Source organism: Haliotis rufescens, unplaced genomic scaffold (assembly GCF_023055435.1).
Source record: "Haliotis rufescens isolate VD_foot unplaced genomic scaffold, xgHalRufe1.0.p SCAF_3, whole genome shotgun sequence".
Classification (NCBI taxonomy): Eukaryota; Metazoa; Mollusca; class Gastropoda; order Lepetellida; family Haliotidae; genus Haliotis; species Haliotis rufescens.
Window position 1 is genome coordinate 36,252,703 of NW_025964001.1, and position 54,701 is coordinate 36,307,403.

A 54,701-nucleotide genomic window follows, 5' to 3' on the forward strand; every position below is an offset into this window, starting at 1 on the left:
TTCTCAGTACCAGCCACGCTGGTACAAGAGTATCTTTTACAGAACATCTACAATCGCGGTCATGATTACACGAGGGGAAACACAGACATGGTATGATATACAACTTTATTTTTTGTTGACGGAAGCGAGAATAATCGAAGTAAATTTAAACAGTTTCTTGAAATATTTTAGTCTTAAAGGGCATAAACACCTTTGATTTAAATCCGTTTGGACAAGTTATATCTTTTCCCTGTAAATGCTTATATCTATGCGAGCTTAAATAAGGACATATGAATAGATAGTGAAATCACCTGCAAAAGACCGCATAGACGTCATGTTCTGTCCTCACGGGCAGACCACGTCATCTGCCGGTCTCTATCGGTAAGTTCGAGGTCTGTATTTATGATTAAGCGTTGACATGATGCGGTAAGTAAAATATTTTTTAGAAAGAAGGGGAATCTTTAAATAATGCGTTCAGTAATCCCTTGGAACTTGAGGATGTATTATTTCCTCACGATTTTATAAACAACAGATTCAACTTGTATTAACCAGTTTCGGTTGAAGCTTTTAGGATTCAGGAATACATCACTACCTCCATGGTGATCCAAGTTTGTCTTTACATGACATATGTTGTATGTTGGGTGTTTGTTGTAACGTCTATAACAGTGTATGACATTGTAATATCCTATACTTTCTTGACCAATGTCTGGGATATCTGTGGGTGATACCATTTCAACGAATTGGTAGGAAGGTAGTACATTGCAGTGCATCCCAACCTTGTCTTTTGTTTGTATAAGCTATCTGCAAACTGAGGTATCTGCAAAATGCGGAGTCACCCACTGGTCTCTGCCAATCCTAAAACAAGGGAGAATGTTGTCACAGTTTGTTTTACGCCTATAGACGAGTGTAAAAAAATATTTTAAAACATGTCCGACAACTATAAGGGAATTTCGTCTGATCTTGAACATGTTAAATGTTGTTTTCAATTGGTAGGGGTTAAGGAGAAAAACTCGAATCTGGATATGCTGTCATGAAAATGCAGTTGAAATGGATTGATGATATGGTATAACGTTATTTTTTAAACATATAAAATTAAAATTTCTTCTCCTCCATTAATCACACAAACTGTTTCCCCCCAACAACTCAACACTATTCAGTTGTAATTTGGAGCTGACCGTTCTGATCTAGGTTTTCTATCGGCGATTTGATAACTCACAAGAAATGATTCTACAACAAGTCGATTTTGTGTGGCTTAAGGTCCTTGCGCCCCCTTACTCGTACATGAGTAACTCCCTATCGTCCTGCCTACACACCTGGACAGTCGAGTGCAGACATAAATGAGTAACTCCCTATCTGTATCGTCCTGCCTATACACCTGGGCAGTCGAGTGCAGACATACATGAGTATCTCCCTATCTGTATTCTCATCTCTCTCTGTCTCTATGATCTCTCTTCTCTCTATATCTATCTCTCACTTTTTTTTCTCCCTCTCTCTCTCTCTCTTAGCCTTTCTTTTTCGCAGCTTCTCACTTTCTCTCGGCCTCTCTCTCTCAGCCTCTCTCTTTCACAGCCTTCTCTCTCAGCCTCTCTCTGTGTCTCTCAGCATCTTTCTCTTTCTGTGTTTCTCAGCCCTTCTCTTTTTCTCTTCCACAATTCTCTCTCATTCTCACACTCTCTCACACACTTTCTCTCTCTCATTCTATGAAACTCTGAATCTCTCTCTCTCTCTCTCTCTCCCACTCTCTCTCTCGTGAAGTCACTCCCTTCATCAATCTCTCTTCTCTTAGTTTTTTGCCTTACGTTTACGATATTGTGACGTATCCCATGCAATTCTACGCTTCTAACACTGCGGGATTACATCACCGTGCCTGACGTACATGCCGCATTTCACCACACTACATGTTGTCGTGATGGCGTAATTATGTGTACGAAATCGCCTACTTTACATTAAACTGCAGGTTAATCCAGGGCTCGACATACTGTTTGACAAGTCTTAACATGGCTAAATTCTTTAAATCGAAAATGGTGGTTTTGTTCATAACAGAATGACGTCGGGCTTTGACGGTCACCCTTGGAAATTATGCTCAACAACATCCTTAATGATGTTAAGCCGTCTTGGTCAGTTCCACACAATATCTTTCCAAACAAAACAAACTCCAATCACTGTCATTTCGGATTAACGCCAATGGGTGGTACTTTTATACTCCACCTATTTTGGCAACTTCTAAAAGACGAACGCATAAAAGATTTGGCGAAACGAAACTCCTAATGAGCAAGCGGACGGGTACTGAGTTAATTATGCCTGTGTATAGGGCAGAGTCGAGCGGAGAGCACCACCCACGGGTTCGCAATGACGAGAGTTTGATAACATCGGTGGACATGTCCTCCCCGTGGCTACTCGGCCAAGCCGCTATTGTCGCCCGCACCTGGCCCCGGGGATGCGGCTTAAATTACCCAGAGGCAAACTACCCGGTAAATACCCCGATATTATCAACACGAGAGATTTCGCGGGCCATTTTTTCTCAATAGGGGATCTTGATGTGAGGTGTTTCGCCATACACCGTGATACAAGGCTTCAGATAGCCGACACGAAAACCCACATTGACGGTGGGAGATTTTAGGAAGCTAGAACGTTGATAAAACACACTCGTAGTCTTGTATTGAATAAGTACGTGTTAAATGGAGTGTACGCTGCCATGTTTACAGTATTCAGACGAGACCTCATAAGCACGCTAGCCACACGAAGAATACAACTGTGGTCTATCAAACTGGAAAATCAAGATTTCGGTTTTCATGTCCCATCATTAATGAAATTTATCTCCCATCTTTGATGAGCAATATATCTCACCTCGGATCAATTATATTTGAATGTTCTGTGAGCCGAAATATTACTGGTTACGAGACCAAAATTTACCCAGAGGCAAGCACTCGGAAAACGTCGGATGACATGCGTGTTGTTCCGATTGTTTCGTCGTCCTCATAATGTTTTGTCTGCATCCGACCCGTAATGGAATGTTTCTGCAATAAATATTATCCTATCTTATCCTAACGAGCACAGCAAATAGTTTGGGCCGCGAAAACGATGTACATTTCAGCTATTTGATCATTTGATATGTAAATTCGACAAATAATAACACAGTTCTATTTTGGAACATTTTTTTTTCTTTTTTTTTCGAATTCATAGGTAGACCTGGTCTTCCGAGTGAACACCTGTTGAATATTTATTTTATCAACATAACTCTTCCTTGCATTGTCTTATACAACAAACACATACTTTTTTTTGCATATTGTATGACCGGTAGGGCAGGACATGCTTCCCCTTTTCGCGAACACCTGGTGTCATCACTGATTTTCAGTCATCTATGCCTATAATTTTCACAGCTATTTTGCCTTTTACGCCCAATGGAATCTGTTTCGTCGGAAACTCGAGGTTTTTTTTCTGGCGTTGACGCTTTATATTTTCTATCTACGAAATCTTCGGTGTAAATTAAAACTTAAAAAAAAATTCTGAATTCTTATAATCACTGGACATGTGAGAAGGCACTCGTATAATTTCAACCAGGGAAAGGTCATCCTAGTTTAAAACATTTACATATCATTATCCGGCGATAAACGCATGTCCCACCAGCAGTGACCGGACGCTTGACATGGGGAGGGTTTCATGATTGCCACCAATGGTAATATGGGAGGGGGGGTGACCAGGAAGGGGTTCACCCCCAGTCTGTGCAGATGCTCGGCAGTGTGTCCCACAGGCCTCCAGTGACCCCTATGTTCTAAACGATTGAGCTAGCCATCTCATCCAAATGTTTGCCATAATTATACGTCCGGTCAAGTCCCTATATTTATCAAATTGGTTTACACCCCATCTTCGCACCAGCCTTTCGCCTCGTCGAACCTTCAAGTGCTAGGATATGTTTATTTGGCCCATATGGAGTGTAAAGTGAGCGAAGCTGCCCCAAGGGGTGGGGTGGGGTGGTGATGGGGGGCATAATTCCCCTTTCACCGATCCTCATCACACGGTAAAGTCCGTACGGTCAGTCAAGATTGGGGGTTTAGTTTGCGACCTTTGAAACTGGCGTGAACAGAATTTAAAAGATATCACCCTAACCTCCCCATACCCCCGGGCGATACCTTTCCTCTCACCGCGCTGATGGGTTGACAGTCCTTTCTTCACCACACACCTGAACCCTGAACCCAGGGCCGGGGGGTGACGATGCTCTTTTCCCCACCCAATTGGATCAGCCCAGCCACCAGGTCTTTCTGGGTACCTTCCGTATTGATCCCGCCAAGCAGCGAAGCTTCCTTCTCCCCATCGAACTACCCGTTAAAATCCTCTTCTCCACCCTTATGGGATCTACCCTGCACCCAAATGCCGGAGGGGCGACGACGTCCCTCCCACGTTCACGACGTCCCCGCTGCATCACTATCAAAAGATGTTCCGTGCTGGTGTATATCGAGAGTTCTGCCTTGTGTGATCACTGTTAATAGCTGTTGCTGTAATTCTAGCGTTGTTTATTATTGTTTGTACTATAGTTTACAGTTTTTCCAACAAAAGAAAATAAACCCCCGCCTCAACTTCACTCATGTTTGTGTTGAGCGGAGGTGTGATACTTTTATGAAGCGGTTCTACTTTCTTGACTGCTAAACATCAACAGATAGTGTGGCTTACCGTGCCTGCTTTAGTGTGGCTTCGTAAATAAGCAGGTCATAGTGGGGTTATTTTCCCGTCGAGTTAGCGGTGCGCGGCCGCTGTGCCGACTTATTAAGTAGTAACCTGCTATAGCCACGATAAATGGCCGTCGCATTAAGTGTCTTCACACCTGGAATTTCACTTTTGCATTCTAAGTTCAATTCGGCTTTTTGTGGGAACGGAGTCGACATAAAGACTCATCCTGCGTGTAGGTCAAAGCGCAGGTGTTCCCAGCAGGGAGATTTATTGAGGCATTCCTCTCGTCGTACCGCTAGAACGCTGGCCAATTGGTTGAGGGGAGGAGACAACGGGTTGGGGGAGGAGATGGATGAAAGGAGGGAAACGTCATAGTTATCGTGGACCTTGAACGCCAGTGATGGACAACGTACACACTCGTAATGTCATGGTTACCTCACCGATGTTGTCGTGCAATCTTCATGTTGCCTTATCTATGTAGGTGTACGATGTTCATGTCGCCTTATCTATGTAGGTGTACGATGTTCATGTCGCCTTATCTATGTAGGTGTATGATGTTCACGTCTCCTTCAGTGTAGGTGTACAATGTTCACGTTCCCTTCAGTGTAGGTGTACGATGTTCACGTCTCCTTCAGTGTAGGTGTACGATGTTCATGTCCCCTTCAGTGTAGGTGTATGATGTTCACGTCTCCTTCAGTGTAGGTGTACAATGTCCATGTCCCCTTCAGTGTAGGTGTACGATGTTTATGTCTCCTTCAGTGTAGGTGTACGATGTTTATGTCCCCTTCAGTGTAGGTGTACGATGTTCATGTCCCATTCAGTGTAGGTGTACGATGTTCATGTCCCATTCAGTGTAGGTGTACGATGTTCATGTCTCCTTCAGTGTAGGTGTACGATGTTCATGTCTCCTTCAGTGCAGGTGTACGATGTTCACGTCTCCTTCAGTGCAGGTGTACGATGTTCACGTCCCCTTCAGTGTAGGTGTACGATGTTCATGTCCCCTTCAGTGTAGGTGTACGATGTTTATGTCTCCTTCAGTGTAGGTGTACGATGTTCATGTCCCCTTCAGTGTAGGTGTACGTTGTTCACGTACCCTTCAGTGTAGGTGTACGATCTTCACGTCTCCATCATTGTAGGTGAACGATGTTCACGACTTCTTCAGTGTAGGTGTACGATGTTTATGTCTCCTTCAGTGTAGGTGTACGATGTTCATGTCTCCATCATTGTAGGTGAACGATGTTCACGACTTCTTCAGTGTAGGTGTACGATGTTTATGTCTCCTTCAGTGTAGGTGTACGATGTTCATGTCCCATTCAGTGTAGGTGTACAATGTTCATGTCTCCTTCAGTGTAGGTGTACGATGTTCATGTCTCCTTCAGTGTAGGTGTACGATGTTCACGTCTTCATCATTGTAGGTGTACGATGTTCACGTCTTCTTCAGTGTAGGTGTACGATGTTCATGTCTCCATCATTGTAGGTAAACGTTGTTCACGTACCCTTCAGTGTAGGTGTATGATGTTCACGTCTCCTTCAGTGTAGGTGTACGATGTTCACGTCTCCTTCAGTGCAGGTGTACGATGTTCACGTCTCCTTCAGTGTAGGTGTATGCTGTTCACGTCCCCTTCAGTGTAGATGTATGATGTTCACGTCTCCTTCAGTGTAGGTGTACGATGTTCATGTCCCCTTCAGTGTAGGTGTACGATGTTCATGTCCCCTTCAGTGTAGGTGTACGATGTTTATGTCTCCTTCAGTGTAGGTGAACGATGTTCATGTCCCCTTCAGTGTAGGTGTACGTTGTTCACGTACCCTTCAGTGTAGGTGTACGATCTTCACGTCTCCACCATTGTAGGTGAACGATGTTCACGACTTCTTCAGTGTAGGTGTACGATGTTTATGTCTCCTTCAGTGTAGGTGTACGATGTTCATGTCTCCTTCAGTGTAGGTGTACGATGTTCACGTCTCCTTCAGTGTAGGTGTACGATGTTCACGTCTCCTTCAGTGTAGGTGTATGATGTTCACGTCCCCTTCAGTGTAGGTGTATGATGTTCACGTCTCCTTCAGTGTAGGTGTACGATGTTCACGTCTCCTTCAGTGTAGGTGTACGGTGTTCACGTCCCCTTCAGTGCAGGTGTATGATGTTCACGTCTCCTTCAGTGTAGGTGTACGATGTTCATGTCTCCTTCAGTGTAGGTGTACGATGTTCATGTCCCCTTCAGTGTAGGTGTACAATGTTCATGTCTCCTTCAGTGTAGGTGTACAATGTTCATGTCCCCTTCAGTGTAGGTGTACAATGTTCATGTCTCCTTCAGTGTAGGTTTTACGATGTTCACGTCCCCTTCAGTGTAGGTGTACGATGTTCATGTCCCCTTCAGTGTAGATGTACAATGTTCATGTCCCCTTCAGTGTAGGTGTACGATGTTCATGTCCCCTTCAGTGTAGATGTATGATGTTCATGTCCCCTTCAGTGTAGGTGTACGATGTTCATGTCTCCTTCGGTGTAGGTGTACGTTGTTCATGTCTCCTTCAGTGTAGGTGTATGATGTTCACGTCTCCTTCAGTGCAGGTGTACGATGTTCACGTCTCCTTCAGTGTAGGTGTACGATGTTCACGTCTCCTTCAGTGCAGGTGTACGATGTTCATGTCCCCTTCAGTACATGGTCGGTGTCCGGTGTTCATGTCTCCCTCAAAGCCATGTTGCTGACAGTTGTATACCTGACAGGATCACACTAACGGTATTCCACAGCCATGTTGCTGACAGGATCACACTAACGGTATTTCACAGCCATGTTGCTGACAGGGACACACAAACGGTATTTCACAGCCATGTTGCCGAAGTGGTCACACAAACGGTATTTCACAGCCATGTTGCCGAAGTGGTCACACTAACGGTATTTCACAGCCATGTTGCTGATATCGTCACACTAACGATATTTCACAGCCATGTTGCTGATATCGTCACACTAACGATATTTCACAGCCATGTTGCTGATATCGTCACACTAGCGATATGGTAGAGCCATGTTGCTGAAGTGGTCACACTAACGGTTTTTGACAGCTATATTGCTGAGATGGTCACACTAAAACCTGTGACCCACTAATAGACATCATTACGATAACACTACCCCACGGTGACACCACAATGCTGCTATAAGCATGGTAATATTGACGTGAACATACAGTAATTATGGTGTTATCGGCATAACCATTATAACATTATAAGTACTTATATTCATTCGACTTGTCTGGCACGTTTGTAACACAGGTGTTCAAGGAATCACTGAACGCACAAACGCACGCACACGCGAACGCACTCTCACACAACCGCTATTCTCCATTGATGTCGGATTTGCTTCATGTTGACAACATCATGACTGGTCACGTAGATGCCTAACGGTTAAATGTACAAAACAGTTCAACAGCTGATCTGTTTTCATCACTGCGCTAAATCAACACCAAGTAACGGAACAGAAAGTGGGTTTGCTTGTACATGAAAGTGAGACTGTGACATGGCCACTGTTTCCAGCACTTGGCGGCGGTTGTGACGGGGCTACACACAACCCGAGTGGGGGCCGTCGCCATATTTGTACATCCCCACAAACTCGGACCCAGCACCGACTTTTCACTTTCAGGGTTCTCAACTTTACACATCAGTGCGTGACGCACAAGCACCAGCAGAGATCAACTTAACAAAAATCTAACATGGCTGCGCGTTGATGTGTGTGTGTTTTTCGGATGACAGCTCGTCGGGTACAAAATATTTGCATTTCTCGCGAGGAAGGCATAGAACTCCGACATAAGATACGCCAGATAGTTTGGGTCCGGTATATCGCCCTTCACACGAGCTGTAGGCCCCCTTGTATAACCACTAGTAACGCACTATCGTGGCTCAGGAGCCGTCATACACAGTGCTGGGTGTGTCTGTCGGGGAGGGGAGGGGCTGGGTTGGGTTTCTTCACGTGGGAGGGTGGGTCTGTCAGTGAGTCTGGTAGATTATGTGTTGTGTTTTCTGCTTGTGTAATCCTAACAATGTGTGACTAGTGGTTAAGAAATTGTAATATCAAACTGTGAGTGAATATTGTTTTCTGGCTGTGGTACTTATTGAACGTGTTGCCATTTGGTTGTATACCCATTTGGGCCAATGAAAGAAAATGATACAGTCATAATATATCTCGGACCAGTTATCTTGAGGTCAGCTTCGATTCCATTAAGAACATATTAGAACCCACTGTACGCAAGTTAAGATGTGTTGATACTTGTTAGACAACAACAATGTGATTAATCAGTTGATGTCTTGGGCGAAATCCAGAACAAATGACTAGCCCTTCTCGCTTATAAAATACAACTCAATCAACTCCCTCTCTCGTATTTTCTCTATCATCCTCTCTCAAACACTTTCTCTCTCACACACACATACTCTCTCGATCTCTCTCACACTCTCTCTCTCTCATGTTCTCTCCCTCTCTCACACATTCCCTCTCTCTCCCACAGCCTCCCTCTCGCTGTGTCTCTCGCCCTTTCTCACAAATTCTCATTCTCTCAACTATATCTCTTAATCATACCTCTCTCTCTGTCTCTCTCTCTGATCTCTCTCTCTCTTCTCTTCTCTTTCTATCGCTCACTTCTCTTTCTCTCCTCTTTTCTTTCTCTCTCTCCTCTCTCTCTCTTCTTTGTCTTCTCTTTTCTCTCCTCTCTCTCTCTTCTCTTTTCTCTCTCCCTGATCTCTTCTCTTCTCTCTCTATCGCTCACTTCTCTTTCTCTCTCTCTCTTTTCTCTCTCTCTGATCTCTTCTCTTCTCTCTCTCATTTCTCTTTCTCTCCTCTTTTCTTTCTCTCTCTCACTTCTTTGTCTTCTCTCTTTTTTCTCTCTTCTCTTCTCTCTATCTGTCTTCTCTTCTCTCGCTCTCTCTCTCTCTCTCTCTCGCTTCTCCCCCCCCCCCATCCATCCACCCACTCTAATATCCGGATTGTTTTTAAGTGAACTCTGCTTCCCAACCATGTTGCCTTCAGTTTCCCGAAGTCCGGAAGAGTGAACTTGGCGTATATATTCCTCATCTGGTCCAAGTTCGCCCTTAATTTGCCTACTATTACAGGAACTCTTCAAGCTTTTAAGGTACAGTTATTCTCATTCTCTAAATATTTCCCGATCGGTAAAATATGTAAAAGGTGGCGTGGTTCTGTTTGGTTTCTTGTGCCTCTTAAAATACTCGGTCGTGAGATATTTGATAATTCGCTGCTAGCTGTTCTCTTGGTGTATATGTATTGTTATGTTATGTTGATTATTTTCTCATTTTTTATTTCTAGCGTGTAAAATGGGAGTATTTCCTCCACGATGGAAGTCTTTAGCCTCGGGGATGCTTTGGAAGGCCTCAAGCAATTGTTCTTCTTACCCGCCCATATGATATGTCATATGATTTAAACTGAGTGACGCTCGCAAGTGACGTGGGGTGTTTGGTAGGCTGTGTTATTTGCACAGGTTTAACGTGTGGGTGTGAGATATATCATAAATGTAAGTTTTGAAATTCTATATCCCGAAAGAAGGAAAAGACGTCGAGATCGTTTTTTTAAATGTTTGAGACAGAATAGAACTCTAACAATAAGTTGAAAAGTTGAAACGAAAACAGCATGTGCCATTGTGTTTTCCTCATGTGAATGCTTCCTCGCTGGGATGTATATCTAAGCGGGAGTTCACCGTACTTAACAAGGGATATTGAAGAGATTTGTCGTATATCACATAAATATGGACGTTTATTATAAACATACTGCCTTTAACGATATACTCAGAGAATATGCTAGCTATTACTGGTCCTTTTATAATGAAAGTGGGCGTTAGGGTAGTTGTGTGGTTAAAGCGTTCGATCGACATGCCAAATCCGCGTTCGAACCCCGACATGCGTTCCCGTCCGGATATGGCTGTAATATTGGTTAGGTTGTGCTAAGTATTTCTTCATTATAGTAAACTACGGTTATAACGAACACGCTTATAACGAACTGACGGATATAACGAACTTACTTTTTAGTCCCGACTAATTGCTGTAGTTATGCTGTATATATGCTTATAACGAACTACGGTTATAACGAACTAAAAATAGTAGTCCCTTTGAGTTCGTTATAACCGCAGTTTACTGTATATTCATTATACTTACCATCTTGGGCCCACTTTAAAACATCAGCCTTAATGCTGTGACTGGTGTAGGTCTATGTTAAAGCTCAGGAGGTACGATGGCATTTGAGCTATGGTCGCTTTGTGCATACGGGCCCCGATGACGTTTGGGTGAAACAAAAAGCCATGTTGGTACATCGAACACAAATTATCCTTTTAATTTTATCAAGAGAGTGTGTTATGTAATTGCGATTTGATTGTCTGGTTTGTTTGTAGTTTAACGCCGCTCTCAGCAATATTCCAGCTATATGACGGCGGTCTGTATATACTCGAGTCTGGACCGGCCAATCCAGTGATTGACATCATGAGCATCGATCAACGCAATTGGGATCGATGACATGCATCAACCAAGTCAGCGTAATTGCGATTTGTATTTCGGGTGGTATAAAGAATGTAGAATTACCACTTGATATTAATAATCACAATCATAATAAAAATCACGAGTATTTATAGTCGTAAATTTGCTATTCAGTTGATAATATTGTATTTTCAGAGTTCATCAAAAACGGTACAATATTTAAGGTTTCTATTGAAGGCTAAAAGACTTAGAACTCACGTGTTGGGGTATTCTAAGTACATTTCATTTTACGGGCAGAACACGCTGAGTAATTCAATCAAGTATTTTTACGCTTGTAGAAATGCTAAATATTTGAAAACAATACCCTATATCATGGTACCGATCGTACCGTGCTGAGATAGGGCGTGTTGCAACTAGGAGCCTCGAGAGTGGGGGCAAAGGATGGCCTACCCTCCCCGCTTCTCACAGTGTCTATGCATGATCAGGATCTGGCCTGACCCTTCATAACACTCACCCTCACCCCAGCCACGACAGTCGCAGACCCCCCGTGCTTGAAGTTACTACTGTGTATGCCGTGATTTATTACTTGGGTCTCGAGGGGCGGGGGCAGGGGAGGGGGGGGTGGTCTCTGGGAGGGTAGGGACTTGGAATGGTTCAACATCTTGGAATGGAACGATGCTGGTATGGGTTGGGGTGGTCAAGGTGAAATTAACCAGGGTGTCTAGAAAGAGATGTTCATTACACCTATCGGGGCAGTCATGATTATAGCCGCTTACATTGATGACGACGTCGATGACTCAGCCACTTTAGTGTTGCCCAACAGGTGTTGTACTGGGACCAACTGGAGTCTGGTGATATGTGGGGAACTCGGGGTACGTTGAGGACCCACCGATTATCAGGTAGCACTGGGGCTTTTGTTTGGTTTGTTCGTTTGTTGCATAACGCCGCGCGCAGCAATATGACAACAGTCTGCAAATAGTCGAGTCTGGAATGACAATCCAGTGATTGACATCATGAGCATCGATCTGCGCATTTGGGATACGATGACACGCATCAACCAAGTCAGCGAGCCTGACCACCCGATCCCGTTAGTCGCCTCTTACGACAAGCACGGGTTGCTGAAGACCCTAAATCTTCATTGGACAGCACTCGGAGTTAGTGGGTAAATGATGAATTCAGTTGCCATTCTGGATCAGACAAACCTGTGGTTGATAACATGAGCAACATGACGTCTGGGAGCGATGACACATAAATTAATCCACTAGGCCACGTATGGTTGTAAAGTGAGTGAGTGGTGTTTAGCGCTGCAGCCAGCTATAGCTCAGTCACATCATGTTGGCGTGTAAATAATCAAATAGCCTCCTTATATACTCCACGCTCTGTAATACCAAGCATCGTAACATCAATAGTTGTTTGTATGTGTATAAATAGTCATGAGTAAATGCAGCCTGTAAATAGCCAAGCACACAAACCGGAGGTTGATAGCAAGAACAACTGTTCATGTCGGGGTCCGATGACACGTCAATAGTCAGGTCGGGGTGCTTAGGGTGTTGGGGATTTCTCCGCGCAGTCCGCACAATGTTTGCGTCGCGAGTGAGAACAGTTTAACGTCATAATGATCATTATCAAGTTATATCTGTGTTAGTTGTTTTACGCCGCACTCAACCATACACCAGCTACATGATGCCGGCCTGTGAAAATCGAATCTGGAGCTGACAACCCAGTGGTTGATAGTAGGAGCAACGACCGACGCTGTCGGGGTATGATGAGACAGAAATTAATCAAGTCAATGAGCTTGACCATCTGATCCATTTGGCAGCCTCTTGTAACCAGCATAGGTTGCTGGGGGCCTATTCTAACCAGGTTGGTTGGTTGGTTTGTTGTTTAACGCCGCACTCAACAATATTCCAGCTATATGAAGGCGGTCTGTAAATAATCGAGTCTGGACCAGACAGTCCAGTGATTGATATCATGAACATCGATCCATACAATTGGGATCGATGACATGCATGAACCAAGTCAGCGAGCCTGACCACCCGATCCCCTTTTACGACAAGCAAAGTCGCCTTTTACGGCAAGCATGGGTTGCTGAAGACCTATTCTACCCCGGATCTTCACGGGTCTATTCTAACCCGGATTCGCCACGGGTATAAATATATATAAATGTGCGTGTGTGTGTGTGTGTGTGTGTGGTTGGGGGGGGGGGGGGGGGGGGGGGTGGGTTAGGGTTCAGTTTAGATATTGTTGTCCAGCTTAGTGATGTTGGCGATAGAATTTACAAATAGTGTAAATTGAATACAATATATGAGGATTTCCGTCTAACTGTATTCCTCACATAAGGCCTGTACCTCCATACTGACTATGTTATCTCCCTTGAGTCGTCAGTGGGGCTTTAAATGAGTTCTCAAAGCATAAGCCAGTTGTATTTCTGTTTTCGTAGGCAAACATGTATCTATCCACTGGCAAAACAAACATCCTGACTGAACAAGGTTTGAGCACGCGAATATGTAAGAGAGTTTATAGTAATTGTCTATCATTGCATAATGAGCGATTTGTGATGTTATGGACAAGCTGATCATATTGACAGTCCCCTAATCCAATGACCCCCCGCGCAACAATGTTACCCCTGCAACATTAATAAGTAATAGTTACGCCAGTTCACTAGGCTATAACTTAGAAGCGCCAAACGTAGAAAACATATTTGTTCAAAAATAATGCAAGGCTACAACCAGCGCTCGACAGCGTGTGTGTGACGCTAGAAGCCTACATCAAAGACACAGAGGTAATAACTGCCACGTGAGGTCTTATCGTTACTGGAGGACAAAGAATTGTCACATCACAAAGCACGGGGTGTTTAATAGATACATTCACTGTTTGCATTGTGCGAGGGTCAAGCCTTAAGGGGTTCGCTTGTTCATTAACAAGCTGTAAAATGGAGGCGTAATTGTCTGAGGATAATGGACTGGAGTGGACTTTTTGTCATTCTCCCCCTCATCAGTAATTCATAGTGATCATGCTTCAACAGCATCCTCATCAACTGAACCACTTCTGAATATTGTCCACTCCAACTCTCAGTCTCTCTGCCACAAAAGTCTCTCGACGGCAGGTCTTTTCATTACTATAGAATACCCATGCACTCCCCGGTGGCTATACACAACTGCCTTCCTCCGCTAGCTTAAACCGTCGGATACTCGCGAGCAGGCATTGCACTCCAGTCAGAACACACACGCAATCAGCGGATAGATCCTTTCTACTCCGCGCTCGTTTCAGTTTCACCAACGTATATGAACATGGATGTCGACAGCAGAGTTGACTCGTCGTAGACGATGCTGTAAGGCCACAAGTATGACGGAGAGAGGGTGTCGTGACGGCGGGTGAAGCAAGTGACGACTGGGAAGCCGGGGCAGCCTTACCTGCGTTTCGGGGCACCAGTCACGGGTGCAAGCTACACACTACACTCACAGTACGGCCTGCCTGCCTGGCTCGCTTGGTGTCGGACCAGCCAATCAGGCCATACACAAGGAAGGAAGCCCGCAGTAATGCAGGCTGGCCGTAATATGACAACACGTTTCTTCAATGTATCCATACTTCAGTTCGCACGTAGGCGCTGGAGCCACAGGAGCTATACGTCTTCGCCGATATGAAAAAAGGCTCTCGGAATGATTGTACTGTGAACATATTTGTAAAGGATATTAAATCCAGTGGGAAATGTCGACTGTTGTAGATCCTCAATGCTGTGAAAATATTAATTTGTTACTTGGCCCTACAGTGTCACGATGTTGGAGTACATAGCTGTTGAGGCGTGTGTTGGTACGGATAAACGCCTGGTAGCCCCCAATGCATGGGGATAGGGGGGACTGGGGCGACATGTGACGATCCAGCTGACCATATACTAGGATCTAACGTTGTATGTCTCGTTTTGCACAGCGTACGCTGCATACATACACACCTTCGTTGTATAATCACCCAGCGGAGAATTCACAAGCCACTGAACTTACACAAAATATTATCTGTATGTTTTCTTCGAGTGGAGAGATGTGAATCCTACCCGCTCTGTGACTTGACTTGGTATACACGACAAGGAGGGGGTCACGGGGCTTCTACCCCAGGGGCACTCATGGCTCGACCGGTATAACATTTTCCCCGGAGTCGGGCTCTGCCATACCAAAACACGTGAGTATATTTTCCTGTATTCTCTCCTCTCTCTCCATGTACACATGGCTCGTTTGATACCTGTGCTACATTTTCGCCCAGGTAAGCGCATGTCACGTAGCGCTAGCGTCCTCCATCTATTGTCTCCATGTGTTCAACACTATCCTCGTGTTTCTGAATGTGTATGTTTCGGCATAGTTGCGTCCTTTCACCCACCACCTGCCTCTGTCACCCCACCTGTACTACACGCTGAATAAAGTAGACCCTGCCATGGTTCAACACTACTAAAACTCAAAACAAGTCAACCAAAATTCTCGTATCGCTATCAAATGATTAATACCCTTCAAAAATGCAATAAGTTACACTTGACGGGCGAGTTCAGTTGAATATGTCAACGTTAGTCATATCTCAAAAACAGTTTTATGCTGACTCTTACGATCGTAATAACATCTAAGTCCCCTTTCAATAACATGGTTTAGTTATGTCGCCAATACATTTTCTCTCAGATTATATATTTATATTATCTCAGCATATTAAATTGTTACATATTCAATTGTTTTGTGATATATATTTATCTTATAAGTCTTTATTTTTATAAATTTGTAAAAAAAAATATTTAACAACTCGGAGGTGTTATTTAGCAAAATAGCGTTCGGCCTCGTCGAATTTGAAACAGCGTTGACCTAGGCCGCGAGTAAGGCCGGACAGTCATTTTAGTAACGGACCGTCTTCTAACTTGTTTTATGGTTCTGACGATAGACAATCGCAAACAAAGCCCCGGTTTGAAATGCCAACCCCCACCCCTAGGCCGGGCTCATCCTTGGTTGTGATAACGTGAATTTGCCGGTGTTGTATTGTAGTGGAGTGCTACTCAGTGACGTGTTCCAGAATCAACCCCGAATCTCTGTTCCTTACCAGACCCCCAACCAGCCTTGTATAATGGCAACAGCTTGCCGCGATGTCGGCAAGTTTATCAAGCTAATTTTTCATCTAATTGTTACAGCAATGATGCTTTAGAAACAGGTGTGTAGGAAAGCGGGCCACAAACCTGTGACGGTATTTTGTTGGGAGAAAAATAGACATAGAATTTTTTTTGTAAACTTTGAACTTTGTAAAAACCTTTTGTGGTAGAATGTTGTAAATATGTTAAAGGTCATTTCGTCACGACTCTTTTCTAAACGTTTTGTATGAAAATACCATACAAAACCGTCTACCAGCTGTAAACAAAACCGTCTACCAGCTGTAAACAAAACCGTCTAACAGCTGCAGTAGTATTTTCACTTTATCACATCACCAGATATTTCGCTATACCTTACCCCGTGCATTCAACTTTCACAATAACACCCAACCAGCGTGAATATAAACCCGTTACTAGAGACATATGAACGTTTAACTGAATGTACACAGGGTAAATCATTTTAAATCCTCAAGTTTAACATAATTTAAAAATATGATATTACAAAAAAGTGAACATCGATAAACCCTGAACCCGCAACTGTGAGATATGACTGATAACACGGCGCGAGTTGTAACTCACTCCCATAGTACAGCCTTATTGCCCGGGGCAGCGAAAAACACTGATGAAGGCTGGGTATGAGCATGCTTTGAAAACACGACTGCTCGCACTGATTTCGTTCATTCACAACGCATAATAATAACACCACCTGTAGCCAAGAGAATTCTACCAGGTCCACTGTGGCTATAGGTAAAACGCGTAGCTGTGTGTCTCATATATTTATGGGCACTGTAAGATGTGCGATATACACTGTATCGTATCGGGGTCACCTCAAACATGAGAAAGTTTGTAGGGGTCATGTGCGGGGTTAATAGTTTTAATGAATTTCGTGTCGGGGACAAAATCGTCATAAATTCAATATGAACGGCTTATATTAAAATCATACTTAAGCCGTTCGAAGTTTGGGGTTTTCTGTCCATTTTTTTTTAAATTATGACAATGATACCATTAAGGCCCTAACGTACTGATATTTTTTTTTATTTGACAATTTTATTTTTTCTATTTGCAATTCTAAGTGATGGGACGGATTGACTTTTTTTAATAGGTATTCCAAATTAGATCGTTTGGACTATTTTATAGTGACATTTTGAAATCGGGTTTAATGTCAAATTCGTCACTGGCAATAATCTACTAAGAGTACAGGAGTGTTTTTCTGGCATGCTATTAAAGCTTTTAGAAAACAGAAAACACTTAAATAGGATTAGTGGGTGAATTGTTGTTATAAGCACTCAATGTAAACATTTAGTATAATGATTACAGTAAATAGTGCCACTTAAATCTAATTAGGCGCTCTTAAAAGTGATTTCCATTCTCTCTTGCCGCTGTGAAGTCGCCACTCGCTCCGGTTAAAACAACACCGCCCCCGTTTTGATCCCGTCACCCTGATATGAAGGCGCCACGGCGAGGTCCGGGGAAATCGTCATTGCATACAACCCCGTCATATTAACGGTAAATCGTGAAATTATTTATAAAATTTACTTAAAGAACTTGTGTTTTTTATTTTCTTTCTTTAGTGACTTCAGGTTTAGTTAAATTATGAACACAACGTATACGACTTGTAGTATAATAAAAGTCCAACTAAATTGTATTATATATTAAGGACAAACCATGACAACGTTTAATTTGAGGAAACAACAGTGTTGTGGGGTGATGCGTAGAATATAGATATATAAAGTATATATATAACATACACAAGCTAAAGTATCGTAGGCAATGAGAGGTTGTTATTGCATCACGGGCCGACAGTTCATGTCAAACTTTCACCGCGGAACTGTCATCTCCTTGAGATTAACTTTATGAATATTTATTTATCCACATAATCAACATTTACAAAACAATTACAATCGGAAAAGATGTTTCCATCACAAGTCGTGTTCAACCTGGCGCCTCGTGTGACAAGCGCTCTTGTTTCGCGTCAGGAAACCTATGTTTGCACGGCCACAGGAATTCACAACTGGCGTCATTTGAAACCTCTCATTTTCTAAAACACAATTTATTTGAGGTTTATCTGACAATCTGTTTCTTTTGTCACATGAAGACATTCTGTAGATTTATGAAACGTCATAGGACTTTTATTTTTTTTCGTTAAAATGATCCTTGATCAAAACTCGTTTGATTTAAAGAAATGAAACATTGACATATCACAACGAACCACGTCTTACGCACATATTGATCTCATATCTTCTGTGATAAACAGGCAAAAAATAACATCATAGCTCTAAGTTGATGAGGATATTATAATAACTAGGTTAGAAGCAGTGTTGTTCTTAGACGTTTCCCCAAAGAAACTACTCGTCAAAATTAAAAAGAACAAACTGTTCCATAGTGAGAGGAATGACATCTTTGCAAAACATAAAAGACAAAAACTGAAGAATATGTGTGATTACCCTGTAATAATGCTCATTAATATTTCATTACGTGGTTATAAAGCATGACTCAATTCGGACAGATTGATATATCTTCTCGTTTTAACCTAAACTAATAAAAGATGCATCTCTCCGAGAAGCGGGGGAAGCTGGTTAGCAGTTTGTCTTTAAACCCCTGCTTCAGCTTCTTGTGTTTCTATGTTTCTTGTAACATAAGTTAGCATGTAGAAGATAAAATCTATGTGAATGATATGCTGTGGTGTAATATTAGCCGAACAACACATTTTGTTACTGAGCTTCTTTAGACGCTGGTGACAGAACGGCAGCCAAACTATCCTGATTTACTGGGAATAAAAAATATTGACATTAATACTTATTAACATTGAAGTGATAAAAGTGCCCGTCAACTAGTACTCACAACTGAAAGTTATACCCAGTATTTCAAGTAGGTCACGTTTGCCTTCCCCTCCCCTCCCCCTCTCGGTCCCCATCTGTCATAACATTTACCTGTGTGTCCCTCTCCGACCACCCAACCCCCATCCCCCTGACCCTGGGCTCTCTGGGACGCTGGTATCCCACCGTTCACCACCGCTGCCCTAGTCCCTACCCTAACCCATGCGACAGGGTAGACAGTGTATCTCCCAACACATGCTACTCTTGAGCCAGTGTGTACAACCCCCACCCTTAGTGGTTTAGCTACGACCCCACCCTACAATCCCCGCCCCATGGGATGTTTGTCGTATTACTTAAGCATGTTCCATCTGACAAAGCATTTCTATACACGGTCGTTTGAGCTGCACATGTGCACAAAATAAACGTACACATGCATACACTCGTACTAAGGCGCGTCTCACAGCGACGCACACCCCCATATCCATATGATGTACGCATCCCAGCAGTCTCTGTGATGAATGGTTGCAGGATGTACCCACCCCGCAAATACCCACCCCTATATATCCTGGTAGATGTGCGGGCCCGAGCTATCACCAACCTACCCACTGAGTTTTCTCTCACGTTAAACACTGCTAATATTTCACTGACCCAGATTGCGGTCAATTTTAAGTACCAACATCATAAACGCATATCTTACGCATTTGACCTTGCGGTTCTAACTCCTTAGAAGATTTCAGTCTCGTGCTATTTTTATAGCCTTCAGTAATAATTAACACACAATATCTAAGAGAAGTACGTATACAGTAACACTACTTTAGGAATACTTATCATAACTGTAACATCAGCTAAAAAACGTTCTAGGCTAGGACGATTATGACTTAAAGGACGAAAGCTTGAGAAAGAAAACACTTTGAAATATAATTATAGGTGTGATACTTTACTCTATATCTGTAGACTGACAGAGCTCGTAATGAAACGTCTTCAACAGAATTAAACCCTGTAAGCGTGGATTTCAAGTCCATGCATACGACACGAAGCCTGAATGACAAAATAGGTTCATAAAAAATGAAAACCTGTTCAATTTTTTTTTAAAGTTTTCTTCATTGTGAATATTTACACCCTGTAAATAATGATAGCGCTTTAGTAATATAGTGAGGCAAGCAGAAAATAATGATATAGCGTTGGTAATACAAGTGAAGCTCAACGTCACCTCAGAAACAAACACGGCCTTCATTATTACCATTAAGTATGGCTATATCAGTTTCGTCTTAATTCGGACTGATAAGTTAGATGGTAGGATGATAACCAGTTAATAATGTGTATATAGAGTTTTCGATGCCATGATTGATCAATTGAACAGAAATTATTGATGATATGTCATTTGACAAATCAGTCATTACAATCAGGAGACTGACATCGAGTTTTCTTGTCAGAATGGTGTTACTGAACACCTTATCATGGTATTGGCGGCATGACTAGCGTTGCCCTAAACATGCGATTCTTGTGTTTTTCTAAGTCAACCAGTCACCCGAAACCTAACAAAGCACTGGAGTGGGTGAACGAGCGTTCTATTAGTGTAATTGTGTTCGGGAAAACAAACCGATTGCTAATCAGTTGCCACGAACGGCTTGGACAGAAGCTCTGGCAGTAGCGTAACACTAATTGACTGACCCACTCACTTACGGCAATAATGTTATTTATATTGATAAGAGATAAAATTCTGATCTTAAATGTGACTTTTATCATAGCACTCATAATATTTGTTTTCAACAATGCACGCTAACAAGGTTTAAATAGATACGCTTTGGACCCACACAGCGACAGAGCCGACGAAAGTGGCTAGAGTTACCTCCCTTTGCCTTTGAGTTAATCGCGTCAGTCAATTGTTGTGGGGAGTCGGGATTGAACACGGCATGGCAGATGTCGAGGTTTATAAGAATCGGCAAGGCTAAGGTGGAATCATTCAGCCAGCACATGTGAACATCATCAAGGGATATCATATTTGATTGGAACTTCTATCGGATTCCTTATTTTTCGTTTTCTCGGAGACATGTTGTGCAGTGACAGTTGTATATTTCCCTAGTCTGTCGGGACTATGTATGGAGTAAAACGATGGACAGTCGGTGAGAACACTTACTCAGTATTAATGTTATAAGTGACATCATATGTTATTTATGCTTTTATTATATTTTAGCAATATGAATTAAACGAATAATAATTCATTCCTACTTGCATTTCATCAAAATTCTTTAGATATCTACATATTTAATGCACTAGTATGTTATACCTAACATCAGGGTGATTAAGGAATTGGTTAGCTCCTGTTATATGTTAGACCTATTATTTCTACGATAGGTAAGTATTTATTTGTTATTTCTTATGTGTATTTTGTGTACATCGGCTACTGTTTGTTCGACAACGTGTGAAGTATCTAATCTGCATATATATATATATATAATACTTTCTACAGTGAAAACAAAAATATGCATTTATTTCGAACGCTTAAGGATGAGACATCGCAGTAAAATATATAACCAGACGGAGAGGAGGCTTTATCTGCGCCGTGAGTTAATTCATTACCAATGGAATCTCGAGCGAGGGGGCGTCCAGCATTGGGAGGGGGTTTTGCGCGGGGGAAGGGGGCGGTTGATTCAGGGTCCCGTACTGTGGAGGAAGCTCGCTTATATTTATTTTAAAGTAATAAGTTGCACATTTTTACAGTAAGTTTGAGAGAATTTTCGTAAAGTAATTAAATACGTTGTGATACGCAGGCTTAGTTGGAGAGACAGGTATGGGCGTAGCGAGTAGCGTGGACCCATAGGGGGGGTGGTATACTTAGAGATGCGACTAAAACAATTATAACCTAGCATTTCTGTGCCCACACAATGTTTTGACACGAACGCCAGCTTACCCCAGCTAACGGGGCACGGGAATTAGATTTGCATTAAATGTGTCAAGCTCAAGCGTATATTTCTTTTTTAAAAGTACGATTTAGTTTTGTTTCACTTGTATGAAAAGTTCGAAATCCTGTCTAACATAAGAAACTGTTTGTGTCTCAATTTTTATTTCAAAACTGTCGCCGAAACGGTACCCGATTATCGTGTAAAATATATGTATGCAACATTACAATGCCTCTTAAACATGACAGTGTCCCAAGAGTGCAAGGGCAGTGTTAACGGCGATTAAATAAATTCAAAGTAAATGTCAGCTCCTCGCTTGAGCTCTGTCGACACGGCGCAGGTGCTGTAATGAAGTCATATGGGAAATTAGCTTTTTTCTCACCTATTACACAGTGCTTAGTATAGCGTCTGTCAGCTGTGCTATACTGTGCGAGAACGTGTTCGGGGCTCGATATATGCTTGGAGTATTGCTAATTGCCTACAACACTACTGTCACACGAAGGACCCGAGGCTAATGGGCCATGGCGGTTTAAACTGTCACTGACACCCCCATTTCGCTACCGTTTAATTTACAACCCCATGCCACAAGAACTGCCCCGAGACCGCTGGGCGCAATTACGCCATAAACCTAACAACCATGTGTATATATTTATTCTTTAAATGATCCCAATGCTATTTTCATATATCAGGGACGTAAACGATAATATTTTCTATTTCTGTGCACTGGGTTCATTGTTAGGCTGTCGATTTGTAGTGTTACGTTACGCGTCATTCAAGCAGAACATCTATTTTTGAACAAGAATATACAAATTCACTCAAACTATTCAAGTAATAGTGCATATTTCTTCAAACGTCAAACTGGCTTGAAATAGCCGTCTGTTGGAGCGCATCTGAGGGACTCGCATTCTCCACCTGTAGAACTTGGCTCCGCACTCCGTAACCCCACCCGTCACCATCAGCTCCCTCCCCCCTCCTCCTAAGTCCCCTCCCCCTGCAGCCCCGTCCATGCGCGGTGAGATGTTGGAGAGGCAGGCCATTCCATCTCGCGGTACTGCCACCTGTCCCGACTCGGCTCCTGTCACTGACGACGTCTGATGCCGTACTCCTTGTTGCGACTGCCGCCGTCCCAAGCGCTGTAAATGCTTCGTACTTCTTAACGCTTGTAAGGTGGTACCTTGATGCAAGCATGGAGCCTTGAAGCGAACTGATGTTAGAAGTCATCGTAGCAACAAATCGAGTGATTGATTTTTTCATTCCTCAGATCAATATCTGTTGGAGAACTGATATATTGTTTCTCGGGAAGCTGACTTGATTAGTGTGTCAAGATGTGTTCCACTTGCATAGCGGATCCCGACACCTTCTTCGTAAAAGTTATTGGTAATTTATAGTGAATATTTATTATAATCATTATTTTACACCAACCTTCATCTATGATTCATGCCATTACTTTTTTACGTCTGCTTCAAGGTATCATTTGGATGTCAGCGCGCCGTGAGTAACGGTTACTTCGGAGTTACCTCCTCGTATGACCTTGACCTAACTGTACCATATTTGTTTCAGGTGTCCACTTCAGCATGAGCGCGGTCTCCAGGACAACCAGTCTTGTGCTCCTGCTTAGCCTCACGTTGATTGGTCCGAGCTTAGAGCTCTTAGCAGCTTCTCAATCCAGACCGGCATCAACAGACAATAACGGGATATCAGGAAAAGCATCTGTGGGAAAAGACAGCGACTTTTTGAAAATCGTGGAAGCTGGCTTGTTTAACAATCTCGGTTTAAAGAGTCGCCCCAATCCCCAGCGAAAGTCCGACATACCAGATTACATGTTGGAACTGTACGATCTGTACTCAAGCCGGTCTGGCTCAGCCAGTCCATTCCTGAAAACCAAAGGGAGAGGTCTGACCTCTGCTAACACTGTACGGAGTTTTCTTCATACAGGTGAGTGTCCAAACCAATTTACGAAAGAGTTACATATAATTAGTACATCCGGGCATCACCCTGCAGAGGATGACGTAACACTGACATGCGCACAGCGTACCGTCCTTCAAGTACACGTAACGTTTTAGCTGACCTTACCTTTGATTAAGGTCTCTTTTTTGGCTTACGACGGAAAATAATGATCACAAGGAACTGATACTGTTCTAGTAGTATATCCCAATACATCCTCTTAGACGTTCAAGCGAGACATTGTGCTTTTCAGTCACACACTTATTATGACAAACTCATAAAAACTTCCTCCCTTCCGTATTCTCCACTTAGTTTAAAATAAGTTCATGGCACGCTAATACACGTGTATAAAGATGTCAAATTTCAACCAACAACATCCTGAACGGATGTTTACCCCGTGCATCAGGCTTTATATCGAATGACTGACGTATCTGAGACGGTTTGTACCTATTTGTTCCCTATACCGAACGACGACACTGTGTTCCAACACAGGTTTACAAAGCTAATACTGGCATCGCCAGCGGCCAACTATCTTAGGCATGAATACAATAAAATTATTACACATAAATTCTCATATCCCATAGCCACGACCCTATCCGTCGTCATGGAGCCTGCAGGCTGGGCTTTATATTGTATGTGCCAAACAGACAGCCTTATCAGTTTGTAATGTAGGTGGTCAGTGAAACCCGCCTGCCGCTAGCTACCGACTGATGACCACACACAGTATTTCAGGGGACGCTCCGAGGAGCGAATCTGAAGTAGGAAAAGGCTACAGGACAAAACATAATCTTCAAAACGAAAGAAAGTTGTTTCTGTATGAACTGGCGATAGGTCAGACTCAAGTGTTTCGTCTCGGGGCATGCGTAATTCGGGGCCTATTTTGTAATTGTAATTAAACGTTTAGCTTGAGGTAGATTTAGGTATACGGCCCTTTAACGCGCACGGTAATGCTTGGATCTTGGACCAAGTGGTTTGGGTTAGGCGTTTAACACAGGTAGCCTTGTTGTAAGATTTGTTGGAGCGGAATTACCTGACGGGTTTATTGACTGTTGTAGTGATAAATTGAGGTCATCACCAGTGCCTGCGTTCTTCTTGTCTTACGTGGCTTCTTGTGTTTGATCTTCGACATATGTCTGTAAACCACCGAAACCCCCGATTTCATTTACAGTTGTGTGTCATAAGCATCGTGAAATCATTAAGTAACTGATAAGGCCACTTTTGACAGTGCGATAGGTTGATAGTGCAGGTAGGCCTGGGGCGGGTTGACTAATTTCGGGACCCCTTAAGGAATAACTCAAGTCATCAGGTGGAACGTTCGCCAAGATAAACAATGCATTGTTAATTCATCATTGTGTATCGATCGCTGGTTTTACTTTCCACTGCGATCGATGTCGAGCATTCGGTGAGGCTATATCATAGCTTAGCTCTTACCACCGTAATTTTAGGTCATTTTGCAGACATCTTCCGCGTTTAAATTGCTTTCCTGTTATTATCCTTATCAAATCTTTGTGTCTGTCATTTCAGTGGAGTAGATACAATCTTATTCAAATGAAAGAGATGGTCTATTTTCTTCCAAATCGAAACAGTAATCCCTCACGCGATCTGTCTTATACTCAAAATTCAAGCGAGCCATGCATTCGGCTTGAAACAAAGCACCCCTTAATCATGAACCCTTTCATGCAAGAAAAACAATACTTATACGCGATGAAGTTGCATAAGGATTGTTTACGAAGAGGGTGTCCCCTTGGCACAAATGGCTCGAGGTAGTTAAGACTCGGTATTCTGATTAATCAGCTGTTAAAAACTTTCCACAACCCGTCCAAGGATTTGCAAGGCCGATGGTGACGAACACCTTCTGTTGATGATATCAATAAAGGTCTTCTGTGATAGAGACACCACTATGTCTATAAGGATAGGTGGATGTGTGGCCTGACTGCCATGGTGAGGGAAAAACATTCGAAGGCCGTGGAACGGAAACATTCGATATTTCGGTGTTTGAGATACATGCTTTGGATGGAAGTCTCGTGCACAGCAATATCGTCTGTTAGTAGTACACACAGTAGTATCGGCTGTTGGCAATGGCATACGGGGTGTACGGACAATTACGATCCGCGCCATTCTTCACCTTCCCTGCCACCTCTTGGATTTCCAGACACAGAGATGTGTTTACATGTTTCCCTGACTCAGTCTCCTCGGGCGTTTGTCGTCTGCTTCTTGATCGCCGCAAGGAGTCTGGAAAGGTCAACGGGTGAAAAAGGTCACGGAGACAGTAAGGTTTGTTCTGTCTGTGTTGGGACAGTTCATGGAATCCCACAAATATCAACGGTGTTGACCGCTGTCGATTTGCTTCTAAGTCTAGAACTTACTACAGCTCCTCGTATGACGGTGTTTCCATCGTGGCGTTGTGGTTCCAACGTCAGTGATCATAAATATATCCTGAAAATACTTATCAGAACCATCTTTGTGGACTCCAATATTCGATCTATCAACGATATACAGAACCATAAAAGTGTTTATCCCAAATTTACAGATCAATCTGCTCAAATCAGAAGTTGACCGACGTTTGAACAAAGATACCTTATGAGCCCTAGTCACTGAATTCATTTGTCACAAAACTGACATGGTCATTCAGCATTATCAGTTCGGGATGCTCATGGATGAGCTGGTGCAGCCCAGTGTCATAACACGCACCGTGGTTGTCCAAGGCCCGAACGGACCAAACATAGAGTCACATCTGGCCTCCCTTTAGCCCAGTCCAGTGTATGTATTCCATAAGTCAGATAGAATGTCATCCCTAATCTCTTTGGTCACGTTTTGCATAATCATAAGCCTTTGTTCCCAGCTGTCCATCTCAATTGCTGGGAGGGTTGGCAATACATCAACCCTGCCATCACAGGATTTACCTGTGTCATCCTCCCCCCTCATGCTTTATTGTCCCCATCTCCGCCCCCCCATCTCAAACCATAACCAGTTGCTGGATGTGATGGCACTATGACTCTCCTGACCCCATGCTTTATTGCCCCACCCCACCCCCACCCCCCACCCATCTCAAACCATAACCAATTGCTGGATGTGATGGCACTATGACTCTCCTGACCCCATGCTTTATGGCAGCCCCCCACCCATCTCAAACCATAACCAATTGCTGGATGTGATGGCACTATGACTCTCCTGACCCCATGCTTTATTGCCCCACCCCACCCTCACCCCCCACCCATCTCAAAGCATAACCAATTGCTGAATGTGATGGCACTATGACTCTCCTGACCCCATGCTTTATTGCCCCACCCCACCCCCACCCCCCACCCATCTCAAACCATAACCAATTGCTGGATGTGATGGCACTATGACTCTCCTGACCCCATGCTTTATTGCAGCCCCCAAACACCCCCCCCCCCAACTCAAACCATAACCAATTGCTTGATGTATTGGCACTAAGTCACCCCTACCTTCATATCGCCCCCACCCTCTCTGGGCAGTCAGTCCAATGACCAGATGGTGGACGCACCCCAGCTTCAACACCACACCCATCCGGTTCCTCCCTCCCACGACATACCAAAGACAGTCTGGTGTGTTGATACTGTGTATGATGTCAGGAACTCGTATTGGGTCAGATTATCACGAAATATTTGCATATCCGCGAGAGGGATCTTCTCACTTGAGCCATGTGGGAATTTGTATCATACCTCAACCGCCACATGAATGTTGGTTTAGCATAGTAGAATGCTCGGTCTTAAGCAAATGTAAAAACATCATCGGCATTTTATCACGGCAACGAATACAAACGTATAGCTGGGGGGATTTTTGTTGGATTCCGCACAGCGTTTCATCTAGTTAGTCATACATAGCCCTAGCTGATCATCGCTCAAATGTAGTCGCCGGAAGTGACGTAATGTTTACATATGGCGCAACCTAGTTTACAATGCATCTAACAATTGAGTCATCAAAAATGCAGAACTGAAGATAAGCGTTACTCGAATTTTATTCTTTGAAAAATTCACGTGCAGATGTTTTTTCACACCTTGTTTCAATACAGGAGCCGATGTTATTTGGCAGGTTGTTGTCCGAAGTCCGAACATGTAAGGTATAGCATAGATGGAGGAATGGGGTTCGATGTTTGAGGTGTAGCGGTGAGAATTAGGCCACCCGTATCCCAGAATTGTATAGGTATAGGTATTCCATGTACCGCTACCTAGAATTGTAACCTGCTGATTAACATGATCCAAAGCATGACCATACACGCATGTGTCTTTTCTATTTCAAAACTGCTTTTGTGACGATGATTCAGAAGACTCATATTTGTCACTACATCGCTCTGTCGACTTTCTTATTATATGGCGATGTTCATGTCCCACTTTTAACCCTGTCTCTTATGCTTATGCTGACTTTCTGATTCATCAACATTCGTGCCTTTCTGTAAGCTTCAAGGTGATTTGTTCCGAATGGTACGGTCAGTTTCAAGAAAGGAGACGTTATATACTAAATGTTTCCTTTCTCATCTTTCATAAAGTTGGTCAGTTGTTTTTGTTGTTTAACGCTGCACTCAGCAATATTCCAGTTACATGTGACTGTGGTCTGTAAATAATCGAGTCTGGACCAGACAATCCAGTGATTGACATCATGAGCATCATTCCACGCAATTGGGATAGGATGACATGCATCAACCAAGTCAGCGAGTCTGACCACCCGATCCCGTTAGTCGCCTCTTACGACAAGCATAGTCGCCTTTTACGGCAAGCATGGGTTGCTGAAGACCTATTCTCTACCCGGATCTTCACGGGTCCCTTTCATAAAGAAATTGGTTGAAATAAAATCATAATTTTATGTTGGCCTGATATTTTAGCTGAGTTCATTTTACTTTAATCATTTGTTCTGTTAAACAGTCACACTAACTGTTTGTTTTCTTGTTTCAGATGTGGAGCACACAGATGCCGGTTGTGATGAGAAGAACTGTGTTCGGATGTGGTTCAATATCTCTACTATCCCCGACGTTGAGGCTTTAGCAGCAGCGGAGCTCAGGGTATTCAAGGATGTGTATAAATTGCTGGAAGCTAACAAAAATAATAGTGCTGTTAAACATGCAAAGACACCCCAGAGGCACCGGGTGGAGGTGCATGAGATTATGCAGCCTCTGGGTCAGAGCACTGAGTGTATATCAAGACTTATAGACACCAAGGTTGTGGATCTTAAGAACTCTTCCGCATGGGAGTCTTTTGATGTTCATTCGGCAGTATTAAAGTGGAAGAAGCGGCCCCGGTTAAATCATGGGCTGGAGGTTAGACTAATAACAAACAACCCCTCTGTAACTACAGATACGCATGTGCGGTTACGACGCTCAGCGTCGATGTCCGATACTCACTGGCATACGCAAAGACCTTTGTTAGTGGCTTACACGGACGATGGCCGAGGGCCCAAGCCCCGCACGCGTAGAGCCAGCAATCGGGCGCGGCGCCGGAAGCAACGGAAGAAGAAGAGGCGGCGGAGGAAGCACAAGAATCAGTGTCGTAGACATGCGCTGTATGTTGACTTCAATGATGTTGGGTGGAATGACTGGATCGTAGCGCCTAGTGGTTACAATGCTTTCTATTGCCACGGAGACTGTCCATTTCCTCTGGCGCATCATCTCAACTCCACAAACCATGCAATAGTTCAGACTTTAGTCAACTCTGTGAATCCAAGTGCCGTGCCCAAGGCGTGCTGTGTGCCCACTGAGCTGACTGCTATCTCCATGTTGTATTTGGACGAATGGGACAAGGTTGTGTTGAAGAACTACCAGGATATGGTGGTGGAGGCCTGTGGATGCCGATAGTAACCTGGCCGGCACACAGAAAACACTATGCAAGCTTCCGTGCCTGCTGTCGTTAGTACCACATAGTATGACAGGACATTCTGTGGTCATCAGCTCCTAGAGTCAAATATCTTCGCCATCTTGCTTCCGGGACTTCCGGCAACTGCTGGCAGAGAGGATACGGCACCAATAGGAGCTGCACATGGTAGTCACGTGACTGGTCATTACCTCAGCCATGTTGCAGGTTTTATGAATGTGAAGACGAGGTGTGTTCGGAATATTAAATTACACTAGTCATGGCATGGTGATAGAGAAAGAGAGGTGGCTACACAAGACCTACCCTCCAGTGGCTCTGAGAATATTGCTGACACTATTCCGATCGGGAAGGACGATATGAGTGCTGTAGAAAATATTGGAGTCGAATGCTCAACGCTTACGACTCCCCCTTCACCCTACCCCATTCCCCCACCCACCTTTCCCCCACCCTCCCCACCCAACCCAAGTTGAGCGTTGTGAAGCGCTCAGTTATGCTGGATATTGTACATATATTTATAAAATATATTTTAAATGTTTAATTTTATTTCAGTTAACCTTTCCTAGCGGTTACTCTGAATGATGTTAAGGATTGTACATTTATTGTAAGTTTACTGTGTACAATCTGCTAGGAGCAGGTGCGCGCGCATACCTCAACAAACGTCACAATGTGACTGTGACTTTGGACTACCTCTGTGTTTTGCAGCTGGCTACTCGGCACTAGTAATAAACCAATTCATCCTCAACACCGCGGGCGACTACCAGCGGGTTTATAACGCTCTAGACTCATATACTATAAAATTACTGTCTTGATTAAACGTTTGTTGAATAATTATTTCTATTATGGATTCTATGCTTGTCTTTAGCTAGTTGTAAAACACAGAATTTTAAAGCATGTTTGTTAAAGCAACTTTAGCTAAGGTACAACACTATGGGAAAGTTTGATATTTATTGACTGTTTCGCCGCCCATAGTGTAATCGGCTATAGTTACTGGAGATATGTTACGATACTGAAATTTTATGCTACATTTCACGTGACCAAAGAAATGGTCACGTGACTGGTATTACAGTCTGATGAAACGTACACTAAAATGAAAATAAAAAATACATGTAGAACAAAATTGAGATGTTTTGTTATATATTTTCCACCCAGTTCAGTATTTCATGAACCATTGCAACAGGTGATGCGCTTCGTCTTCACGGATATGAGACATTGTATTGCACACTACTGATTACTGTAAACAAAACTTTATGTTTTGACGAAACCGTGAACCCTCATATAGCAGTTGCCACCAATGTAATTATTTGCTTGGGATTCGTAAGGCTCTCCTTATGCTAAAACAAAACAAACCCGCGCGGAGGGATATGCCGTTGAAGGAAATAGTGCAGGGGACCAGTCATTTTCTGAAATTGCAGAGGAGCAGCTGAAATGGGAATAAAAAGACGACGTTCAGAGGAATACGTTGAAGACAAGTGCCTTTATTGTTATCACAATAAGTACAGCACAGCTATTCACATTTAATAGACGATACTTGAAGCAATTTTTACAGTCTGATCTTCACCAACCATCAGTTGGTATCGTGTTATCAGCTATACAACATTAGCGTTAAAAGTAGGGATGGGATATTAGTATTTGTAGGAAGGAAATGGAAAATAATATAACTTTTACACTAACGCAAATTCAACTATTACAGCGTTGTCTGTTATGGCTGTGCTGGTAGGGGCTTATCAGTTGGGCTATGGACGTTACAATACCGTTGTTTACCGATCGAACCACGGAGAGTAAGCGACCACTGTGACGTGTTCTCTCCATGTTCCATCTTTAACAAGTTAAGTGACGCTTTAGGATGCACGTGGTGTCTTATGTATCAGCGTTTGACGCACCAATGACCAAAATTATGTCTGAGGCAGTTCCGTGAAGGAAGTGCTCGCCTTTTCGCGAACACCTGGTGTCATCACTATTTCATAGTGATTCATAACCACATGCTTATGATATAGTCGCAAACGAACAATGGACTCTGCTTTTGGTATGATTATAGATTTGGTTTCGACGCTTTTATTATATCAAATACGGTAAGTAAAATGTTTCTGCTATATAGCCATGTGGTTATTTCCTGGATTTCCATTGTCAGAACTACTTTATCAGACATACAGGCTCACAATGTAGAGACCGGCGGGGCAGGACACGCTCACCTTTTCGCGAACACCTGGTATCACTACTATTTGATAGTAATCCATAAACACATGCTCGTGATATAGTCGGAATCGTAGAATCGACTGTGCTTTTTGCAGAGATTTCTTATGAATATGGAAAGGATTTTGTCTCTTTTATTCAGTCCACAGAAGCTTTCATTCACAGAACGTTCATTCAGTCTTTACATTACGTTGTTACATTATACAGACGCCGTCCTCATGGAAACCATTTAATATACTACAGTCCTTGTAATCAGACGTTGCATATATTCAGGTACCTAATTAAAGTTTTATGAACTGTTACAGTACTACTGTGAAAGCTGGCTGACAAATTCATCGAGACGTAAGCGGTTTGCGATACAAGCCGGAAATACTCGTAAGTGAAGGTCGAGATCACTGCTCTGTTTGATATAGAAAATATATACGATGACGGGAAATACTTATTTCCCGAGTAATGTGAAGATGACGTCATGTTCAAAATGTGACAAGTCTAAGACCAAATTGTCAAATCAGGAGCAATGATGTTTAGATGCATGTAATGATACTTAATGTGTCATGATCAATAATATGTCATAACACATACTGTGTAATACTGGTAAATACAAGTTTGATAAAGGAACCCGCAACAGAATAACATTGCCAGACTACAATGCAGGGCCTGGTCTCACAAAGCTATCTTAGCGGTAAGACAGTCGTAAGACTATATAAAGAAGATGGATACGGATTCCATCGCCCAAAATCTCTTTGTGAAAAGGTCCCAGCCTATGGATCCATTTGTGGCGGGAGTGGTATTGGCAACGCTGTCAATGATGTCCAAGACAACATGAGTGCCTCGCATAAGAAAGCTATTTAGATTCTTGGCTTTCAAATATTGATTTTAATTGGATCTACTACTTCTATTGACCCAATACTGAGAAGTGAGAGTGTGCTCTTAATGGTTTAATGTACGAAACAGATGGTACTTTATTTCTTTAATATTCTTTTTCTCATCTCGTTCGAGTTAATCTAGTTTACTCCGTAAGATAATATTTGTGCTAATATCATATTTCTTCTCTAAAAGCTTTTTTTGACATATAAATTCTGCTGTGACTCTTGATCCCGTTTTGGTAGGGCGCACATCTTTCTTTTGGGCCATGTCGTAATTTATCAACATGTATGATCTGCCAATCCCTAGTGTATGTATGTATCTATCGATTACTACGACAGACCGTTGAAATATAATTTATAAATACCATTTAAACAATCTTAAGCTTATAATTAGCACAATTGCGAAATGAGTAAACTTTTGCCGACTTTATATCACCTCTGCAATACAACCCTCCATCGGTCTTTTTAGTCTACGAATATACATGGATGTGGTAGTGTCAGCATCACTGGATTGTCTGGTCCAGACTCGATTATTTACAGACCGCAGTCAAATAGCTGGAATATTGCTGAGTGCGTATGACGACTGTCTGTAGATAATCGAGTCTGGACCAGATAATCCAGTGATTGACATCATGAGCATCAATCCACGCAATTGGGATGCGATGTCATGCATCAACCAAGTCAGCGAGCCTGACCACCCGATCCCGTTAGTCGCCTCTGACGACAAGCATAGTCGCCTTTTACACCAAGCATGGGTTGCTGATCTTCATGGGTGGAAGGCCAATATGAAATGCCATCTAAATCGCGTTAATGTTAATAAGAAGTTAAACAAAGAGTATGACATCCTCGATCATGCAGTGTACTATATCTCTTCACCCGCACTTCGGTTTGAGTTCGATTCCACTGACAGTTGACCAATCAAATCACACGCATATGCGAGAGAACGTTTGCCGGCCTGCGATGATTGTAGTAAATAGTTGGATGTATACTACTCAAAACACGACAAAGAACATGTGACTATAGCTAATCTGTCATGGTTGGTGACCATTGCAACACAGCCTTCCAATTGTGGGTGTTCTTGTTTTGAGTGGTCTATATTAAGAAATTATAGACCAAAGGCACCTAGTGGTGTGTTCGTTTTCCTTTCGAGTGAGTTGTACACGCTTTCTTTGACAGGGCAAGATAAATAAACAAGGATATATGTTTTTGTTTGTTGTTTAACGCCGCAATGTTCTAGCTATATTACGGCGGTCTGTATATGATCGATTCTAGACCATACAATCCGGTGATTGACAACATGAGCATCGATCTACGCAATTGGGATACGATGACGTGCATCAACCGAATTGAGTTCACGATGCGAGTAAGTGGACGAACATGACCCACGCTGCATACGAATAGTTTAAATACTTTGGGATCATACAAACCTCTATATTCTAAACTATTTGCTTTTTTGGATCGTTTGTTCCTTTCTCTTCCTTTTTAGTTCGACAACTGCTACGAATATATGTAAGCACAGACCTTCCTGAGTACAGAAGCTGCATACAAATTAAGATAAGATGGCACTATGAATATGCAGAGTGAGTGAGTGACTCGAGTTTATCGTCGCGTTTAACAGTATTCCAGTTATAGCACGGATTTGCCGGTCCCAGACGTTTATCACTTTCTTGAAACCCACGAGCACGGGTATATTGCTGACAAACCTAAAAAAACAATCAAGGCGAACCGGGATTCGAACCCCTAATCAATGGTTTCATGCGTGTCCAAGGGACTCTGCATTGCGAATTGCGACGCCAAAGACGACTGTGCCCCTATGTCCCCGAAAATGGAGAGTTGCCCTTTGTCTGGCCGAGGAAGGGGTCTGGTAGCCAAGGTGGTTAACGTGTTGCTTGTCACACCCAGGACCCGGGTTCAAATCCTGACATGGTGTACACTCAGAGAAGTCCACTTTATTTGTCCCCTGCCATTGTACGGCTAATATAATGTAGAACACTGCGTAAAAACCATCTCATTCACTCACCTCTCGACGATGTAGGTCCTGTTGACAAGAAAAGCGCCGGAAAATTGCGCCGTAATTCGCTGTGCAGCACTCGGACGTACTATGATCCAATCCTTTGTAGTCAGCACAATACACACGCTCATGGCTTTCCCCAACATGGTAAATGTATGAGACCGACATCACTTTGGGCTTTCCTCTCATATTAACTCATCTTCCCGAGGCAAGGGAGTTAACGGACTATAAAAGTCCAGTTTCCACCCTTGCCGAACTAGGCTGGAATTTCCAGGCTCGATCGATCTGCATGTTGAAGTCCACGTTCTTTACGAACCGGATGTGTATTTCGTTCCGCGAATTTGATTGGAGTATGCATAGATTCGTTAGTCTAGCCAAAATGTAACTCCGGAATTCCAGCCTATTTCAGCAAGGGTGGAAACTGGACTTTTATAGTAAGCTAACGCCTTTTCCTCGGGAGGATGATATAAACTTAACATTGTTCAAACTGGCTTGAAATCAACCTCGCACACGCACTCTCATTGCTGTTTTGTTCTTGGTCGTAGTGTCAGAGTACTAATTCATGCTGTGGAACTCCAGTTTCAAGAAGGTGAACCAGACATCAATAAGCAACGGTCCACGCCGTGGTGATGCGATGACAGCCAGTCATTCTGGGCCCACGTTCATAACACCAACGTTACACTATGAGTGGCTTTGTTGCAATGTTGTAGTATTTGGTAATAGTTTGGAGTCCCGATCTTCATGTAAGTCCGCTCTAACGACAAGCAACTGGCATCGTAACCACCCGATCTCCATGTAAGTCCGCTCTAACGACAAGCAACTGGCATCGTAACCACTCGATCTCATGTAAGTCCGCTCTGACGTCAAGCAACTGGCATTGTAACCACCCGATCTCCATGTAAGTCCGCTCTTACGTCAAGCAACTGGCATTGTAACCACCCGATCTCCATGTAAGTCCGCTCTTACGTCAAGCAACTGGCATTGTAACCACCCGATCTCCATGTTAGTCCGCTCTAACCACAAGCAACTGGCATTGTAACCACCCAATCTCCATGTATGTCCGCTCTTACGTCAAGCAACTGGCATTGTAACCACCCGATCTCTGTGTAAGTCCGCTCTTACGTCAAGCAACTGGCATTGTAACCACCCGATCTCCATGTAAGTCCGCTCTTACGTCAAGCAACTGGCATTGTAACCACTCGATCTCTATGTAAGTCGGCTCTTACGTCAAGCAACTGGCATTGTAACCACCCGATCTCCGTGTAAGTCCGCTCTTACGTCAAGCAACTGGGATTGTAACCACCCGATCTCCATGTAAGTCCGCTCTTACGTCAAGCAACTGGCATTGTAACCACCCGATCTCCATGTAAGTCCGCTCTTACGTCAAGCAACTGGCATTGTAACCACTCGATTTCCGTGTAAGTCGGCTCTAACGACAAACAACTGGCATTGCCACCACCCGATCTCCATGTAAGTCGGCTCTTACGTCAAGCAACTGGCATTGTAACCACCCGATCTCTATGTAAGTCCGCTCTTACGTCAAGCAACTGGCATTGTAACCACTCGATCTCCGTGTAAGTCCGCTCTTACGTCAAGCAACTGGCATTGTAACCACCCGATCTCTATGTAAGTCCGCTCTTACGTCAAGCAACTGGCATTGTAACCACCCGATCTCCATGTAAGTCCGCTCTTACGTCAAGCAACTGGCATTGTAACCACTCGATTTCCGTGTAAGTCGGCTCTAACGACAAACAACTGGCATTGCAACCACCCGATCTCCATGTAAGTCCGCTCTTACGTCAAGCAACTGGCATTGTAACCACCCGATCTCCATGTAAGTCCGCTCTTACGTCAAGCAACTGGCATTGTAACCACTCGATTTCCGTGTAAGTCGGCTCTAACGACAAACAACTGGCATTGCAACCACCCGATCTCCGTGTAAGTCGGCCCTTACGTCAAGCAACTGGCATTGTAACCACCCGATCTCCATGTAAGTCCGCTCTTACGTCAAGCAACTGGCATTGTAACCACCCGATCTCCATGTAAGTCCGCTCTTACGTCAAGCAACTGGCATTGTAACCACTCGATTTCCGTGTAAGTCGGCTCTAACGACAAACAACTGGCATTGTAAGCACCCGATCTCCGTGTAAGTCGGCTCTTACGTCAAGCAACTGGCATTGTAACCACCCGATTTCCAGGTAAGTCCGCTCTTACGACAATCATGTGGCATGTTTGAAACCACCCGATCTCCAAGTAAGTCAGGCCTTACGATAATCATGTAGCACTTGGTGTTGATTTAGCCACGATTACAAGTGCCTTACTAGCACATGTTACAGGACATTGGCGCTATATAAAAAGGTTTATCTGGATGTCCCGATCGAGTGATATAATTTTGAAAATCTCAAGCCTTGTTCCAAAGAGTGAGTGAGTAGTATTGTTTTAGCAATATTCCAACAATATCACGACAGGGGATACCAGAAATGGGCTTAACACATTGTACCCATGTCGGGATTCAAACCCGGCGTGACTAGCGAACGCTTTAACCACTGGGTTACCCCACCGCTCCTTGTTGGAACGACGTCACATAAAACAGACCGTGACATCATGAACATTGGATGGGCCGCTTCGCAAACAATAAATGGAAACATTGGCTAGAACTACGATCAGCAAGAAGAAACATATTAATGCTCCACGAGAATTACTGAAAATAATTTCATCGATATCAATGTCACAATATTAACTCTAATATCCAAAACTGTCTCCCAAATTAGATATAGCTTGGGTAGACATATCGATACAATGTGATTATTCTGTCACACTGTTTCGCCAATGTGACGTCATCGGTTACTATGAAATCATTAAATGACATCACTTATTACTTGGCCACTAAGACCGCCTCTGGGGTGTAGTGGATAGAGCGTCTACGTGGACAGCGGAAGGTTGGTGGTTCGATCCCCTGTCAACGTCATACCAAAAGATGGTACTTGTTGTTACTCTGCCTGGAGCTCGGCATTTAGGGATAAAACAAGGTCGGCTGGTCGGCTCGGAGTCAATATACTGTATCTGAGACGGGTATCCATGTTAAACCGCGGCATGGTATCTCAGCGGGCTAGCACTATAAAACCGGCATAAGTCCAAACTAATTCAGGTAACCATACACACATGTGCATGCACGTAGCTATACAAGTGCCATAATCTTGAACGCGACATTAAGTTCCACATCAACTTTGCCACTGAAGGTGCTCAAGATATAATACTGCTAACAAACTGAAAACGACGGAACAATTATTTTGGATGACACAAATAATCTCAGCTGCAGATCGACCCGTGAAGATTCCGGGGTAGAACAGGTCTTCAGCAACCCATGCTTGCCGTAAAAGGTGATTATGTTTGTCGTAAAAGGCGACGAACGGGATCGGGTGTTCAGGCTCGCTGACTTGGTTTATGCATGTCATCGATCCTAATTGCGCGGATCGATGCTCATGATATTAATCACTTGATTGTCTGGTCCAGACTCGATTATTTACAGACCGCCGTCATATAGCTGGAATATTGCTGAGTGCGGCGTAAAACAACAAACCAACCAACCAACCAACAGCTGCAGATCAACACTCGTCTGCATGCCGCGAAGTTTTACCTAAACTTTTGTCGACTCCTTTGATATATTTGACATCAAAAGACACTCGAGTGAGATTCTCTTCGTAAGTAGCAGCACAGCTGCTGTATTAGATCATTAATAGAAACCATGTGCAGAACCTGCAGTGAAAACACAATGCAAACAGTGTACGAAGCACAGTGCACATTCCGTGCAAACAGTGCAAGGACAATACAGTTTGTGTATCGTTGTAAGTGTACTTTCAAAGTGACACAGTCGGAGTCAGTGTTATATGTGTTACAAAATAGGTTATACATACAGAAGCCACACAAGGCTGACACATAATAGTGTTGATATCCTCAGCACAAATACTGAAGGACTTATTCTGAATGCATATTTATTAACGTTGAAGACCCGACCCACACCGTTTGACTTCTTATGAATTCAGGGCTACACAAACCTACCGTTAAAGTAACCACGTTCGTGTACATTGTATATATTTAATTATAGTTAGTGAGTGAATTGGGTTTAACGCTGAAACAATATTTCAGTCGTATCATGGCGAGGCTGATTGGTTTGGGAGGAAAGTCAGTGAGTGAGGTAAAAACTGAGGAAAGCCGGAAGTGATGCAGGTCTTTGGCGAAACCCAGCAGGGGTATGGCAAACCGGGATTCGAACCCGCGATCATAGGCTAGTGGGCCAACCGTGCCCCTTTGACATTAAAAGAGAAACTGTGTAAATCATGTTTTACGCCGCATTATTTTCTTGAGCTGTATTGCAGTGACATGTAAATACTCGAATTTGAGCCAGACAAACTAGTGTAGTTGACTGCAAGAACCACGATTTCACACAATAAACCAAGGTAAGAATTGTAAGTTTCATTGGAACAGATCGAACGACAAACATAACGAAAACGAGACTCGTGTGGCACCAGAATCCCCTCGGAATAAGCATTAGCATTGTGTTAATCTTTGTGATTGAAATATAAAAACAAATGTAAATTAAGACAATATATTACGTTTAAGCACATTCTAGACATAAATGGAATTATGTAAGCTAACATGCACTGGCAAGTTGCACGTGTTTTCCCTATTGCACTCGTCAAGATATGGCTGAAATATTGCCGATGTGACGTAAAGCATTAACTCTCACTCCTATTGCAAGACAATGAGAGACACGAGACCTGAAACCGACACATGGTCCGTACGGTAAGACGAACTGATGTTTTTAAAGAATGTTTGTAGTCAATGTCAATCATTGAAAATGTTGCAATAAGTTGAATGTATTTATACACTGGAAAAATATAAAGTCGTAAAATTTGAAAAAAATAATTTGCGAACGGACGTCTATCGATCTATGGTGGCTAAAAGGGTGTTAAAAGTTTGAAATCTTATATATAGCTCTCTTCCAGAGGAAGATCGTTGAGAATAATGGACCATTGTCCCTCGTAAATATTTCCCTAATATTCCACAAACTCTCCAGGACCATTAGTGTCCATGTATCGGGGTTAACAGAGATCCGGAGGTATTCCAACACCCTGCCTGATCAGCACAGCGGCGTCGTCAGCTTACATTGCCGACAAGCAGAATGGCACTCTAATATGACAAGTCGCGACTTCACATTCCCCGCATAATTCCTTCAATAAAAGATCATCTCAAGGATGAATAACATCTTATTAGACTCGCAATCAACACGTTTGTACCTGAACAACAAACGGTAGCCCCCTTCCTTCCAGATGACAGACGCCAGGCGGCGAGAACAGCTACACGTAGGGTGTTATGCACAAATCGGCCATGTTTGTTTTTGGCTTGAAGATGTCGTCTGCCAGATGAGTGACACCGTCCGGCAGACGACACCAACTTCAGGCATGTCTTGGCTTGGACAGTATCCCCGTTCGGTTCCACCTTGTCGTTGTAAGATGTGTGGTGGCACTTTCTGAAATTGTTATCATGTGTTGAATGTTACACGACAACAAAGAGGCGCTTGGCTCTGGTTAGTTTAGCCTGGAAACAACATTCCCGACACGACTACAACAGACGCGAAAGCTCAAAGTGTCTTTCTTTCCCACTCTTATCAATTTGATGTCGAATTCCTTCAAAGTCTCTTTCTACAGCTTTGTCTCTGGTCGTCTTTCTAATAAGTAGCTCTTGGCTCCAGCGAAAACGCCAACAACTTGGATAATTCCTGCCTTCCTTTCAGAACACACAAACTGATACAGCAATACACGTGCTAGTTTACTTTCAAGATTTTCAAATTACCAAATGATTACACAAAAACTGGCTAACTTCCTGTAGTTAAGGGCTCTCTGAATGGCTTAACTTGATGAAATAGAAGAGCGATTTAATATACTGGCGCCGCCAGTGTGAATACTCTTGAACGCATTGTTAATATGGATAAACAATTGGAATTCGCTCGCATTGCAAACGTGTTCCCTCTCTCGTTAATGTAGACTAACATCTAGTCTCTGAAATGAACATATCGTACTGACAAAAACAGTTGTTCAATCATCTTAATAAAAACATAATAAAAGGAGACCAGAGACTCTCTTCATTTTCAGTAATCTAGACATTCCAAACATAGACTTGCATGAGCTTTATTTGATATATCTGTAAGACAGAGTATCGTTAATGTTGCATAGAAATATAAAAGTATATAAAATATAATATAAAATATAATATAAAATGCATGTCAGCGTTGGTGCCAAAAAGATCTATATATATATATATATATAGAGAGAGAGAGAGAGAGAGAGAGGGGGAGATATAGATATATAGAATGATATATATATATGTATATATATAGAGAGAGATAGAGATAGAGAGAGAGATAGATAGATATATAGATAGATATAGATATATAGACAACGCCATCTACAATTAGCTTGAATATAATTATTCTTGATCAAAGACTTCATATGTACTTTGCTATTGATTCCTGAAATCACATTCCATCACGGATGAATTATTACACAAAATGACAAAACGTTTTTTGACATAATTTACATGAACGAAATAGCTGTTACATATTCGACTACAAACAGCAAAACATATCACTACATATAGCCTCAAGCTGACACATGGCTGAGTGCATTGAGGTAAACACGTTCACCAAGTACACCACATCACTTAAATGTCGACGGTAAAGATCCGGATTAGAATTGGTCTTCAGCAGCCCATGCTTGTCGACTAACGGGATCGGGTGGTCAGGCTTGTCGACTAACGGGATCAGGTGGTCAGGCTTGTCGACTAACGGGATCGGGTGGTCAGGCTTGTCGACTAACGGGATCAGGTGGTCAGGCTTGTCGACTAACGGGATCGGGTGGTCTGGCTTGTCGACTAACGGGATCGGGTGTTCAGGCTTGTCGACTAACGGGATCGGGTGGTCTGGCTTGTCGACTAACGGGATCGGGTGGTCAGGCTTGTCGACTAACGGGATCGGGTGGTCAGGCTTGTCGACTAACGGGATCGGGTGGTCAGGCTTGTCGACTAACGGGATCAGATGGTCAGGCTTGTCGACTAACGGGATCAGGTGGTCAGGCTTGTCGACTAACGGGATCGGGTGGTCAGGCTTGTCGACTAACGGGATCAGGTGGTCAGGCTTGTCGACTAACGGGATCGGGTGGTCAGGCTTGTCGACTAACGGGATCGGGTGGTCAGGCTTGTCGACTAACGGGATCAGGTGGTCAGGCTTGTCGACTAACGGGATCAGGTGGTCAGGCTTGTCGACTAACGGGATCAGGTGGTCAGGCTGGTCGACTAACGGGATCGGGTGGTCAGGCTTGTCGACTAACGGGATCAGGTGGTCAGGCTTGTCGACTAACGGGATCGGGTGGTCAGGCTTGTCGACTAACGGGATCGGGTGGTCAGGCTTGCCGACTAACGGGATCAGGTGGTCAGGCTGGTCGACTAACGGGATCGGGTGGTCAGGCTTGTCGACTAACGGGATCGGGTGGTCAGGCTTGTCGACTAACGGGATCGGGTGGTCAGGCTTGGTGACTCATCGTATCCCAATTGCGTAGATCGGTGCTCATGATGGAGATCACCGGATTGTTTGGTTCAGACTCGATTATTTACAGATCGCCGTCATATAGCTGGAATATTGCTGAGTGCAGCGTTAAACATGAAACAGACTGAAATGTCAGACACGTTTAAAACGTTTAGTACGGGAGAAAATTTCTCATGAACTGAATATGTGAAACATCTTAATGTCATGCTGTTCAGTGTTCTTTCTTCGATCATATCGCTGATATGAGTCTTAACCGATAATGTCATATTCCTGGCCTTAGTAGTCATCGTTAGGGAAATAGCATCTATAAAAGCCCTGATGATGAAGATGACCCATACCAAACATGACTGATAAACCTTCCATAGGGGTGTACTTGTGGACACCTTATCAGATCAAGATGCTGTCATCATTGCTTTCAGTTTCGATTAAAAGAGGCGGGGGGTAAACGCAAATTGCCATTTTCGTTTACAGGAATAATTTATCTTTTAAATTGATCATTAAAAGACAATAAAACATATCGTTACATTTTGTTAAAAAAATGAAGATATGAGCTTATGGCATCCTTCATTAACCCCTCACATGATTTATTTTTTATGAACGATGTCAGTTATTGAGTCTTATATATCGAAAAAAAACATCGACACATAGTTTTCAATTAATGTCAGAACATAAAGCCACACATTAACATCAGGAAACATCGTTGTCCTGTTAGGTCACGATTTCCCCCAAAAAACGTTTTTAACCATAATCTGTTCGCATGAAAACTACCGTTAATAATTATTTTTGCTGTATTTTGCTTCATTCTGGTCAAGTCATGTTTTTTTTATACAAAAATGACCCCTCTGGAGTGAATGTTTGCCCCAAATCGTCATTCACAACATTGAATGTGATGCCTTTCCTGACAGATCAACAAAAATACATCACTTTATGTTTTCCTACAAAATATACCTTTATGTGAAAAGTTGAGATACTTTGACCATTTGATCAAGCAGTATATTGAACGTAGACTTCGTGGAGATAATGGATCTGTTGTGTACCAAAACATATAGAAGTAACAAAATGGCACACTAGTGGAGGATGTATCTAGTTAATCATACCTCGTTAAACAATATATAGTGAAACATCATTAGTCTGGACCCTATTAAAACTGGACCCCCGCCCTCCGGGGACAGTTGGAGAGGCCTTTAACTTTGTCAAAGGACATTACTTCTTCAGAATCGTTAATGCGGAAACTTGTTATTCCGGACGATTTGCCTGGGAACGCTACCGTCTGGACTACAGGGGTAAAACTGTATTGAAACAAAAAGTTTCGACACTGATAAATATATTTTATGTACCTTTTCTGTCTTTTATTAATTTTTTTAAGTTTCGTTATTTATTACATTAATTTCATAAATTTCGGTGATATTTTCAGTTACTCAACATCCCCCCCAATTAAATCTCAATAACAAACTCAATTTCGTTTATTTAACGCAGCAATCGTGGGAAGAAGTTCCATGGTGAGCCTGAAAACAATAGAGACGAGGGAAACGTGCGCTCCCTCTCCCTGCCTCCCGTCCCGTGTGGAGCGGATATGAGCTAAGCACACTGTGGACGGGGTGTGATATTCCTCACGAGACGTGTCGGGGACCATGTCGTTACTCCGACAAATCTGACCACGCTGTGTGACCACTGATAGTTCCACCTTCCTAGACACGTGTTGAACTCTCGATATCAATAGGATAGTTGCTGACTAATTCTCAGTACTTTTGTAACTAAGCATTGTACGTCGTCAGCTACGACACAACGCCGCGTCGATAGTGCCGTAGGGTGTGAATGAGCGAGTTCGGTTTTATAGCTTTTAGCAATATTCCAGCAATATTACGGCGGGGGACACCAGAAATGAGCTTCACACATTGTACCTATTTCGGAAATCGAACCCGGGACTTCGGCATGATGAGCGAACGTTTTAACCACTAGGCTACCCGACCGCCCCTGCCGTAGGGTGTGGCGTTATGTAAACATTCAGTTGCTATGACTCGCTAATACAAGTCACGAGGAGTGAATGAGTGAGTGAGGCGTTTACGCCCCAGCAGAAATATTAACCCTCTATCACGAAGACCTGTAAATGATCGAGTCTTGGTCAGGCAAACGTGGTTGATAGCATCAGCAAAGATTCACTTCTTCGGGGGGTAAATGAAGCCGGGTTTGTTAGGTCGTTTAATGATGTTTTCAATGTTGTCGTTTTGAAGAGTATTTCATAAATGTCATGGCGTCAGGTTAATGTGGGAAGAAAGTTTAAGTCTAATTTTAAGATTCATATCTAACACGTTTTCATAAACCCCACGTGTACGGATATGGTGTTGAAAAACCACGAATATTCAATTCAATCCCACGATCAGAGGATTCTGGCACATCCAAGGGACGCAACTCTACACAGAGAATGGCTTCGCCTTAGGCGACAGAGCCATCACGTGCCCCTTGTAATGAAGACGAGTATATTATAAGACCAAGTTGCCTGCAGTTACCTATTGGAACAAATGTTTTGGTCTTTTATTGATTATACATTTTGAGAGATGTAGGTCAAACGTCCCTTGTTTGCATCGTGCTCCCTATCTGTACGAAGTTTGACAGCATTCGCTGATCAAACACCACACTATGCCGGGACAATGTTACCGGCCGCCTGTCTACGTACACCCTTTCAAAACACATGACAGTCAATTTGTAAAATGCAAAAGTGCCATTATAACTGAAACATGATTAGAACGATCGAGTAATTCGTGGTTACGTCCGCTCGACATGCAACTAGACTGCCGAGGATATACCTAGACTGGTGACCAGTCCTCAAACATTATTTTGACTTTATCGATGAGTTCAACTGGTCGTAATATCAAGATAAATACGGGACACAAAACAGTCTATGCTTGAGAGAACGACACTGCCGCCAGGTAGCGCTGTGACATGCACGTGCAGCTTGCACTTTCTCACATATCGATGATGGACCTCGCAACAGTTATGACTCTCCTGAGAGAGTCGGATAATGGCGTCGGGAAAGGAGGCCTGGTAAATGGGTACGCGGCACGCTAATGGCGTAGTTTACATGGCCGTCATTAGAATGTTCCCTGCCAAACCGAGCAAATAATTGTTATGATCAATGACAGAAGTCACGTGATGCACAAAATCATTACTTCCGGTATGGGCGGAAGTAGGTTATGATACGCCATCTCATAGACGAAGCTTCGAAGTTGTGATCGCTAAGAACACATTGAGTTATTGTTCAGTTCGTAACACCTAAAGCTGTGTATTTGAGTGAGCATAAATATTATTGTTTAGCACTGTTCTTAATATAAAGATCCACACCCTCTTTCCGAGGGTTTGTATATTTGAATTTCAAGCAAACACTACCGCCATTGCTTTTAAGCTGATGCTTAATGAAGTGCAACGCATGAACGCGTCATCGCGGTTGTGTAGAGAACTAGGCGAGTAGGTGATGCAGGTTCGAACCTCCTTTAAATAAATACACGATGACTGGATAATAAACTGACCCTGTGTCATTGTTTTGCTGTATAATGACTTGATGACAAAACGATGTATAAATTTTTGAATGCATGATGACTTGACGAGAAGACGACGCTATCCGAAGTTCTAATGCATGATGACTTATTAATAACACGACCCCGTACCAATGTTTTAATACATGGCTTGATGATAAAACTTATGTGCCATTGTTTCAATGCATGATGACTTGATTATAAAACTAATCGGTGTCGTTTTAATGCATGCCTTGATGATAAAACGACACTAGCCATTATTTTAATGGATGTTGACTAAATGATTCAACGATCCTGTACGAATGATTCAGTGCATGATGACTTGATGATCGACCCTTCATTGGATTTTTTCGGAAATAAAAACATTTTTTTGGTAACTGGATGTCCTAAAAGCAAACGAACTGCTGGCACAAAACATAACGTTTAGTTTCTCCTTTCAGAGAACTGTACAACTTTGAGGCACTGACAGGGAAAATCCAAATACAAAATATTGACAGTCGGGAATACTGATAACGTTTTGTTTCAGATAGGTACACGAATAAAGTTTCAATATTATCAGCCAAATGATCTTTCGACATAAAAAAGAACACTCTCTCGAAAGTAATTCGGGTCTTCCCGTGCTAGCCATTGCCTGGGTGGTGTCTGGCTGCGGGACAATCGATGGCTGTACATGGAGTTGTGCCACACTAAACTCGACACGTATACATATCGCTGTATCTCCACCAATCGATATTCTCAGATTTAAAAGCCAGGCAGAAAGGAGGGCCGTGAATAATGTTCTTCGATCGCCGGAGTCCATCAAACACGGAACATCTCCCTAGTAGGTGGGTCGTTGGAGGCAACATGGTTTTAGTCCGATAAACACAGCGGAAGTCATGACCGTTGAACATCTTGTAAGAGAGTTAGGTTAATTAAAAAGTCAAACTAACTTGTGCGCATATCGACCATGGCTGGTAATATGTACAAGTCACAATACGTAGGGCACGAGAACTTGATTATTTGTCCAAAGTACTGTTATACATCCTTGCAATGGGCGGGGAAACATCACTTTGCTGAGGATAAAAAATCAGTGAAATGATCGAAATTATTATTGAAAGACCATCAGTTCATGAAATAAGATAATAATAATTAATAATGGTATTCTGGTTTGGAAGCCTTATGATAAAATCGTCCTCTCCTCACAACTCAGCAGCCAGCTCGATACCGCACAGTTGCAATAGGTGTTGAGGAAACAAACAATGGACTTTACCTGATCAGTCTTTTAAATGTTCGGTTCTCTTAAAAGTCGCATCGTCAACAAAACAAGTTAATGGAAGAAGGATTTACTTACTTTTTATGCTGTACTACTTAAAAAAAGTTAACGGCCATCCGATTCTTTTTATATTACTATGGTTAATCTGTCATTGATATGAAAGAATCGGGTGGCCCCTAACTTCTTTTGAGTAGTATATATTGAAAACAAGATTGACAGAAATTGATTAATATGGGAAGGATATATATTTTAACCAGTGTTTATTTTAGAGTGACCTCTCTTTCTGTGACAATAAAAACGACAAAACCATTTCCAAATTCATAAGAACTATCCGCTAAAACGGAGTCCATTGTACGATTCCGACTATATCATGAGCATGTGTTTAGTAGCCACTATCATTTAGTTATAAAACCAGGTGCCCACGAAACGGTGAACGAATGCTGCCCCACCGGTGGAACCCTTAACAAACACAAGCAAATTAAGACAAGTCAGTTCCTTTAAATAAAATGTTACAAGTCAAAATAGGGAATTGCATCGGACATTCTTTTGTGTCACTGATACCTCAAATTTGGGTATGTCTACCATGAAACGTTTGAAATCTTTACTAAGTCCTTGAATGTTGTAATCCTTGCCAATCTAGTTTGAAGAATTGATCGTTGAAAAAGCATGCTCTAATATACCCCAAACGTTGTGAAATACTGCTGGGAAGTTGCTCCATATAAAGGGAAAGTTGACTGTTTGAAAGTTAAAGTCATCCCTCATCAAACAGTCTTGTGGAGAGTTTTTGGTCACTCTGATTCTGCATAGATCTAAATATGGAACAAATCAGGTGGTTTCACTGATCTCTTTTATTTCTAGCTCTGATGGAAGGGAATTGGCTATTTGGTCATTATTGAACAGTATCAGATCATGGATATACCTGTAGCTTAAGTTAAACATCTTTGCCAAATATCAATGTTTTAAGTTTGCCTGACTCGTATGCATAAAGAAACAGACCGGCAAGGAGCGGAGCACAATTAGTGCCCATGGGGAAGGGGATTCTTGCCTAAATGGCCTACCCCCAAATTTCACATAGATGTTATCCATGAGAAAGTCCAGCATTTTACATATTGTTTTCTCAGTGAGCTTTTTATGACAATTTGCTTTCATTTTTGACATATTGTCCTGAACGTTTGAAGATAGAGACGTAACTATATCTGTGGTCACCGCGTTTAGTGACAAATGTCATGGATCAAGGAATGAAGTGTTTCCCTACTAAGTTGTATCATCAAACGTTTGGGCATAATTGAATTTGGTTCTTTTCTGAGATTGCAAAATTTCAAGCAAATCAAGGGGTATCCTTTTAAATCCACGCGGTTATAATTCCTCTTGTCTTAAATACTTTCTGTGAATATAAAAGCAGTCCTTCTTTGATTGTATTAAGGGTTATGGTTAATCTTTGAGACAGGAATTTGGTTGACCCAGCAAAATATGTATCTTATAGTAAATAGTTATATGCATTGTTCACAGTACACATCCGTTTTGAAACATAACAATCTCAAACAGATACAATTACAGCGCCAGCTAGTGTCATTAATGTGGTACGTCACGAGAGCGATCAAACGGTCATCTTAACCTTTGGCCCACAGATCGGGTATTACCCCAGATGTGACAAGGAGGGGCAAGGGTCAGGTCCCCCCTGAGACCCCCAACCACATCACAGCCTCGTCTCCTGCACAAACACACGATCAGATGGGTATCGCTTGTCACAGAAGTGTATATCAAACGAAACGATACTGTTTAGTAAACAAGGGGTATCGAGGCCTATGTACAATGTTGGGTGTTAGGAGGGGATTAACGCGGCCGAGACTCTCACACATGGGCCGGTCGCCCTGACCTGGGTATCGGGTTCAGTACATCCACGCGGCATACTGATGTCGCCTACAGATACAGGATGACCTTGTAACGGAACATTTCCGAACTGTATGATAGCTTTGGTAAAGGTAACGCTACTGTGTACAAGACCATCTTGCTGGGCACTGTTTAAGACGTTGTCCTGCTGTACACGCCGTACATACGTACAGACGTACTCTGTTCATTGAATGGTTGTACAGTGCGACGATGTTTATGAAGGAGTACATTTTAAATCATTGGTCACAATAATTAAAGTTGGGTTATTTAGATATCTACACTGGTCACGGTACACGCACGCGCGCGCACCTTTGTGTGTCTGTCCTTGTCTAATTTTGATCACTCACCCTTACATTGATCACAAAATTATATATGGATATATACATTTAGACACACCATATATAGCTTTGTTGTCTGTCCGTGTTTAATTTTGATCATTCATTCATTTTGATCAGTAGTGTTGCCGTGACCGGAGTAAATAACGAAATGATCCCTAAAAAAGTTTCCCAATGGTTAAAAATGTACTCTCGTCAACTTCGTCGTACAGTACAACCATTCACTGCACTTCTGTACACGTATGTCCTATATACGTATAGTACATACACAGCCTTCGCGAACTGCACCTATGTCTTGTCAATATGTGTCTATCCTTCAGCCACGTGGAACATTTCACCGTTTTTCAACTTGAAACACCCGTTACTCCGAATACCTCGAATAATCTGGACATTTTGTCACCCGATTACTGTTGGTAACATCTTTATGTTTTATTAAAGGATGAACCACGGTCTTCCTTAGGCGAGTAATTCTTGGGCTGTATACTCCCCAGGGAGCTGAGAATGAAAACCGAGTGCACACTTAATTTTGACCGGATTGAAAATGTCGCCCTTAGCTTTAGGGTGTGGATTTTGCATGATAAATATTGCGTAGTAGTAGTAGTAGCAGTAGTAGTAGTAGTAGTAGTAGTAGTAGTAGTAGTAGTAGTAGTAGTAGTAGTAGTAGTCCTCAGGGTTGTTAACCGGATCATTTTACTTGAAACGGTATTGTTCGGATTAAAATGGTTTCACTATTTCAATCGTAGCTGTTTACAAAACAAAGAAATTTCCACTGACAATTCAGCGAGATATCCTCAGATAAAATGTTTGTCATATTGTCGTGGCGAATAAACATTGTGCGCCTTAAAAGCTTGGTTTTCAAAGCATTCATTCTCATCTTGGCTTTCTATACCGCGAAGCCTATCGTTCTAGGAAGTAACCTCTTCATTCACCCTGTCAGGCATGCTTGCTTTAAATATTTCAAATACATTTCCATTTAATCGGGTATTGTGTTGTTACTTAAGATGTGTACACGTTTCTGTAAACACCAATGCATTGATACTTTATATGTAGGTAAGTTTCTGTCAACACGCATTGTTACAAGACTTAAGAAGCAACGCACGCACACGTGTTTACTTGTAAAGGGTACACTTACAAAACTCTCGAGTTCCCCCGTGCGCCATAAAACACACATTAGACGCACTTGAAGTTGTTGTCTATCAGATCATTGATTTCTATCGATATCCGGCATGCCCGCAAACCGCACCTTGCATATTTAATCGATTGTTTACCAATATTGGTTAATATGTCTGTCATCATACCTCGCCTGACACCTTTCCCATAAAGATCTCTCCGTGGACTAGGCTCCTTCTCTCACCTGACTAACCGCTATTGTTTGCGATGTGTTCGCGCTCGATACACGCCATTGTTTTGTCTCTGGTTAATTGATAAGGTCAAGGTCATTCAGTACGTTATGGTCCCAGTTGGATATTGAGTGTGTGAAATCAGATTTGCTACTTGCAGCTAAACTGAGAGATATATAAAACATAGGCATTGACATTTCCCAGACAGAAACAAAGCAGACAGATGTATGTCACTGGGTACAAGCTGTTTTTTTTGTTCTTAACTTTGCATAATCTGTAGAAGAAAACTCCACGCGCACCTGCTTGGAGGTGCTTTTGTAATATAACTTCAAACTGACTTATATGCATTTAAGAATTTAATGTTCATGTTCACTGTAAATGTTCACTCGAGAAGGCTTTCAAGAACGTCATGGATCAGCGAATTCACAGCCAGCATTGTAGTTTATGCGACAAAACAGGGCCAGGGGTTAATAAGTACATTCCCATCCAGTAGAGGGTAGCGGGAAGGTGTGCACGTGGGGTGAGACGCACCCGGGGTAGACCAGTACATACAACACAAGTTTCCTCGTTGTACCCGACTCGTATTGTTAGATGAGTACTTTACAATAACAACTGTCCGTCACTTAGTCCAACACGTAGCATTCATTAGTTAACAGAACATTATCAATACACCATAGAAGTGTTCTGTCAGTGCATATCGAAAGTTGCTGCAGTGCTCTGAACCGCCTCAACTGTGTGTTATCTAAACTAAGGTCTGGGTGACGGTTTGTCTGTTATAACACGGTATACCAGCCTCATTTGGGTGGAAAGGGAATGCAGTATTCCAGTTACATCACGAATATCCCTTAATGTGGAGGAAAGACCTAAGTGATACAGGTCTCAGACGTTTACCACTTTGGTGAAACTCACGAGCATTGGTATGGTGCTGACAAACCTAGAAACATAATCGGGGCGAACCGGGATTCGAACCCACAATCATAGGTTCCTGGCGTGCCCAAGGAACGCAATTCTGTACAGCAAATTGCGGCGCCTTAGACGACTGGGCCACCCGTGCCCCTTGAATATTCGTAACTAGAAGGAAACATGCATTTAACATTATTTCCATTGTTTCTATTTGGATGAAAAAATATTTACATTTTGATTGTATTTAGGAACTCACTGTTACTTACAAGTACACGTTTAGGATGTATAAGATGCTACGATATATAATATCACATTTCATCGCTTCTGTCATTTCGACTTCGAATCTTTGCAATGCATTCTGTCAAGAGAAATCATTTATATTTTGATCTTGATTACTCATACCCCAAAATGATTACATTCATAAAAGTGGGGACCCGTGAAGATCCGGGGTAGAATAGGTCTTCAGCAACCCATGCTTGCCGTGGGAGGCGACTATGCTTGTCGCAAGAGGGTAGGCTCGCTGACTTGGTTGATGCATGTCATCGTATCCCAATTTCATAGATCCATGGTCATGGTGTCAATCAAAGGATTGTCTGGTCCAGACATGATTATTTACATACTGCCGGCATATACCTGGAATATTGTTGAGTGCGGCGTTAAACTACAAACAAACAAACCTAGAAACGGGAAGTATTGCCATTTTTTACCTTCGAAAGCCTATCAACGGTGTAAATTAAAGGCATTGATATGCATATATTCCTATTCAGCATTTTTACAACTGATAGTGCAAAATCTATTACCTCGATAGTAAAGGCTATGTCAGAGTAGGGAATGACACGAAACACATGCAGTGAACATGGTTAATCCGGCCAGTACTATTCTAATGAAATCGCCTGGATGAATGAATCATAGCTACAGAGTAATATTTCTTTGGTTACATACGGACATTGTCAAGCTTTGCATGAGGCGTAGGCCTCGCAAATATCCGGATTGTAATTGGTCTTCAGCATCCCATGCTTGTCGTAAGAGGCGACTAACGGGATAGGATGGTCAGGCTAGCTGACTCGGTTGATGCATGTCATCGTATCCCAGTTTCGTAGATCGATGCTCATGATGATCATGCATTCAGCAAAATTCCAGCTATATGACGGCAGTCTGTAAATAATCGAGTCTGGACCAGACAATCCAGTGATTTACATGAGCACCGACCTACGCATTTGGGATACGATGACATGCACCAACCAAGTCAGCGAGCCTGACCACCCGATCCCCTTAGTCGCCTCGTTCGACAAGTATTGGTTGCTGAGTCGTGATTGTTATAACTGACCCTTGGTCAGTATTTGAACTGGTCCCTGCTGTTTCATAGTGCAGTGGTCATTTCCAGTGAATCTCTGCCTCGACCCCTCCCAACGAGTCGTCTTGTAGCCTTAAAAATGGCCGTTATCATTCGTCATCAAATCGAGCAGAAACAGTATTTATATTTATTCATTTTTCGAAATTTCGAGGTTGTTTTATAATAAACATCAATAAAAAAGTATTTGTACATAATATCAACTTATGAAATCAGGTATTTATTTTGGAGTTTTTCACTTTTTACAACGGTACCACAGTACATGCTTTCCTTCAAAGAACGGGGTTCAATGACTGATTTGTTAGATGTTAGAGTTACCGCCCTTGTCGCAAACCCGTTACGAGGGTGGAACGCGGGATACAACATGGCGAGAACAAATGGCGTTAATTTTTCTTGGTTTAACACACCATTCACAGAATACTTCGCAGTTAATAAATGTGACATGTGCTGACGCGATGACGTTGTCAATACATCTTTAAATGTCAGTGCAATACGTCATGTTTCACCATCAATCATTATTTTCACGCTTCCACGCCATTACTGTCACGTGTTAACGTCAAACGACACACACATCACATACAAATCATACCTAGCCTGGTTAGGAATCTATTTCATCAGCAGATGGATCAAGTTTCATGATGATGAAATAATTCATTATGACAAAATTAATAGTAGGCTACAAGACACCTCAGCCTATTATTCAGCTCGTGCATAGGCATAATTTCGTTCCATCATCACAATGACTTTGCTATTAATCATAGTAAAGCTTAATGACAGGGCTTCCTTCGTGTACGGGGTAGTTTTTAAGCGTTAGGTATGACGGCGCTGGGGTTGGTGACTGACATGTCTCCTATGTTGAAGATTAGCAAGCGAATAAGAGACAGATCGTGCGATTACTCTATGGCAGGGCACTTCATAACGTGGCAGTGAAAACAACGACCCGACAGTTGACACTGAGCCCCTTTCGTCACATCTGTGGGATCATCATCCTTTTCATCTCGGAGGTCGAGGTTGGTCTTTAAATAGGAGATCATGACTCGGGTTAAAAGGGTGAAACATACTGATTAACTCTGCCACTGTCTCATGATGGGAAGCCTTGGAGAAGGTGGGGAGTGGTGAAGTGTTCTGCTGACAACTTACACTTACGAGATAAAGCGCCTGGATGTTCGAGTCGTTCTGCTGACACTACACTACCACATCGTGGTGCAAATCCTGGATGAGAAGGGTTTTTTGGCCACTCCTTGGAGAAGGTGGGGAAGGGACGAGTGGTTTTGCTGATATTACACTACCACATCGTGGTGCAACTCCTGGATGAGAAGGGTTTTTTGGCCACCCTTTGGAGAAGGTGGGGAAGGGACGAGTGGTTTTGCTGACATTACACAACCACATCGTGATGCAACGTCTTGATGAGAACGGGATTTGCCAGCCCTTGGAGACGTTGTCGAAGGGTCGAGATGTTCTGCTGACATTACACTACCACATCATGATGGAATTCCTGGATGAGGCAGGGATTTGCCATACCTTGGAGAAGGTGGGGAAGGGACAAGTGGTTTTGCTGACATTACACTACCACATCGTGATGCACCGTCTTGATGAGAAGGGGATTTGCCAGCCCTTGGAGAAGGTTGGGGGTGGATCGAGTCGTTCAGCTGACATTACACTACCACATCGTGGTTGAACTCCTGGAGGAGGTTGCCATGTGGTTTCCCGCTCGCTCGTTGTGCTGACGGGGCCGCA

The 54,701-nt window shown here is 42.8% G+C and overlaps 1 protein-coding gene across 4 annotated transcripts; it reads left to right on the forward strand.

Moving 5' to 3' along the window:
* The first annotated feature begins 14,239 nt into the window (after positions 1–14,239).
* LOC124119106 (bone morphogenetic protein 2-like) lies at positions 14,240–30,813 on the forward strand. Of its 4 annotated transcripts, none has more exons than XM_046481523.2 (3): positions 14,240–15,274; positions 23,488–23,862; positions 28,785–30,813. In XM_046481523.2, exons 2-3 carry the CDS (start codon positions 23,502–23,504, stop codon positions 29,678–29,680), a joined length of 1,257 nt encoding a protein of 418 aa, XP_046337479.1. In that variant the 5' UTR covers positions 14,240–15,274; positions 23,488–23,501; the 3' UTR covers positions 29,681–30,813. The 4 variants fall into 4 exon arrangements, with proteins under 4 accessions (XP_046337479.1, XP_046337487.1, XP_046337472.1 ...); XM_046481531.2 differs by lacking the exon at positions 14,240–15,274 and adding an exon at positions 17,696–17,717; XM_046481516.2 differs by lacking the exon at positions 14,240–15,274 and adding an exon at positions 20,915–21,150.
* Positions 30,814–54,701: the final 23,888 nt, after the last annotated feature.

Excerpts from the sequence above, each read along its gene's own strand:
- LOC124119106 (XM_048402905.1), top strand. The coding sequence starts at position 23,253 with ATGTGTTCCACTTGCATAGCGGATCCCGACACCTTCTTCGTAAAAGTT. Across the intron at positions 23,305-23,487 it reads CTTCTTCGTAAAAGTTATTG|GTGTCCACTTCAGCATGAGC; the intron begins GTAATTTATAGT and ends TATTTGTTTCAG. Across the intron at positions 23,863-28,784 it reads ACGGAGTTTTCTTCATACAG|ATGTGGAGCACACAGATGCC; the intron begins GTGAGTGTCCAA and ends TTCTTGTTTCAG.